Genomic DNA, 72,089 nt, shown 5'->3' on the forward strand with positions numbered 1-72,089 from the left:
AAGATGTCGATGTTCAATCTTGCCATCTCATGTTTGACCACCTCCAGCTTACCTTGATTCATTGATCTGACATTCCAGGTTCCTAAACAATATTGTTCTTTACAGCATCGGATTTTCTTTTCACCACCAGACACATCCACAGCTGAGTGTCCTTTCGGCTTTGGCCCAGCCGCTTCACTCTTTCTGGCGCTATTTGGAAATACCCTCTGCTCTTCCCCAGTAGCATATTGGACACCTTCCGACCTGAGGGGCTCATCTTCCGGCGTCATATCTTTTAGCCTTGTGATACGTTCCATGGGGTTTTCTTGGCAAGAATACTGGAGTGGGTTGCCATTTCCTTCTCCAGTGGACCACATTTTGTCAGAACTCTCTGCCATGACCTGTCCGTCTTGGGTGGCCCTGCACGGCATAGCTTATGGCTTCACTGAGTTACGCAAGCCCCTTCGCCACAACAAGGCAGTGATCCATGAAGGGGGACAAGAGAAGTACAGCAACCTATTGCTCCTTAGCAAAGAATGTAAAAGCAAGCCAATTGCTGAAGTCACATCTTGGTAATTTCACTTACAGAAGCCTTACAAAAGAGCAGGAGTGGGCTGACTTCAATTTAGTATGGTCTTTTTTTCTCTTTGCTTACCAGAATCTGCAAGATCCACTCATGTGGTTTTAAATGTACAAAGCCAAAGTGCATACTCAGGATGCCTTAACAGTAACTAATCTGTGTTTATTTCCAGAAGCGTAGCCATGTTAATCTGTTGCAGCAAAAACAACAAAGAGTCTTGTGGGACCATCAAGAGTAACACATTTATTATGGCATAAGTCCATGAAATCTTTTGGCATAATAATTGTGTTAGGGCACAATCCTATCAGGATGGCCATTACCCTCTGAACTCGGAGGCTTATGGCCATCCAACGCAGAGCGGGAGGAGCAGCAGAGGCGATCTTCGCTTCCATGCTCCTCCCATTCTGCATTTTGGCTACACAGGCTTTTTGGCACGTGTAGGTGGGGCTCTGTGGAGCAGGAGGGAAGGAGGCTGGGATATGGCATAAGCCAGGCTCCCCAGTCCCCTCACCTCCCTGCCCACCAGCATGCCCCCTTTCCCTCCTCTCCAAGGTCGGCTTTGCAACCTTGACAAAGCAGCCAGCATGGTTCTCTCTGCACTGGCTGTCAGGGGGAGGGGGCGATGGGCTCAGATTCCTGGATCCAAGGTCAGAGCGGTGTCTCTGACCTCAGATCCAGGAATCCAAACTATCCTATGCGCCCCGCAGGCTCTGTCTAGGGTCCATAAGATCACTCACTTAGTGTTCCGGCATCTTATTTATTTAATTAATAGGGCAGTAGATTACATTGCTGCTCTGCATAGCAATTGACGTAGCACTAGCCTAAGTGACCTCTAGTGCAACACCAGTACCTTTGGTTGTCACGATGGGTTTTCGGTGAAACTCGGAAATACAACATTAAGTACAAAGTGACTGCCTTGTCATTGGCGTAAGTGGAGCGTAGCATTGGACTACAATCATAAGAAAGAAAAAACAGAACTTAGGGCACAATCCTATGCATGTTTAGACAGAAAAAAGTTCTACAAAAAGTCCCAGCATGCTGGCTGTGGAATGCTGGGAGTTGTAAGGCATGTTTCTGTCTAAACATCTAGAGGATTGCACCCTTACAAACTACTTATTATTTTCTAATCTGTGTTTTGTGATACTGAGTACGTGCTCTTGCTCAAGAACATAGGAACTACCTGGCTGGATCAGACCAAGATCCACAAAGCCCAGTATTCTTTGCAAGAATCCAAGGAACCAAACAGTACTTGATGAACTATTTCTAGTGGACCACTGGAAGGTCATTAGGGATGTTAGAGAATTCTGCCACGGATCACAGGGAGCTGAATTCCAGTGAATTCGGCCCCCTGGAATCCATGGCGGAACAGAGCAACCCGCCCCCGCAAAAGCCCCGTGAAATGGAGCCTACCTGGCTGTGGCTCTGGCGGCAGCTCATGAAGCGGCGGTGGAAGTGATGGTGGCGGCTCCGGCCGCTGCCAGGCTGCTGCGGCCGCAAAGGGCGGCCATCGTAGCGGCTGCCATTTGCGTCCCTACGCCGGCCCATGATAGGCTACGTAAATATTTACGTAGCCTATCACGGCTAAAGTGGGAATGCAAATGGCGTAGGGGACGCCATTTGCATCCCTGCTTTAGCCGTGATAGGCTACGTAAATATATATGTAGCGTATCACTGGCCAGCGTAGGGACACGAATGGCGTCCTTTATGCAGGATGCCATTTGCGTCTGCAGCAGCCCAGCAGTGGCTGGAGGACGCACTGCAGGTTGGCCTGGCTGGCGGCTCCGCAGACTGGCCACGGAGCAGAGCCAGCAGGGCAGGATTCCAGGGAGGAGGAACGGATCGCCTCCCCCCCGTCGAGGATTCCGTGGGGAGGAATGGATCACCTCCCCCCACCTGCGGACCCCAGCAGAGCCAGATAAGCGGGGTTTCGTACACCCCTAAAGGTCATGGTCTGTCATCTGCCCATCTCATTTACAGAATATAGGCCTAGTGGGAGGAGGGTAAATCACCACATGGCCATGGGCAACACTGAATGCCTACTTAAAATTGTCTGTTAGTTACTTAAAACAGACAAGGAAAAGGACAACTCCTGAACCATCCATACATGAAACAAGAACAGAGGTTCAAAAGCACTGGTGATAGCTTGATCCTAATAAGTTTACTTGGAAGTAAGTTCCACTGAGGTGAGACTTACTCCCAAGGAAGTGCACCAAGGATTGAAATCTCCATGTCACCTATGACAAGATCTTAAGGTTCAGATGAAGTGTACCTAATGTTTGGACAAGAGGGCAGGTTAAACATGGGCAGAGGGACTGCCTTAGTCTACATCAGACATGTGGCGAGAAAGCACCTCGGTCCATTATCTGACCCTGATTTGAGAAATGGAAGACTATTGAGACTCAGAGATTTCCTGTTCTGGTCCTTTCCCAAAGCCAATGGGGGATTAACATCCCAGTCTGCAGATCTTGGTGTAAAATGAAGGAGGAAGGCAACCTCCGGCTTGCACTGTGGTCTAATACAGCCTGTGGAGGGTTGAGCACCCTCTGCAGATGCTGTCCCCTGCCTTCCCAAATCCCCACCCTCTGGGGAAGAGGAATTTCCACACTATCTCGGATCAGAGGCTGGAGATAAGCTCGGCTGTGGCTTGCAGAAGTTGGTTCATGTGAGTGCCGGCCAAGTCTCTTCCCGCCCTGATCAGGATGAGGGCAGGGTGAGAAGGAGCTGCTTGCTTGACTCAACCGCTGCTTGCGGGGCACAGAACTGCCAAAGTGCATCTTGGAGGGGGGTGATACCTTGATATACTTTGTTGGATTGACCAGATTTTAGTCTGCTTAGGCGTGCTTGCATGAGCAGTTTTGAGTTTTATTGTACAAAAAGACACAATTCTAAGCTACCTTTCATGAACTTCTAAGTTTTCATGAAGTTATATATTTATAAGGCTAAAAAAGGTGAGTTCTAGCCACCAGTCTAGATGGGTTTAAAAGCGGATTGGATAAGTCTATCAGTGGCTACTAGTCATGGTAGCTATATGCTAAAGGTGTCCCCAACCAGTCGTGTCCGACTCTAGGGTGCGGTGCTCATCCCCGTTTCTAAGCCGAAGAGCCAGCGCTGTCCGAAGACACTTCCATAGTCATGTGGCCGGCATGACTGAACACCGAGGTGCACGGAACGCTGTTACCTTTCCTGCCGAGGCGGTACCTGTTTATCTACTTGCAATTTCTTGCTTTCAAACTGCTAGGTTGGCAGGAGCTGGGACTGAAGATGGGAGCTCACTCCGTCACGCTCGAACTGCTGTCCTGCCGACCTTCCAGTCTGCAGTTCAGCATCTTAACCACTAAGCCACCGCGGCCCTGGCTATATGCTACCTACATCCAGTATCGAAGGCTGCATGCCTCTGAATACCAGTTGCTGGGAAACGTGGGCAGGAGAGTGCTATTGCACTCATGTCCTACTTGTGGGTTTCCCATGGGCAGCTGGTTGGCCACCGTGTGAACAGAATGCTGGACTAGATGGACCCTTGGTCTGATCCGGCATGGCTCCTCTTATGTACTTGTGTTTTTTTCTAAGTAATCTTTTTCCTATGACTGTGGTATTGTGAGTACTGAGACTGTTAAGGTTCTGTATTTTGGGATATAGTTCGTTATAATGATTAAATATTATTTAAATGTTGAATGTCCAAGCTAGATGTACTGTGAATATTATGGCTAGATATTATAGTATTTGCTTGGTACAGTTTATTATTAGGTGTTGTCTTTATAGAGTGTATTATTTTGTATTTGTTTTTACAGAATATCCCCCTTGAATTTCCTTCAAATGTGTTTGAGACTATATCCATCTGGGCAGATGCTTCTTTTGTTGTCCCCCTCCCCTCCCCTTACCTTTGGCTGTATTGATTTGTGCATTTGTGCATCCTCAGGATCCATAGCAGCGCACCAGAAAAAATACCTGATGGTCACCCAGAAGGGGCTCAGTGTTTTTGAGGGGCAAGCTTATGAACGGTGCTTTTCTTTCAAGTAGCCACTGGGGTCCAGATTTCGGGGTGGGGGGAGAGAGAAGGGAAATCCTCTGTGATGCTCCCTGTGTCAGAATCACTTATGTATTTGTTAACACAGAGTAGATATGCCCTAGCAGTTAAGTTCCCAGGCATTTTAGCTTTCCCAGGCATTTTAGCTTTCTAAATTTTTATCTTTGCTGTTTTAAATCTGTATTTTAAACTCCTGCACTGCTGCTAGGTTTTATTGTGGTTGTATTGTTATATTGTGGTTTTAATGTTCTATATATTTTAAATTGTTTTATTGTGTGTTGTTTGGTTTTAGTTTTTGTGAACCGCCCAGAGAGCTTCGGCTATTGGGTGGTATAGAAATGAAATAAATAAATAAATAAATAAATAAGACATTCTGGGAATCTATAAGTTTCTGCTTTAGGAACATGGGGACTCCGTGTGTGTGTGTGTGCACGCACGCACGCACGCACACGGGGACTCCATGTGCATACGCACGTGAGGACCGTACGTGTGCGCACGCGTGCCCACTCCTACTTTACAGCAAGGGCATGCGTGGGCTCACCCGGCATGCAATAGGTTGGCGATGAGTCGGTAACGGGACCGTCTGCCAAGTCCATAAAGTTTAAGAAACGCTGACAATCACTTCGGCGACCCGCTCCCTCGCCCCTCAACTTGCCCGAGCGCGCGCTCCTTCTTTGAGGGCGGTTCCCCGTTCGCGAGGGGGCGGCTACCTCGGCGGCCCCGCCCGCTCGGGGTAGGGGGAACAAGCGGTCGAGCAGTTTAGACTCGCGGAGCGTCCCGCCCGCCCGCCTCAGACGCGTCCCGAGAGCCGCGGGGCAGCCTCTTCTCTGCCCCCGCGCGCGGAGCCATGGCGACGGGGCGCTCGCCTCTTCTGCCGCCGCCGGGAGCGGCCGCTTCGTCGCCCAGAGCGCCCCCTTCGCCGGCGCCGTCGGGGGTCCCCATGCCGCCCTCCTTCCTCCGCCCGCCCAGCCTCTTCATGCGCGCCGCGGCTGCTGCTGCCGCGGCGGCGGCCGCCTCCGCCCCCGCAGGCAGCAGCGCAGGCCGCTACTCGCAAGCGGCGGCGGGGCTGGAGCGCGGCGTGGGTTGCCCGCGCACGCCGAAGTGCGCCCGCTGCCGCAACCACGGCGTGGTGTCGGCGCTGAAGGGTCACAAGCGCTTCTGCCGCTGGCGGGACTGTGCGTGCGCCAAGTGCGCGCTCATCGCCGAGCGGCAGCGCGTCATGGCCGCCCAGGTGGCGCTGCGCAGGCAGCAGGCGCAGGAGGAGAGCGAGGCCAGGGGGAGCCCCCGGCAGCCGCCGCAGCCGAGCCCGAGCGGAGAGACGGCGCTGAACCTGGCGGCGGGCGGCACCGGCGCAGGAGGCCAAGCCGCCTACGAGAGCTGCCGCCCGGAGTTCCAGCACAGGCGGAGAGGTGGGACTGCCGAGAGGGAAAGAACTTTGGCGCGGGGAGCGGGGGATGGCTGAGGAGAGACAAGGGGCAGCCCCTTCCCGGCCCCAGAAAGACCACGAAGGCGCACGTAATTTGAGCCAGAGCTCTGTGTGGGGTTAAGCTTTTAAGGGGGCAATACTACACGTGTGTCGACAGAAAAACGTATCTACAACTCGCACCCTTCGCCAGCCAGCCATGCTGGGAGTTGCAGGACTTCTTTTCTGGCTAAGCATGCATAGGATTGCGGCCTAAATCTGTTTTCAGCGCGGCAGGCTGGAGTGAAGTTCTTGATAATGGTGATGGTGCCTCTGACCATGTACAGTATTGCTCGCTGGCTGAGCATGTGGAGAATGACGATAGCTAACTGTGAGCCTGTCTAATTGAACCACATTTTTCCCCATTTAAAAGTTAAGATATGTCAAAAAATCACACCGAGTGTGCGTGCGTTTTCTGCGAGTGTATTTATAGATGGTACTGAAACACAAATCACAGTCAAGGCATTATTATTGGGTATTTTGAATGTTAACAGAAGAAACGTCTGCAGAATCGTGACTTGGGATATTACGTGAGAAAGAACATTAGGAACTAGGAATAGCTGTATTAGAATATCCTTGATGTGATAGCATTGTGGAGTTTTGCCTGTCCTGTGACAATTACAGTTTCAGAGATTATGAGTGACTGCTCCTGGGATTGAGAACAAATTGTGGATGGAATGCACACAGACCAGTTGTTTTATGTAGTGATTGCATTGGAATAATGCTTGATATTATGAAAAGACCACAAGCTGTCTTGCAGGCCTGGAGTATGCTGAACAGCTCATACTATTATTTAAATCAGCATACTAATTTAAATAATAGTATCAGCATTTCTAAGCTCTTCTTCCATCTCAGACCCATCTATACAGAAGCAAGTTTCAGTGGCACATATGTGCATGTTTAAGATTACAGCCTTTTACCTCTATCCTTGTTAAGTCGTTAAGTTGTGTCCGACTCTTTGTGACCCCACGGACCATAGCACACCAGGCCTTCCTGTCCTCCGCTCTCTCCCAGAGCGTGCTCAAGTTCATACCTCTATCGTTAGCATGCTATATTGAAGATGTTGTGAGTTGGTTAAGTCATTAGCCTATCATCTAATGAAAGTAATGACGCCTAGTGTAGTATGTAGTGTTACTGAAAATTATGTCCAGAGGGGTAGTTGTGCTATTCTCTGGCAGCAAAACAACAGAGACTTGTGGCACCTTAAAGGCTAACAAATTTATTATGGCATAAGCTTTCATGGACATAGTCCACTTCATCAGATGGATTAAGTGTATCCTCAATTGGCGGATATACACAGACATGTTTAAAGGTGGGACTTGTAAACATTGAGGTGAGAGGGAATTGAAATGCAGAAAGCACAGGCAATGATACCTTAAGAATGGCTGTTCACAAAACAGTTGTTGGGTGATCCCAGACATCCCTGCTTTGGTGAGCTGATTCACCCATGTAGTGTGATAAAAAGCCAAAGAAGATGGAGTTTAATCTTTTGATAAATTGTACTTTAGCAGTTTCACATTAAAATTTGCAGTTGGAGTTCCTTTGTTCAAGAATGGCCATCTGAACGTCACTGACAGAGTGTTCAGGGAGATTGAAGTATCCCCCCACTGGTTTTTGAATATTGTCATATCTGATGTCAGAGTGGTGTCCATTTATTCTTTTGCGTAGAAACTGGCCCGCTTGGCCTATGTAGAATGCAGTTGGAAATGGATGGCATGTATCAGTTTGGAAGATTGGCAGGTGTATGAATCCCTGATGTTGGGGATGACATTATTAGGTTCTGTAGTGTTGCCAGATGAGATATGGGGACACAGTTGGAACACATCCATAATGAAGTTTCTGTATCCTATCAGTGTTGTAAAGACTGACACTGAATATATATGCCTTTGAGATTGAACATACTAGTTCTGTTTGTTCTAGGCCAAGTAAATTGGATTTACCGACTGTCTTTCATAGAGGCAGTTGTATTGACTAACAGTGCAACCCTATGTATGTCTACTCTGAAGTAAGTCCTATTAAGTTCAGTGGGACTTGTTACTAGGGTAGCATGTATAGGAGTTCACCTTACAAACCTCCAGGAAGTTGTCTTCAGAAGTCCCATTATAATGAAATGGGAGCACTGTTGGCCTCTTTTGCAGCTCTCATTCATTGCAGTGGCATTTATGCAGGTGAGGTTCCCAGGAACTTGTGCTAAATGAGATCTGTGGAGGCAGGGGAACAGGGTGGGTGCACAAGGTGGGCTAGTAGTTGGTTTTATTATGTATATGTGTGTGTGTGTATATATATATATATATATATATATATATATATGGGTGATGAAAAATTGTATGTGCATATTTGCAAGGTTGGTTATAACCTTTTTATCCCTGATATAGTTTTGGAAATTTGATAAAACGTATGAGTCGCCTCACATATGATGAATTTCCTATGTGGATATCACTTTCATGTAGGATATTGTATGTTTCCAATTTTATATGGTCACACGTGGTAACTGCACAGGTCTGTTTCACCACCTGTATGAGTAGGGAACCCTGCTTGGGTGTTTCATCAGATGTGCAAAATAGATGTGTTTACTTACTGAATATGATTGCATATGTGCTGGACACATAGATGGTAACTATGTGTGTATGGGAAAACCATTGTTTGCGAAGTGGACATAAATCTGGCTGTACTTTTAGAAAATTTAAGAAGTGAACCAATAGTATTGACTCATGAATAAGAGTGTTTCAAACTGCATGCAGACTATGAATGCAAAAGAGATAGTTGTGGAATTAGAGCAGACAGAACGCGGGACTAGATGGGCCCTTGGTCTGATCCAGCGTGGCTCTTCTTACGTTCTTATGTTCAGAAAAGAAAATGCACAATATTATTCACGTCTATGAATGCAGAAGCCCTGTGTGTGAGACAAGAGCGTGTGTGTGTGTGAGAGAGGTAAATACTGGATGCGCCTTATGAGCTCATGAGTATTTGACTACATGTTTAATTCCTTTTCCAGAAGAGAAGATTCAGAAGTATGACTTCTGCTGCAATGAACCAGGCAGTTCTACAGCCCATTTACATACACTCTCTGTGAGGTCTGCTCTTGAAGCTAATGGAGGCCATATAGAGAAGCCATCTGGCATACAGAGTTTAGGTAAAGAAATGACCGTTCAGCCTTCAGGTCCTGATGAGTCTTTAGAAGGAACTGACAGTTCAGCATCTCTGTCTTCATCAGACATGGAATCAGGAAATGAAAGTGAATGTCCGAAGGACTTGACCTCCGGTACTAGCGTTCCTCCTTCGCCTGCTGCTGGTGCTTCCAGGCGCAGAGATCCACTTGATATTCTTACCAAGGTCTTTCCAAATCACAAACAGAGTAGATTAGAAAGAGTTCTGCAGTTCTGCAGAGGAGATATAGTCCAAGCTATAGAGCAGATGTTGAATGTGAATGAACACAAGCAAGATTTCGGCGAGCTTCCAATCTCACCCTTTCCAGAGTGCAGTGCCTTCCAGCGATCCTCTAATTTTAGCCTCTTAGGAGTAGATGTCGGAGCACTTGGCAATAAATCAGCATTTTCCCCTCTTCAAACCAGTCCAGCTTCTTTGGGAAGTGAGGTGAATTTTTATGGTCTAAGCCCTAGACTGGGAATCAGACCCCTGAGAGTGGCATACTCCCCTCCAAGAAGAGCCTTACCTGGACTGATGTCACCCTACTTAAGGACTGGGCTGTTTCCTGCTTTGCCTTTCCACCCAGCTATGGACTATTCTTTTTCAGAAGTAATCAACGATGCGTCTTATTTCCCCAATAAAGACACGGTTGTATGTGGCAAGATTTACAGCAGGTTAAATGATGAAAACAAATAGTATCTTGATCAAATCTTCATTTTTGTAGAACTTCTTGTGGTATATTCAAGTGGTACCATCAAGTCTCAAAGGGACCATTTGCTAATAAAGCAAATAAGTAGTTTCTAATCCTGTATATTTTGGGGAAAAAAGGTTTTAATGCGATTCTTTGTTTTGACATGAAACAATTTCAAAGCTGAGAACATTCCAGAATATCAGCAGAGAAGAGCTCATTAGAACTAGCACTGGTTGTAAATATGACCTTTTTATACATATATTCCATTTTCATACTTTTTCTGGAAAGTGACATTTACGAGGTTGTGAGTCGAAATCCAAGTTGGAATGCAGAAGAACCTCAATAAATCATGATTATTGAACTCCCTTTTGTCTCTTTCAAGAAGTTTGATTTTTTTTTTTTTACTTAGCATCCTGATGTTTGAAATGGGGGAATAGAGACTTTATTTCAAAATGGATCTTAAATATATGATATTTGGGGCAGCTGGATGCTGTCAATTTCAACTGTTCTAACAAAATTGATAAGGAATTTGGTGCATAAGTACTCTTTTTAGGCTTAGGGCCTTGTGTCCCATTCATGGAAAAATGAAACAATGGCCTGTTTCAGATGTAACTCACGATGCTTTAGTGACATGTGAATGTCACCTTAGGCTCATGCTCCTCCCTCTCCTGTGATGCAGCTTTAACTTCTGTTTTCAGTTAACTGTAGTTTAGTGTTACATCTGAACTCTAAACCAATGCTTATTGAAACAGGCCAACTTCATAAACCATGGTTTGAAGTTGGCTTGTTTCAGTAAACTGTATTTATGAGTAGCTACAGTTTGTCTGGGTTGGGCATAACACTAAACTGGTCACTTTTAAAAACAAGTGAAAGCTTCTGATGTCTTCCTTACGGCTGTGCCAGAGAAGAGGGATGGGGAAAGCTGATGATCCCAAGAATCGTTCATGTGATACTAAACCATAGTTTAACGTTATGTCTTGAATACAGTCAATGTACTGAATGCCATTTATATGTTACTATAGAATAGCCCAAAGGCACATGATGGGGTTTTAATTCTGAAATTCAGCATGTCTGGCCCTGTGAAGCAGCCTGGATGGAAACCCTATGTAATCTATTCAGAATTCCTTGGAGAACAAACGAGGCATATTTGTAATAAATAAATGGATTGATAGGATAATGGCCAGAATCTAAACCAATGTGCGTGGCTCTTAGTTCATACATAGAGGTTTATAAGCTCTCCCTTCAAGCAGCATCCCCTGCCTCCAAAAAGCCTCCACCCAAAGTCAGAGGGGGCCCTCCAGACCAGCCTTCTGAAAGATGTTAGGGGCTACCATTAGAGGGTGAATTTTTGCCCTCCCCCATACGCTAGCAGAACTGTTAACGGATCACTTTTTGGTGATGTAAATTTCAGGCACAGGGGTCCTGATCCAGATTAGGACTGCAGCAGGGGCAGAGGTTAAAGCCCCCCCCATTCTCCACAATACGCTCCTAGTCCATATCAGATTCCCCGTGCTTACTTTAGAGTAAAAGAAAAAAAAAAACATAGCAGCTAGGTACATCTTTAAAGTAACGTGTAGTTTGAACCCAATTCTCTGAGCCCCTGGTAGTTCATGTAACATGATCCACGTCTTTGACAAAAGTCAGAAAAACATTTTCCTTGACACCCTCTTGATAATCTTTTGTGCCTCTTGTGAGCTCGCCAAAGACAGTTGGTGGAATACTTTATTCAGGTAGCTTGCTTACATTCCCATCTTTTCTGGCTATTGGAAAACTTAAAAGTAATTACACTGGAGACTTGAGACAGCCTTGAGTTTTCTTATATTTCAGCAGAAAGTTGTACTCCCACATGTGTGAAAACATTTGTGGGATTTGAATTGGCAGTGTTGATGTAAAAGCAAAAACAAAGTTCATTTTTTCCCAGTGAAATCATTTGCAGACAGATTCTGGGGCAAGGTTTCATACATAGCAGTTACCACATGCAGAACAGCTACTATGCTGTCATCTACTAAAAGTCAGGCCTCAGTTTGCAGCGGAGAGTTGTCTGTCTTGAAAGTGGAGCATGTCCAGAAGGTGGCCTGCCTCTGGACATTCCCCATAAACTTTCTGTTTATGTGGAACCTGTGGCTAAATCAATCAGTACCTTTCATTTTACATTTTTGGCCCAGTTTAAAAAGTTTATTAATTTGGGGATTTTGTCCTGAAGCATAGCCTTGGTACTTAATTAAGACTCCAGTCCTATGCCCATTTACTTGTGAGTAAGCCTCATTGAATTCAGTTGGACTTACTTCTGAGTAGACATATATATTATTGCATCGCACATTTATTTAATAAACATGTGCTTGGATCCCACCCACTCCTGCCCTTCCAACAAGGCCAACTCAGTGTTGATTTTACTTTCTTTAACTGAATTAGGATCTAAAGCCAGTGATCACCATCTTGTGGCCACTTGAACTCATTACAGTTTAACAACAAAACAGAAAGGATTCTTTTTAAGACATTAAAAATGAAACTTATCAAGAGCTGGGATGAACATTTTTGCTCCCATTGAAACTGCTGGCAATGACAACAGTCATCCTTCGTTCAGCATTTTATCCATACAGGAGGTGCATGCATTTGTTTCAGCCTAGTTCACCTACATGGGTGTGCAACTTGTGCAAAGCCGCTTGAACAAGCGTAATAAACTTGATCTCTCAAAACTAGTTCAGCCTAGTGTTTTGTTAATCTTAGGACATTAACTAGTGTCAGTCAACTTCAGCAAGGGCAATCTTGGTATGCAAATTATGTGCATATTTAGACATTACATGATCCTGAATAAATAGCCTCAAGAGAGTGACAGGGATTTTGCCTTCCAATTAGAATGAGTTCGTTGCAAATAAAAGAGCACTTACATAATTTTAATTTAAGAGCTCTTCTCTGCCTCCCCCATTTGCCACTCTAGGTTAAATTGACAGTGTACTTAAAAGTACCATGGTCAGCGCCTCTCATCCGGGTGAATCCGCCTCCAGAGTTCCACAGCAAGCCCTGGCCCCTGACATAAGTGATAGGAGCAAAGAGCTGCAGTCACAACAGCGAAATCTGTTGCATCTATGAAGCAACTGCAGTGCAAGAGTCTTTGCTTTCCTAGATTGCTTAAACAAGATCCAGCATTTTCAGGCTTTGCCTGTTCTACTGTAAAGCCCTTTTACAGATGAAGCAGATAATTTCACAAAGGACTAGTTGAACAGTGTCCTGAAACCCAGTCTAATGTCCTGCCTGCCAGATTTTGCTTCTGCTTTCCAAATAAAATAAGAGAAGACTTTGTCATCTACTGTGATACATTGGGTCCTTTTTCTCCATGGCAAGCAGGCACTCTGCCTTCAAATTGGTAAAGTGGCTGGTGGCACCGCTTTCAGAACTGGGTACAAGGGCTTGCATTAAAATGATGCAGGAAAATGCTACTGTCCACCTCATTTATTCTTCAGCCCAGGCTGGCTGCCTGTACAGTTAAATTTTTCCAGAAGGTGTGAAGGCTGAGTTGAAGCCAAGAGAAGCTGCCAGATAGCTCATGCTGCCAACTTCTTCTTCCCTGGGGAGAAAGAAGATGATACATGCCACAGTTGCTCTTTTGAAGAGCTGGAGTTTTGTCTTGCTGTAGAAACCATACCTTTGATTTGAGAAGTGCTGTGGATTGTCTGTGCCTTACTGTCGTTTCCACACTGCTCACTTTGATACTGGCATGTGTGTTGATTTCATTAATGTTTTCTCTTCCATAAATTGCATAATTCCATAAATTTAGCACAACTTAATTCAGCAACATGGACACCTTCTGCTAAGCTGTATTTTGAGGTAAGGGGCCGCGGTGGCTTAGTGGTTAAGACGCTGAACTGCAGACTGGAAGGTTGGCAGGTCAGCAGTTCGAGACCCGAGTGCCGCGTGACGGAGTGAGCTCCTGTCCTCAGTCCCAGCTCCTGCCAACCTAGCAGTTCGAAAGCAAGAAATTGCAAGTAGATAAATAGGTACCGCCTCGGCGGGGAAGGTAACAGCGTTCCGTGCACCTCAGTGTTCAGTCATGCCGGCCACATGACCACGGAAGCGTCTTCGGACAGCGCTGGCTCTTCGGCTTAGAAACAGGGATGAGCACCGCACCCTAGAGTCCGACACGACTGGTTGGGGACACCTTTACCTTTTTTACCTAGTGATGTACAATACGGTGTCGAAAAAGGTGATGAATCTTGCAGCGCCTTAAAGACTGGCTCATTTACTGTGGCATCAAGTTTCACAGGCACGAGCTTACTTCACCCAGTGCGTGACAAGGTGACTGCTCTATATGTACTCAAAAGAGTGAGGTACGCAGAGAGAAGAAACACCATCAAGATGAGATCTAAAGTTAATAGAATTGCAAAGATCACATCCTGATAGCTGAGGTCTTGAGACATGAAAACAATTAATAATCTCTGTTTTTTGGAGCATCACAGTATGAATAAGATCAAGTAATTGTTTTAGCACTTGAGGGGGGACATTTTGTAATCTGGGACACATTTATACGATGAGACACACTGCTCTACAACACCTTGTACCAATGATCACTTGGGGAAAGGGCAGGAGGGAGTTATAGATGGACTTTCCAGAAGATTGAAATACCCCCACCACAACCCTCACACTGGTTTAAATAGGTTCTGCGTTTGGTAATAATTAAAAAGTCCAAATGTCATTGTGTAGTCAGCAGATTGCAACAAAGTGGAATGCTGTAGTTATAGGTACTTAGCATTTCTATATCACTTTAGAGCTGGGTTGGGCAACTTGTTGCCCTCCAGATGTTTTGGCCTACAACTCCCATCATCCATCACCATTGGCTATGCTAGCTATGGCTGATGGGAGTTGTAAGCCAAAACATCAGGAGGTCCACAAGTTGCCCACCTCTGCTTTAGAGCATTCAAACAGCTTCACATTATCTTGTAATCCTTGCACCAACCTTTGTATCATTAATCCCGTGTTGCAGATGGGGGCGTTGAGGCTGCCTGTAAGTGGATGTTTTGCCTAAGGCCAATTAATAAGTTCATGTCAAATGCATGATTTGCATTAGGGACATTGTAAATCATACCTGAAGTCTTTTAAGCGCTACACCAGCTCCTTCTAGGACTATGGTTCTTGATAAACCATAATTCTGTTTCAAAGGGAAAAGTTTAAATAAACTGGATTTTAAAAATATAATATTATTATTATATTTATATCCTGCCTTTTCCCCAATACTAGGACTCAAGGTGGGTTTACAACATTAAAACTTATACAATTAAAAGTAAAGCATAACATTTACGTAACTTGCTAAAACTAAGACAGCCTGTATGGAGGCTTCATAAAGAATATAAATTAGTCTTAAACCATATGATGTACAAGTCATAGTAAATAATCTCCAGTACAAACAACAACATGCTTGTGTAGAAATTCCTGTGGACCAAGTCAGCAAAACAAGCAAACAAAGTTATTCAACATCTCATGCATATATAGACTAATGAACTGTAAGTGATTTATGTACAGTGGGACAACTAGGTAATTTAGACCCTGGATGTAATGGTCTTATGGGGGGTGAGCTTCAGGCAGCCATGTGTATTACTTCGGTTGTGAAGTACACAAATAACATTTCTCTGCTCCCACCACTCCAAGCTCTGTAGCTGCTTCGTATTCCTGATATGTTAGAGACAGAAAACTTGCTTGCCAACCCTGATACAAAAAAGAAATTATTTGAGCATGTGCCCTTTTGCATTTTAAACTCAGATTGCAATGCCATCATGGCTACAGGAATTAAATGGAGTTTGCTTCTGCTGCCCTGATAGTAAACACATTTGCTTGGGAATAAGCACCATTTTGTTGTAGGAAAGGATAATATATTTTAAAGTAAAAATAATAAAATGAGCATCTGTAACCACGTACTTGTCCAGCCAGCCACTACCAAGACTATAAAATGTTAAACAAAAAAAAACGAGAAGAAAGGATGCTGTAGCAATTGAATTGGCATCAGTCCTGGATGGACCTGCCATGCCCATGTCAGTGTAGGTGCTGAGACTGGACCTGCTTGCTGCTTCCCCCATTATCTGCTGCTCTCTGAGTGGTCATTTGGTGGCCCCTGGGCTGCACAGCGCTTGACGCCAATCCTGAGATCCAGACCTTGTGGCATCCCTGGCTGGAACATACCCACTGTATGCTTGAACTGTCCTCTGGTTGGGACCAATGCCAGCCTTCCTTTTTAAGGAAGTTGAGAATGTAATTATAAATGTACAGGTGATAAGGTTGCTGAAGGGCTTAGTGTTTTCACAATTAAACCATTAGCACTTATCATCCATATTTTTCCCTGTGGTCATGAACTGAAGGGAATGCGGGAAGCTTTTTCTGCTAGAACTGCAGACACTGAAAAATGATTTCCAATGGGGCACTCAGTGCTAAATTATTGCTTGCGTGTTGATTATTTTAATTGCTCATTAGGAAGCTTATCTACTAAACAAACTAAATGATTGTCTTTGGGGTTGGTATCCTGGGTCTCCCAATTAAAAGTAATCAGAGTGGAGGACTCCCACTGAGGCAGAACAAAAAGAGAGTTGAAATGTAGCCTTGACAAACGTATTGCATGACAAAACCTCACTGGCTGTTTTCATTGCTCTTGGACACCAATGTTTCGAAAGGGTATAGTGAACGGAAGATGTCTGGTTAATGTCAAGAGAAAGCTTGAATACTGAAATATTATAGATTTGTTTTATTTACTTACTTAAAATATTTCTATCCCACCTTTTAGGGCAAAGTCATCACAAATAGAAATGTAAAACAATAAAATATATGCCAATAGGAAACTGCTTCTGAAGAAAATATTCTAAGCTCTAAATGTTTAGTTCTATGGGAATCAGTCGTAAACACAAATACAAGGCAAGACACCATCAAGAAAGATTTACAGTGCAATCCTGTACTTGTCTACTCCAAAGTAATTCCCAGTGCATCCAATGAGACTTGCCCTCAAGTAAGTGTGTATAGGATTTAATTTTATTTCTTTTTAAACACAAATTTATATACTGCTTTACAGTGAACTATCAAAGTAGTTAATGCAAATGATAAAACTAGAAAATATAACAGTAAAAGTACAATAAAATAATTGCTACTCAACTGTAACTATACTGGTTTGATCATCCCTCAGGAAAAGCCTCCATGAGAAGATTGAGCAGTTGTTCGAAGATCAGAACAGAAGACACCTGCCTAATGTCAATAAGCAGTGTATTTCAGAGGGTCAGTGCTGCGACACGAAATGCTGTATTATAGGTACAGGTATTATTGCAGCATGTGGCACCATCAGAAATGCTCCTGAGGACCACAAGGAGCAGCCATGGGCATAAGGGGTGAGGTGATCCTTAAGGTAACGGACGGTTCCAAGTTACCTTAGAGCTTTGTATGTTAACAGCAGAACCGAAAATTTATTTTGGCCACCTAATGCAAAGAGAAAACTCCCTGGAAAAGACCCTGATGCTGGGAAAGACTGAAGGCAAAAGGAGAAGGGGACGGCAGAGGATGAGATGGCTAGATAGCATCACCGATGCAATGAATATGGACTTGAGCATGCTCCAGGAGAGAGCGGAGGACAGGAAGGCCTGGCGTGCGATGGTCCATGGGGTCACGAAGAGTCGGACACGACTGAACGACTGAACAACAACAAGCTTATTGGCAGCCAGTGAAGTTTCTAGAATTGTGAAACATACCACCCCTGTTATTAGCCTTGCACCTGCATTCTGCATCAGCTGCAGCTTCCGGACAAGGTTTAAGGGAATCCCCACATAGAACGCATTGTAATAATCCAATGCTGAGGTTACCAATGCCTGAACCACCATAGCCAAGATACCATGGTCCAGGAACAGCCAAAGCTGGTGAACTAGCAAAAGCTGGTAAAAATTTCTCCTAGCTACTGAGGCTATCTGAGCCTCTAGCGACAAAGATGGATCTAGGAGCACTCTCAAAGCTACACACCTGTTCCTTCAGGGGGAATTCAGCCCCATCCAGCAATGGCAAATGACATATTTCCCAGACCCGTGACCCACCTACCCACAGTGCTTCCATCTAGCCAGGATTCAAACTGGATGAGGTTTATTGTACCCCATCCAGCCCACCACTATGTCCAAGCACTGATCTTGATTCTGCATATCCACACCTGATTCTGATGATGATATGGAGAACAGAGCTGGGTGTCATCAGCATGCTGATGGCATCTTGCTCTTAGTGCCCAAATGATTGTTTCATATAGCATAAACATGGCTTCATATTGATGTTAAATAGCACTGGGGAAAGAATAGTGCCTTGTGGCATCCCATAGCACAAGCACCAGGCTGCCAAAGTGCGCTCCCCAAACACCACTCTCTGAGACTGATCCCCTAGGTAGCAGAGCCTCTGAAATACAGTGCCCCTGGTACTCATCCCATCGAGCCAGTCCAGGAGGATACCATGGCCGATGGGATCAAAAGCTGCAGAAATTGAATAGGAGCAGCAGGGTTTCACTCCTGCCTGTTCTGTTCTCCATAAGGTCATTGAACAGGGAAACCAGGGCCGATTCAGTAGGGATGTACGAAAGTCACTTACCTTTTCATGGAGTTGATTCGTGGTAGGGGTGGAGGTGCTCTGTCCCTCCCTCCGGAATCCTCGACAGGGGGGAGGCGATCCGGTCCTCCCCCTCGGAATCCTGCCTGGCCGGCTCCACTCTGCGGCGGCTCTGTGGAGCTGCCGGCCAGGCCCGTCTGAAGCCAGAGTTCCGGCCGCGGACAGGCTGTTGCGGACACACATGGCGGCCACCGTAGCAGCCACCATTTGTGTCCAGCCAGGTTGCTGTGATAGGCTACATATGTATTTACGTAGCCTGTCATGGCTGGGCAAAAAACATAGTACGCAAATGGCAGCGACTATGGCAGCTGCCATTTGCGTTCCCTATTTTTCGCCGTTTTAGCTTACGTAAATATTTACGTAGGCTATTACAGCAAAAAAAAAGGGGGGGGAACACAAATAGCATAGTGGGCACTATTTGCATTCCTTCCCCCCCCCACCGTAATAGCTTACGTAAATATTTACGTAGGTTAAAACAGTGAAAAATAGTGAACCCAAATGGCAGCCGCCATAGCCGCCGCCATTTGCGTACGCCTTTTTTTTTGCTTGGCTTGCCATGATAGGCTACGTAAATACTTACGTAGCCTATCATGGATGGCAAAGACCAGGATGCAAATGGCAGCCGCGGCAGCCGGTCAACCAGCTGCCGCCGTACCCACCGCCGTACGGAACAACTGCCCCTGGTAAGCCTCATCCCAGGGGGAATCTGCGGGGGGGCGGGGGGGGGGCAGGCCGTTCCGCCACGGATTTCAGGGGGCTGAATGCCAGTGCATTCGGCCTCACTGAAATCCATGGTGGCATTCTCCGCCATCCCTATGATTCAGTCTCAAAATCAGGTCTGAACCCAGCCTGGAATGGGTCTAGATAATCAGTTTCATCCAAGAATTATTGCAGTTGCTCTGCCAGTTGCAGCCTAAAGCACATTCAAATCCTACTGACTCTATAGGAAATATTTAAGTAGGAGCTTAAGGCTGCATTTCTGTGCACACTTACCAAGTCCCATTGAACTCAACAGAGCTTACTTCTGAATAGTCATTTGTAGGAGTGCACTGTAGCAATCCCACTGAAATAGAAAGGATTAAATGTGCTTCACATTAGCAGCAATGTCCCCTTAGTTCTGAAAATCATGTGCAATATGGTTTAACTTGTACATGTTTGAAATGGGAAATCAAAAATTGTGGTTGGCCGTTGTTGTCCTATTGTATCGAAGTATTTATTTAGTGACGTACGTATGTCATCGGAGACATCTCACAAGTAGGTGTGGCTTTCTGGAAGAGGCAGTCTTTGAGCAGTGACCTGTGGAGAAGGGCCCCCATCCCATGCCTTTGCCAGCAGCCATTATGAGGTGACAGTGGAGACAGAGTGTCTGAGTCTGGGCTATGCAAGTGCGTGATTGCCGACTAGCCACTGTGAAGTCACTGAGATGCCCATGTCAGCATTTTGGCTTGTACAAGGGCCTCCCTGACACAGGAGGCTCCCCTCTTCAGACAGTCCACGAGTTCAGGGTGACAAACACAATGAAGGTGAGGGGAGTGACTGGAGCGCTCCTCCTCAGATGTTTGCCCTATTCAGGTTCAGAACACCTGAACAGGGCTTCTAGGAATGGATATTCTGGAAAAGGACAAGGCTGACTGGCTTGAACCCTGAACAGGAGAACTCCACATTGCAGCATTTTGTCACCGGTCCCACTTATGGTGCCCTAAAAGGCACTTCAGCAGTGGATCAGAAGTCTAGTAATAAAACCGCAGTAGTTTTTATAATGAGCCCCTGTTAGAAATGCCATGGAGCTGCTGAGCCTTGCTGCCTTTGCAGACGATGTTTGACTGGATGACCTCCAATTCAGTGATTTGTCATGGAGATCTAGCTAAGGTAACTAACCCGACTCCTTTTCTTAACTCAGACAATCCTTGAATCAATAAATCCAATTGTCACAGCTGGTGAATTATTGGCTTCTGCTCCAAGAGTTGCAACTGCGATATGGACACCTGTGCGCCAAGAAGTGGCCCGAGAGCATCAAGTCATTTCACAGGTATTAGGTAGCTTTTGATTCTGAGGGTTTTTTTTTATCGCTACCAAACAGGATTAAATTAGAAACAGGGAGCCAGATGTAAAACCCACAGTCCATTACGAATCCTTTACGTCAGCGATCCATTTACTTTCCAAGGCACTTGAACGCAATTTAATTTGCAACATCTTTGGCCTCACCTTTCTGACAAAACGAATGTAGCACTTGCACGCCTGGACTTTCCTGGCAAATCTTTCATGGAGAAAATAGCCACTTGCCTATTCAGTTATTCTGGATAACCTATTGATTTTTAACACCCTCCCAACAAACAAACAAACAAAAAACAGTCTTTGTTAAAGCAACAGCAAACAGAAAGTGTCTTTTCAGAAGAAATACCAGCATGAGAAACTGTGGCCATCCGGATGTGCATTATTTCTGTTATTTTCTGTACTGGTGTTAATGGTAAGGAAGAGCAAAGCCTTAGAGCAGCTCGCTCCAACCTGGTGCCCTCCCAATGTTTTGGACTACAACTCCCATAACTCCTGGTCATGCTTGCTTTGCTCATGGGAGTTATAGTTCAAAACAATGAGAGGGTGCCAGGTTGGGCAAGGCTGCCTTAAGGCCATTGAAAGTTGTAGGTTTTAATGCAACCAACATACAGTTGTTACACATTCATAGAATCATATAATAGTAGGGTTGGAAGGGGCCTATAAGACCATCGAGTCCAACCCCACTATATTTGTAGTGTGCCATCTGGACTCAGAAGTAGGTTGTGTTGCGTTTCTGGTGCAGGGATATTATTTTTCAGTATCGGATGCAGTATATTCCGTATCAGTGAAAATGCAGTGTCCCTCTGAAATAGCATATCTGTTAGGTATAATGAGAGTTAAACAGTTAATGTGTATAACAACTGGCCATTGTGCACATTCACCATGCCTCATAGATAATGTGCACATTATCTGTTTATGAAGAGGGAATTATGCATATTTCCTGGTCAGTATCAATGCTCTCCAACAGGCCTTGAGGAATGTACATATCTCAACAATGTTTTGTACATTCTCTGGGCATTGTGCTGCATAATCTCTAACAGGTCTAGGGGAATGTGTTATCTTGACTGCATTTTGTACATTCTCTGGGCAATATGCATTGATGCCAACAGGCCTTGGGAAAGGTTCATATCTCAACAAGTTTTTGTACATTTTCTGGCCAATATGCATAATCTCCAACAGGCTTTGCAGAATGTGCATATCTTGAGTGCATTTTGTGAATTCTCCAGGAAATATGCACATTCTCCAGTCAATATGCATAGACTCCAAGAAAAATGTCCTTTGTTTTATCTCTAGTTCAGAGCTGGGCATATCACTCCCTTGTGCCGCATATAGTCCACTGACTAATTTTATGTGATCACTGGTATTCCCTCCCACTATGGGAGATGGGGGCATGGCTTCAGCCCCCGTTCATGCTACTCAGCTGAAATAGTGTGGGGAATCACAGGGAAGGTGAGGTTAAACCTTTCCTTCCCTCCACAATCCTGATTAAAGTTTCCCTCCTTTACATACTGCTATAAAATCATCTGTCTCTCCCTCCCCTCCCCACCCCACACACTGCTCAGCTGACCAGTGGGGGACACCTGAGCAGCAGAGTAAAGGGGCCTGTGCTGCAGATAAAGAAAATATCGGCAGCCCCACCCCCGTCCCCCACTGAGCCTTGAGACTCGGCAGCCACTCCTCTCTTTCCCACTGCTCAGCTGTGTGAACGGATGGGTGGGGGTGGGGAGGGCGTGTGTGAATCCACTCCCTCCCTCACACACACATCACACCCTGGTGCTCAGCTGTTGGCAGGAAGGGATGCTACAGGCTGCATAAAATTACATGCCAGATGTTACGCTGGAAGCATGAGCAGAAGCAGAACTAATCTGTGCTTTCTGTCCCCAGCTCCTTTGTAATGTCGGAAGCCACCCTCTCTCTGCAGCCATGATTATTTCAGTACCCTGCCGCTGCACTGATGGCTCTTGACCTGCTTTTTAAAGTCGTACTTCCAGTGGCACAGTGGTAAATTTTTAAGTGCAGGTGCTCATTATGACAATCCCTGCAGCTGTGCTCCCAAGGAGAGTCCAAAAATGCAGGCAGCTCTGTTGATCCCCATTCAAGGCCAGGCCACTTCAAATTACTTTGCGTTACAACAACGAACAATGTATTGTTGCTGGGAACATTCATTTCCCCTCAGGTACTGTGATGATTGCAGCTCCGAGGGATCAGGGACTTCTGAGGGGGCGGCCGGCAGATGATATCAGCATCCCTGCCAATTCAAAAAGTGCGGGCACTGCGTCCCTGTGAGCCCTGGCTCTACTGCACATGGGTAGTCTCTCTCCCACAGAAGTACCCACCATCTAAAACAGGGGGGGGGCAACTTCAAGAAGTGCAGGGGCTATTTTGCCCCCCCCCGAAATTCCCCATGCCCCCCCGGAGCCAAAAATGGGGGGGGGACAAAAACAAGATGTGACTTGGCATCTGGAGTTGCTGCAGAGCACTCAGAGGGTCAAAATTAGCTTGCAAAAAACCTAATTTGACCCTTTTCATGCTCCATAGTAGTTCTAGCAGATTTGTGTTTTTTTTTTTTTTGCAAAACAATGTTTTTACAGTATTTTTTCTTGGGTCCCCCTGAATTTCAGATGGGGGGGGGCAAACTGGGGGTCTGCGAAGACCGCGTGAGGCCTGCAGGCTGCATGCTGCCCACCCCGATCTAACACAAGCATACAGCATGTCAGGGACCAGGATACAGTGGCTTGCCTAAGGTCACCTAGTAAATTCATGACTTGGGTAGACAGCAAATTAAATTTCATAATATTTCAAAATCCAGCACACTTTTCAACTTCGCAATTCATAGTTGCTGTTGATGTTTTCCTGCTAACTTTGTCATTCAAAATTTAGACTAAAAATGGGACAATATTCAGGATTTTATTGTTTTGATTTTGGTTGAAGGAATGAATGGATATAAAATTTTCTTTTTTCTGTTGCATGTCAGCAATCAGACACTGTCAAATATTGATACTATTGCATGCCAGGTGTCAGATACTATAACATGTCGACTGCTACTGCATAATTTTCAGATATCCATTCCTGATGCTGAATATTAAATATTTGCCAAATATTATTCTTGCATCCAAAGAATATTTGGCAAATATTCACCACTGAAATAAGCAAGGGAGAATTTTGAGTAGAATGTGATAGAATAAATGATTTTCAGCTCTGGCTTTAGGTGAATATAGGGATGCGAAAATCAGCAAAACTTGAGCTTGTTGTGTTTCTCTGATTTCCACCTTGAAGCTCATTCCGACTCATGTCTGTATCAGATTGCAAGCTGTGCATGTGTTGGGCAGCAGTGGTGGTGGTGGTGGGGATATGCATGAAAACGTCTTTGTATTTTACATGTGCATTACCCCAAAGGTATGCATGAACTGTATGCATTTTTGAAAAGTACACATTTTCTTCCATTGACTAAAGCATGTTTGTGCACATTTTTCAAATGTGAGCATTTTTCAAATGCATTTTTTGTTGCACGAATTTCATCACAAGTTTGGAAATACAAACTTCAGACCACAGATGTGCTCAGCTCCAGGTTCATTTCTGGGAGGTGCAGACTGGATAAATTCTGGCCAAAACACAACTGAAATGAACACATCACCCATCCCTAGGTAAAAGTTGATCCCAGAGCTACCCAGCTCTTAATCACTGCACTGCACCAGTCCCAAACGTTGTCTGTAATTTAAGGTTTCTGCAAGTGTGTGCAGACAATGTTTTTCTGGGAGGGCATTTGGGGTATGTGCACACTACCTGTTTGTTTGTTACATTTCTATACCACCCAATAGCCGAAGCTCTCTGGGTGGTTCACAAAAATGAAAACCATAAAATACAACATAATAAAATATAGTATAAAACTTTTTAAAAGTTAAGGTTACAGTATAAATCCAAACTAAAAACTATGTGCAGGGTAAAGATTTAAAAAGACATTAACTGTTTTCAAAACAACAAAATTAAAGAACTAAAATGCCTGGGAGAATAAGAACGTCTTAACCTGGCACAGGAAAGACCAAAATGTAGATGCTAGGTGAGCCTCTTTGGAGAGGGCCTTCCACTACTGGCATGCCACCACTGAAAAGGCCTTCCCCTTAGTAGCCACCAGCCTCACCTCATTTGGTGGGGGCATCTGGAGGAGGGCCTTTGAAAATGATCTTAGGGTCTGGGCAGGTATATATGGGAGGAGATGATTCTTCAGGTAACATGGCCCCAAGCTGTTTAGGGCTTTGAATATTAATATCAGCACTTTGAATTAGGCCCAGACATGGACTGGCAGCCAGCACAGATGGAGAAGTACTGGCATAATATGATCACATATGATATATGCTATGATATCGTATATATGATACATGATAACAATCTTGCTGCCCTATTTTGGGCCAAGTGAAGTTTCCAGACCGTTTTCAAAGGCGGCCCCATGTATAACACATTGCAGTAATCTAGGTGACAGGATATCAAAACACTGAAACTGTAGGTAGGCTGTCTCTGTCCAGATAAGGGCGTAGCCTAAGTTGATAAAAGGTGCTCCATGCCGCTGAGTCCACCTGTGCCTCTAGTGACAATGCTGGATCCAAGAACACCCCCAAACTATGAAAGTGATCCTTTACTGGTATTGTAACCCATTCCAGAACAGGTTGAACATCACTTAGCTGGGCTGAGGTCTGAGGAACCACCCACTAACAGTACATCCGTCTTGTCAGAGGTACTTAACCTAGTTTAACAGTAATTCCTTCTTCCCAGGAAACGCGGGGACTTATAGTTCTGTGAGGAAGGGATTTCTAAGGCTGCTGTCCTATGTACACTGACCTGAGAGGAAGCTTCATTGAACTCAGTGGGACTTACTTCTGAGTAAACATGCATAAGATTTCTCTGGAATAGATTTTTTTCCCTGCATCTTGACAAACTACAATTCCTGAGGTTCTTAGGGCCAAACTACATGTTACACTAATCACATTGCATGTAGGTAAGTCTGATGGTTTTTTTCTCTTTCTCTAGTTTAACTGATGTGATCCAGATTTGGATTGGGGCCAGAGTAAATAGAACTATCAAATTCAGTTACACACAAATGTGTGGTTTGGCCCTTAGGTGGAGGGAGCGATGGCAGTTGGTATAAAACCAAGATGATTATAGTGCAGGTATTCCCTCAGTCCTACTTCCCAGTTTGCACTCTGCTGAGATTTCTTGGCAGCTCACCCTAGAAAATGTGGAATGATAGCCAAGGGCTAATTAAATAGATACTGTGTTTACCAAGTGCTTTCAGACATCTCAACAAAGGCCAAGGAGAGCCTCCCTCTTAAACAAGGGACTTGGGATGTGTGAAAGTGCCTACGGCTGCAGTGTAAGTGATTGATACCAACCACATGTCCTCCATAAGAACTTATTGTTTGAGTCATGCTGCCCGTGTGATATTGTTTTGCTGATTTATGCTGAAATAAGGGGATTCTAAACCTATACACTGATATTTTCAGGATTATGAATGATCCAAAACAGTTATTGGCTAGAGTTCAATCAAGCATGGCTCTTATTTAATTTAGGTAGCATAAAGATGAACGATTTATTATACTAATCTTTTAAAACGCCAATAATCATGTGCCTGTCTTAGTGGGATAAACCGAGCAATTTAGTTCAGCCAACTGTGTTGTCTTAATTAATAGATTTAAATATAAAGTAATCTGGGTAGACAAAATCTATGATTGATCCAAATCTTTACTTTGGGAGCACAAGGTCTTCATCAGCTAATTGCAAGGCTTGTCAGCTGCATCTAAACCCCTTCTTATTGCCAAAAATCCTTGGCCAGGACATATATCTAATTGAATAATAGTAGACCTGCTCTGAAAATGTTTACGACATTGAATTGCCAAGGACTGCCTGTGCCTGGCAGGTGTCCAGCCCAATGGGCCATCCTGAAAACCAGGCAAGAAGCATAAAGCCAGAGATTACAAAAGATCTTGCTCAATATTGGGGCCATTTGGCTGGCCAATGTTGGGAGAGGATGCCAGACTCCGTGGCCATTGGTCTGATCCAGCAGAGCCCTCCTTCTATGATGGATGTATATCCTAAGTTCCTTCAAGTGCCCGAGGCAACTGTGGAAAAGCCTTGGGATGAGAATAATTTGTCAGGGGCCTAGGGAGCTCCCAGTCATTTCAATGAACGTGGTCTGAGAGTCGCTCAACACTAGGGAAGGGTGAGAATTTCATTTCAGTTCATGTTCGATAAGAATTCACCAAAATTCGTGAAGTTCTCCATATTCAGGACGAAACAAACCTGAGATTTTAAAAAATAAAATAAAAATCAAATCTGGAAGAAACCCAAACTGACAGATTCGTCCATCCAGGCCTAGGGCTTTGAGTGGTTCGCTCATTAAAGTCTGGGTTTGAACCCCTGCGTATTCAACCATGTTAGTGCCAAATTCAACTTGCCACCTAACAGGCTTCTCATCTTTAATACCTGTATGGGCGGCAGGTACAACAACATGGTCCTCTCCATGCTGGGAATAGCTGTGCCTATTTCATTTGGCTGGTGCAGAGAGGTGGGAATTTAGTTTCAATTTGTTTTTGCTAAGAATTTATTAAAATTTGCCAAGATTTTCATATCCAGGAGAGAAAAAACACAAGAATTAAAAAACTCAAATGTGGGAAAAAGTGAAACCAACGGATTCCCCCATGCTTACTCAACATGTCCTGTATATCAACTGAGTTCAGGGATGCAATAGTAAGCATGCTACTTTTGGAAGTTAAGTCCCATACAGTGGAGGCTGGTGTTTCCGATTTCCATGGGGCTGTGAATCCATTCTGGGTTTCAGTCAGAACTGGCCAGAACTCTAACTGAGCTATCCAAACCCTTGAGCCCCATCCCCCAAATGGGTTCAGCACCTTGGATAGATCCTTTAGAGTTCTGGCTGGTTCTGACCGAACCCAGAATGGATTCACAGCCCCACCAAAATCAGAGCCACCAGCTTCCACTGGTCCAGTCCCTATCAACAAGTCTTTCTTCTGCATAAATGAATTTAGGGGTGCAGTGAAATTATTGAATGCTGTAGCTAAGGATGACCTAATGCCTTTGGTATTTTAGCCATTCATCACCTATCCCATGCACACACCTTTTTCAGATGTTGCTACATGAAACTGCTGGCCTCAAAGGAAGGGAAAGGTTGAAAGGGCAAAGGTGAACATTTTTGCCTTGTTTCAATCTGGTAGAGTTGGCTCAGATTATTATTATTATTATTATTATTACTGTAAAAGAAACAACTATTCTAAAGCTATTCTAAGATGTGCATTGCAATCTTATGCATATTTACTCAGTAATCAGTCCCACTACTCCCAAGTAAACGCGCATAGGATTGCAGACTTAAATCTGCATACTGGGTAGCAGATAACAATAAAATGGCCACCAACAAGATTTTCCTGGCCTGGTACAATGTTTGGCTCTGCAGGGTTGGGGGAGAAGCAGGATTCCTTCAAGCCCCCATGTGGAGCCCCTTTGAACTCTGCCCCCCAGCTTGTATCATCTTGTCTGAAGCCCTGACCCACAGAGTAAATATACAGGGCAGGATGTTGTATATTTATAAGGGGGCACAATTCAGTTAAGTTAAGCAATTTCAAGAACCATTCATTTCAATAAGAGAGTTAAGCACAGGCTTAAATCTTTCCCTTTGGAATCAAGGGAATTTGAAAGGGCTTAAATTTGACAGGATTGGAGTTCTAATTTGTATACCGCCTTTCTGTTATGGATCCTGCCCAAGGTGGCTTATAAGTACAAAGATAAATAATTATGGCGTAAACATTGCCGCTCTGATTCAAGGCCAGTTCAATGTCATTCATCATACTGATGTTGCAAGGATGTTATTCCAGGGATTGATTTAGATATGCAGCTGTAAATGTTGAGGATTTGGGTGCCCAAATATAATCCTGTTACTCTCTTTGCAGGTTAATATCTTGAAAGTTGCTTTAAAATGGTTTTCCTTTGAACCTGCACTCTGCGTTCATTGCACCCAACTTTATAGTGGTGTTTTGAGCCTAGTCTCCTTTCTCCTCATGATATTCCTCTTAAATAAACAAACAAAATACCGCATTTTCACACATGAGAATGGATTGTTAAGAAAGACTTCACTAGAACCAGGTTCCTCAAGCTGCTGTTTGTGCTATAGCATGCTTTTTCCACAGAGAGGCATTCCGGGATCTTTCTTTCATTGTGTGTCAGTCAGCCACCTGTGTTCAAAAAGAAGAGAGTTTTTTTTTAAAAAAAGATCCGTTAGAAATTAATTTCTTGTTTGAAAAGATGGCATTCCATGCCCTCTGATGAATTATATATGAATGCAGAGCTACAAAAAATAATACTTTAAAAAACAGAATATCTTTTATAGTCACTATCTTATTATTAGAGCCAGTTATATGTTGAGAATAGCTAATCGTGGATCTTTAGCATTCTTCATGTGTTGACTGGATGCAGAGTGAATATGAGGAGGCTTTTTGCAGGGTCTCCAACTATGTGTACACTTCATACACATCTGGGAACCACACAGATGATCCAATAGGTTAGGGGAAGTGGCCTGCTGCCATGATCCTGTGTCTGCCTCATGCATAGTTAATCACATGTAACCATGTGATGTGTTGCACAACTCCTTATGCCCAGAGGAGGCTGGTGGCTCTGATTTCAGTGGGGCTGTGATTCTGTTCTGAGTTTTAGTCAGAACCAGCCAGAACTCTAAAGGAGCTATCCAAGGTGCTGAACCCTATCCCCACAATGGAGTTCTGGCTGGTTCTGACGGAAACCCAGAACAGAATCATAGCCCCACTGAAATCGGAGCCACCTGCCTCCACTGCTTATGCTCCGAGGGCAGCGATTCTCCCCACAGGGCCAATTGCTCCCAGGCTGAAATGTATTAGGGATGGGTGAGCATGTGATGCTTGAGCTTTTCGAGGTTCTCTGAATGCCTCCTGAAAGTTCAGTTTGCCTCATCCGCATTCTCAAACACAAGCATCTCTCCCCCCCCACTCCCTGATCGAGAAAAATGTGCATTTTTGATCAAGAAAAAAGTGTATTTTAAAAAGTGCATACCCAAAATGCACACTTCCCCCACCCTTCACTACAGCATGAAAAATGAGCATTTTTCAAATGGGCTTGCAAGTCCGGAAACATGTGAATGTTTTCTCCAAAAATCCATGCACGTTCATGTGTGGGGTTGCCAACAGGACTTGTTTGAATGTTTTGCAAGCAGAAATTAAATTCTACTAGATACCTAAAATGTATGATAGTAATTACCACCACTCCCATTTTCCTCTAGCTCCAAGCTGGGGGAAGCCCAGAAATATGAGTGAATTACTTGCCGAGGGGTTGAAGTGGCACCCGGTGGCACAGGTCTACGCATCCCAGCAATCTGCTCCCTTCCTCCTTCCCCATAAGCCCAGATCCAAATATTCAGGTAGCGTGGCTAAGTAGTTAGGTCATATAAGAAGAGAACCTCTCTCTTGGGACCTGGTCGGAAATTCACACTCCACACCTCCAGTTCAAATGACAAAGACAATATTTATTAATGAGAACATCAACCGAAACAAAAGGGAGGCTAAGGATATTTAAAAGAACAAAATGAAACCCTAACATGAATCTACCTAACCTGCTGTATGTACTGTATATAAACCTGAAACTCCCCATAACGCTCCATGCATTTGACGAAGTGGACTCTAATCCATGAAAGCTTATGGCAGAATAAATTGGTTAAGTCTTTAAAATGCTCTCTATTGTTTGTACTCAAAAGAGTGACTTACTTCCACACTGAGAACACTGATGAACTCAGTACACCTCACCCTTGACAGGAAGAAGTGCTGGAATTCAGGGCTATGGCACATCCAAATGACAAAAGACCCCAACCACGTAAAAGCACTGTCCTTCAAAGCAGATTTAAGTTTTCTTTCTTTCTTAAAACAATATCCCAAGAAACCTATTGATTTTTGCCACTGGGGTGCTTGTTGTCCCAGCCAGTGGAAAGTATTGGGGTAAAAATAAAAAGAAATATTGCATGGGTTTTTTTTTCCATCAGAAACCAGTCCAAGGAAGCTGACTTAAGTTCCCTTGTTTTGAAACCTCACACATGGATTTCTTTGGGGACATTATGTTATACCGAGATTCATTGAAATTTGGCTTGAGATAGCAACATCCCAAAAGCATTTGTATAAGTGTTTATGTTCCTGTTGATCAGTGTTAGTTGCAAAACAATCAGATCGGATCTTGGTTGGATTAGGAGAAACTCCAACATTGTAAATGTACAATTTGGGGTGGGAAAGAAGTGGAATGATATGGTGAGGAAAGAATGCCCACTTACTGGAGGATACATTTTTTGCTATGGGCATGTGCAGTTGGCAGAAAACATGCATAAATGTGATGGTACAAATGCAAATACAGATTTTTTTTATATAGAAAAGGGAAACATAGCACAGAGTACTGACCTCCATAACCAGTGGCCAAAGTGAGATGAGACGTTACAGTCGGACGGAGTTGGAAGGAAAGACAGAAGGAAGGAGAAGGCTCATGAGAACAGAGAAGAAGAAGACTTACTTTTGGATCACCCACAGCACTGCAAGTATTAGAACACAATAATAGCTTATGTGGGATCAAACCAAAAGCCCATCTGATCCAGTAGTCTGCCCCAAACAGTGGCCAATGGCATCACCAGTGTTTTGAAACTCTCCATACAAATGCTGATGGCATCTACTGGTCCTCTTTCTTACCAGCAATCTTGTCTGGGCAACAGCAAAATGAAGGTGAATGAGCAGGTTGCAGTGGTGAAGAGGAGAAACATCTCCAGGGGCTTCTTGTCAATGGGGTCCTTCTGGAGTGTGGGCCCTTGGCAGGTGCCCAACCATGCATATATTTGATGCTGGCCCTGCCCATGCAGGGTGCAGATCTGCACCCCAGTGATGCGTCAACTTCAGTGAAGTCATAGCTCTGTCTCTTCTCTCTTTGTCATTCTCTCAAAATTCAGACGGCTTCAAACTGTTTCTTTGTGCCCTCCTACTAACCCACAGGTGTCAGCTTTCCAAACTCTGCTGGGTATTGCATTAGAAAAGCTGTCAAGAGGACATCTGTCTTAGCTCCCACTGATGAAATCTCATTCCTGGATTATTAGCAACCAACAAACCTGGCAAATGATATTCTCTTAGCATCCCTAAAAGCACACACACTGGTGTTCTCTAGACTTATTACTTGGCTTTGTGGTGTCAGTACTGGCTCCTTGGAAACCATTTTGTTGTTGCTGTTGCTACTGCTGTCTTTTTTGCATTGGTACCATCATTAGCTGTTGCCCATGGTTACTCATATCTTCAAGCAGAGATTTGCTTGTTTCTGAAAAGACCATTCTGGAGTTCCTGAAACGATTTGTCATCAGGGCCCAGGAGGTACCACAAGGATAAATTCTGTTTTTGACCAAACACTGCATAGATCTTTTAATGAGACAAAAAGCCCCCCAAAGGGATTTTGGTATCATCTTCCACTTCCTCACGTTGGTTGACATTTTGCCTTGGTGCAGTGTGCTTCTGTGCACATTTACTAAGTCCCAGTGAGTTCAATATGTGAGCATAGTATTCTGGCCTTACAGCACAATCCTATACATGGCTTCTCAGAGGTAAGTGCCATTAAGTTTGATGGGGCTTACTCCTAGGTGAGTGGGTATGGGATTCCAGCCTTAATTACGCATGAATGCAAGAACTACCACAGTGTGTATTTCTTCCTACGATGAAAAAGCAACTATTTAATTCCTACGTTCTATGTATTTGTTTTGTTAACTCAGTTTACTTGATCTCTGCTTTTATTGTTTCATTATCATTTCTGAAGTTGTAAATCACCTTGGGACTCTTTTGAGGCCAGGGAGGCAGTTTAGAAATGATTTTATAAATAAAATAAACAAACCATCACAGGGTAACTAAAGTCAAATGGCATGTTCTAGCAACAATTCATTCATTGCAATGAAGATCCACTTCACACATTCACTCAGCTGTGTTGGAGCCCTGTGGTACTGGCCCAGGTGGCTGCATATGATGTGTGAAGTTGTGTGAAGCTGACAACCACATAGCTGGGATCAATAACTGAGATTAGGGGTGGGAAACCTGCTGCCCTGCAGATCTGGTCAGACCTTTTTATTTTTTAAAAGATTCATATGCTGCTTTTGAGAGTAAACCCTCCCAAAGCAGTGTCCAACAAAACCTGAAACCACAGCACTTAATAAAACAATAAGAATAGCAATAAAACCAACAATAACTCCAAAGTAACAGTTAAAACCAAATATTGCACCATATACACAATAACTCTAGTAAAATCCCAAGTCAATTATAGGCCAAGGTAAACAGGTGAGATGGCTAGATAGCATCACGGATGCAATGAACTTGAGCACGCTCCGGGAGAGAGTGCAGGACAGGAAGGCCTGGCGTGCTATGGTCCATGGGGTCACGAAGAGTCGGACACGACTGAACGACTGAACAACAACAACAAACAGGTGAGCCTTTAGGCCCCTCCTGAAGGCCTGTCATGATGGAGCATGGTAGACATTGACTGGAAGGGACAAGTGCAGAGCCACAACTGAGAAGGTCCTATCCCTTGCGTTGGTCAGCCTAATTTCTCTTACAGGCAGGCACAAAAGTAGGGCCTCTGATGTTGATCTCAGAATGTAGGCAGGTTAGTATGGGTGAAGCCAGTCCTTCATGTTCCCTGGACCCAAACTGTTTAGGGCTTTAAAGGCCAATGCTAGATTGGACCCAGAAATGCACTGGCAACAATATAGGTGTCACGTGATCTGACTGCACAGCACATACCAGTATTTGAGTGGGCACATTTTGTTGCACAATTCCCACCATCCCTGACTATTGGCTATGCTGGCTGAGGCTGATAGGAGTGGGAGTCCAACAATACCTGGCAGGTTCCCCAGTCCTGGACTAGACCTTCCATACCTGATTGGCACCATCTCTTTTTTACTGGAAGGTGAATCAGATGAGAAAAATTCACACGACCCACAGAGATTAGAGTCATGTGCAAATGGCTTCTCAAAATTCTCCACCCTGTTTGTGGGCAGAGAAACTGGGGGAACCATTTCACTGCATTTCTCCCCAGGGAAGGAGAAACACTTCAGCAGTGTCTCACAGGCAGGGCTCACCACTGGCAGGGGTTGTAGCACAGCTTCTTTCTTTCGTTAGGGTCTTTAGATTTTTGTGTGCTGTCACTGCAAGTGGCAACAGCATCACCTGTGTTGGCAGGCTGACCCCCATTTTGCATCCACCGCAGTGCAGGTGTGAGAGGACAGTATTGTTTCTAGCTCCAAGGAAGAGTGTTTTATAATGTATTTTTGTGGTGTTTTTGAGCTGTGAGGTGGCTGAGGGTGCAATGTTGCACACATCTCCATTGCTCTGCAGCCCCCCAGGCTGCCAGCAATTTCTGATCTGAAAAAGCCATATGAGAAGAATTACCTGTCTTCCCCTGGGCTTTAATTGAAGTGGGGGAAGCTGAGGAGGCTACAGGCTGCTGGAGAGATTATTGTACAATGAAAGGCAGGACACTTGTGCACACTCTTTGGACACCTCCTAAGTAAGAAGGTAAGCATGAGAAACTCAAACCCAGCCCATGAAAATGTCTACAAAATTTTCTTCACTACTGAATTTCTTTTTGAAAGCAATTTCTTTTCTTTCAAATTGAATAAGAATGGTTGAAAAAGAATGTGGGAGAATGTTTCAGCAGAGCACTAACACAGATACCAGGGCAATGTCGGATTGGGCCATGAGGAAACAACTTCCGCGTGTGTATGCGTGTGTGCGCATGCACATGATTATCTGTGGGGGCCTGTAGTCCAGATGCAATCAAGGACTAACTACTTTCAGTGAGACTCAACTGTGACTAGGTTTTTTGGGACTGTATGCAGGATATCCCAACAACTAGATCAACGGCTAAATTGCCGTTGACTATAACATGAATCTTTCTCTGTCACTATCTGTTGTCTTTTCTCATTATATGGTTATATCCACCCCAAATCTCTGAGCAGTGAAGTTTCAGGAGTTCCAGTGCTTACTCTGGGGCTTGCTTTCCTTTGGATGAGGTCACAGTGGAAACTTAAGGCATTTTGTAATATTTGCATAGGTAGGATAGGTGGACGTTTCAACCGACTTCAGCAGGACCTCTCCCAGTTAGATTTAGGGATGTAGAATAATTTTGTTTCTGTTCACAAATCATGTGAATATGTCCTGTTTGCAACCTCAAAAATGAATGTGACCAGGAGCGCTTTTTTGGGAGAAATATTTGCAAATTCCAGAATTTGCAACTGTGTTCAAAAAATATTTTTTTTTAAAAATGGGCACTTTGAAAAGGATGCATTATATATATGCATTTTCACGCTTTAGTCTATGGGGAAAAAGTGTGCATGTTTGAAAAATATACACAGAAATGCATAGTTTCCGTGTTTGAAATGTGCACTTTTCCTGTTTGAAGGAGCTGAAAAACAGGTCAAAAACAAAAATGGGAGCAAGCTGAATCAAGCTTCTCAATTATTTTTTGGATAATGTAGACAACCTCAAAAATTGCTGGTTCTCCTATCCCTAATCAGATTTTTTTGGGGGGGGACCCAGCATCTTCAGAGGTCCCAAGAAATTCCCAGCTCTGATTTTTTCCTCAAAACACAATCTCTGCTGCAATCCCAGCTCCTTACATTTACACGGACTGAATCAGCACATTCCTTAAGAGAGAGGACAATCCAGAGTCATTCCTTGTTCATCCCAAGTCAATAGGCACTTGGTTAACACCGAGACCGGCCTGGGCAAGAACTGATCCAAACCTCATTTCTTAGGGAGGGAATCCCATTCAGACATTTGATTAAACCCTATTCAGAAATTTCCCAGACCGGTCCAGGAGATTTGGCCAACTTTCATCTGTCAGTTTTCCCCTTATTATAATCACAGAGTCACAGGATTGGAAGGGACCTCCAGCAAGGCTGTCCAGACCAATCACAAATCTTGTAACAATATGCCCATGACGTCTATGGTCCTTTCCTCCTAACCAATCCAGGCCTTTCTTGCTCCCTTCTCTTGTTGCCTGCTCACTGACTTCTTCTTGTCGATGCAACAGCCCCACATTTTTCAAAGGCTGTGTCATATTTCATGTGCAAAGTCTCTCTTGCATTGTGAGTTACTTACCGCTGGTTTGAACATCATCAATGTCTGTTGAACATCATATATGTGTGCAATTGGTACTGGCACTGCAGGTAAGGACTTCTGTAGAACTTATCTCTGAGTGAAGAACAAGGAAGGAGGATGAAATACATTGATTTTGTAAAGGAGTCCCCATGATCAGTCACTTGGACGTTCCAAACATTTTAGCAGAGTTTAATTAAATGAGACATCCATAATTAAGTTACATCTCTGTCTGCATAAATTACGCCTGATAAAAGCTTGAGTGGCAGCATGTTCTGATTGAAAATGAGCAAAAGCAGAGGTGGTTTGACTCACAAGGATCAATAGGGAGCTATTTTTATCTTAATTGATTAAAAAAAAAGCCCTGAGTAAGTTAAAAGGAAGGCAATAGAGGCAGATGTTGGATTAAATTATTTTAAGAGATCGAAGGAAAGACAGAAACTTCATAAAAGAAGCACTCCAGTGCCAGGAACTGTGATGGTGCTCTTTTCAACGTGCTTGGATTGTAGCTTCAGCAATCCCTTTAGATGTGGCCTAGATTGTCTGAGATAGATCAAATCCTGCTCTACTTTTGTGTTTCAAAGTCAACTGGGTAACACTGAATTTGTGGTGGTGTACAGAAAAGCAATGTGTAGCTGATGCCATTAAACATGGTTTTGGTATTTGTTTTGCTAATTTATGCTAGAATTCTGCTCAGTGTCTTCTGACCCACATAATAACACAAAAGCCCTACTTTGAACCCACGTTCATCTGCTCCACAGCAGGAACTCATTGTACAGGAAGGGCAAACGGAAGTGAACTAAACATCATGGGTGCAAAGCAAAGAGGTTGTGTGTGTGTGTGTGTCTAGGGTGATCCTAACCCACACAACAACATAAAAACACTCCTTTGAACCCACATACATCTGCTTCAAAGCAGGAACCCATTGCACAAGAAGGGCAAACTGACATATGCAAGTTAAGCAAAGTTAAGACTTGAGGGGGAAAGACATATTTTAAAAGTAACACACAAAAGCAGTCCTTTGATCCCAGATTTTTGCACTCCCCCAGTAGAAAGGCAAATTGAGGAAAAACAGAAAAAGTGATGGGGTGGGGGGAAATGGAAGGGAAAAAAGGGAGAAAGGGAAGATTTCTTTTTAAATGAAAAAAAAAAAGGCAAGGGCATGTTCCCCATGATTGCTCCCACTTACCCTGGCCACTAATTTAAGAAAGGAAAAAAAATGCTTTTTTAAAAATTAGAAAAACTGCAAGGGACTCCAAGGGACCCCCACCCGCCAAGCAAAGCAAGGTGTCTGTGCTGTCCTCTGCTTTCCTCCATCCTTCGGATTCCAGACTCACAGCTCTGAGACAAACACAGTCAATAACAAACTCTCTCTGCTGTGCAGTGTGTCCAAACTAAGTAAAAGTAAGTATAAGGCTGAAGCTCAGTGCTGCCTCCACTTTCTGAGAAAGTGAAACCAAAGGCAAAAAGGCAGGTCCTTTAGGTTGCTGTGCACAGGCATGGCAACAGTGGCAACAATTGGCCATGGTCCTCCTGATTAGCTGGGGGGACCAATTCTGGCTGTATTTGGCAATCAGGCAGAGCAGGCCTCACTGCCTGTCCCACCCAACTGGGTTAGGACCCATGCGGGGGGGGGGGGACTGACCTGGGCATGCATGGCCACCATACATGCACAATAGCCCAGCCAGTAAATTGAAGAAGAGAATGGAAGAGAACACTAGGAAGCAAGCTGCAACATGTGCACTCAACATTCAGGCAAGTAACTTGCTCAGGAGAAGGGGGGATATGTCCTTTAAGACTGTGGGTGGGCCCTGCCTGCAAGTAGTATAATGCCACGGTTGGCTCTAAGTTTAAAATATATTGGCAAACAATAATTAAACTTTCCAAAGGTATTTCAGGCTTTGAACTAGGGATGTGCACTGCTTTGGCCTGAAACCCGAGTCCCGAGCCAAAGTGGGGCACTTTGGGCCGCTACTGAGGTGCGGCAGAGGGTGCATGAAGCGGGACAAAGTGAGTTGGGTCGCTCCGAGGCACTTTGGCTGTACTTTGGAGCCCAGCCAAAGTACACCGCCACCGCTGCCACCCAGCCCCAGCTCCTTTCCTGGACCCTTGGGATGTGTGCCAGCAGCCCTCTTCTTGTTCCAGGGAGTTACTGTTGTTAAAACAGGGACTCCCTGTATATCCAGAAATAGATCTTGCACTCCCTGGAGCAGGAAGATGGCTGCTGGTGCACAACCTGAGGGCCCAGGGAAGGAGCTGGGGGTCAGCGGGGGCAGGGTGTCAAGGTGGGATTAAGCCATCCAAAACCCATTTTGGCTCCAGAGGCCAAACTGGATCAGGGGTCCCCAGAAACAGCCTGAAGTGAAGCGGGGGGCCCTCAGAAGCCCCAAAGTGGTCTCTGAGGCAGTTCAGGGGTCTGTGCACAGCCCTACTTTGAACTATCTATGAATCCTTGACTGTTGTGTTTTCTGATGGGAAAGATGGAAATATAATCTAGAGTTTATTATCCTTCTTCAGTGTAGTCCCTGAGTGTACTTGGCAGCCAAGTGGGGGGAAAAGCTAATTCTCCCAAAATTAAAGGTTGCTTTGAAAGAATTGGGTAGATTGGTGAGAAGACACGGTTGACAAATTGTATGGGAGTCAGAGATGGGCACCGACATTATGACATATTCTTGGAGAGTTGGGCCTTATTGCTTCATCTCTGGAATGAGAAAGATCAGGAAGATTTTCAGCCATATATATAGTTCCCCTTGTTGTAAAAATAACTTTGTTTTTGTTCTTTTGTTGGTGAAGAGATCCTTCCATTTCATTCTTGAAATACTTAATCCAAAACTGATACAATTTGCTTGCAAAATAAAAGGTCACATTCTTGGCTTGCATAAAAGGATGCAGTCAGCACTTTGTAGTGGAGCTGAATTTCTTCTGATTTTTCTAGTAAAGGATGAGCCCCACTTTTCCCTTCCTCCTTTATTCATCTTCCCCAACATTGGTTGTTCTAGAGAAAGTAAGCTTTGATTCAAGGATCATACACCTTCAGGTAAGAAATGATCACAGGTTTAAATTTAAACACTACCGTATACACTAAACTCCTGGGCATGAGTGAAGGTTTGAAGCCTACAGAAGCAAAAGGAAAGAAAGGTCAGGCTTAGAGGCCTGGAGTTTTTATTGGGAGTGGGTATCCCTGAGAGGAGTAGTTTCATTTCCCCAGTTAAGTTTCATTTCTTCAGGTTTGAAACAGTCCTTTCAGTTATGAGGGAGGAGAGTATAAAAAGAGAGCCAGCAAGAGCCAGTAAGAGCAGAGCCTGAAGAGGGAAGAGGAAGAAGCAGCCTAGAGGAGTCCAAATACAGCTAGGTACCTGCATTTTGCAACTTTTTTTTTCAAGGCCTTTTGTATCACTCAGTTCTATTGTATAAATACCTATAGTTGTGATTGCTTGCTTTAAATTTACCACTAAACTGTTGTGGTTAAACCCGAAGTTTCTGGTGTGTCAGTCGCCCCATGTCTACAGCCTAAACCCCGTGTTATTGGGAAGTGTGTGTGTGTGTGTGGGGGGACAGATAGGAGAGTTCAGTTGGCATCCCTATGCCTGCAATCTAGAGTGATACACTCCAGGAAAGGCTATATCACTTGGTTCCATTGAATGGATAAACTCAGTGGAGGCTGGTGGCTCTGATTTTGGTGGGGTTGTGAATCCATTCTGCATTTCAATCAGAACCAGCCAGAATTCTAAAGGATCTATCCAAGCTGAACCCAGTTTGGGGATAGGGTTCAGCACTTTGGATAGTTCCTTTATAGTTCTGACTGAAACCAAGAAGCAAATTGGAGCCACCAGCTTCCACTGGATAAACTTGCCCCTTTTAGGGCCACATGAGGCGACTCTACACATGGACATCACCATATGGTCAATATTGAAATCAGATTGATTATGTACTTTGCAGCCAAAGATGGAGAAGCTCTATACAGTCAGTAAAAACAAGACCTGGAGCTGGCTCAGATCATGAGCTGCTTGTTGAAAAATTTCGGCTTAAACTGAAGAACGTAGGGAAAACCACTAAACCATTCAGGTATGACCTAAATCATATCCCTGATGAATATCCAGTGGAGGTGAGGAATAGATTTAATGGATTAGACCTGATAGACAGAGTGCCTGAGGAACTATGGACGGAGGTCCGTAACATAGTTCAGGAGGCAGCAACTCAATCCATCCCAAAGAAAAAGAAATGCAAGAAAGCAAAGTGGCTGTCTGATGAGGATTTACAAGTAGCTGAGGAAAGAAGGGAAGCAAAAAACAACAGAATGGGAAAGACTAGAGATCTCTTCAAGAAAATCGGAGATCTCAAGGGAACATTTTGTGCAAAGACGGGCATGATAAAGGACAAAGAAGGCAGGGACCTAACAGAAGCAGATGAGATTAAGAAGAGGTGGAAAGAATACAGAGAAGAACTATACAGGAAAGATCTTAATGTCCTTGATAGCCATGATAGTGCAGTCACTAAACTTGAGCCGGACATCCTCGAGAGTGAAGTCAAGTGGGCCTTGGGAAGCATTAGTAACAACAAAGCTAGCGGAGATGACAGTATTCCAGCTGAGCTATTTAAAATCCTAAAAGATGATGCTGTTAAAGTGCTGCACTCAATATGCCAACACATTTGGAACACTCAACAGTGGCCACAAGACTGGAAAAGGTCAGTTTACATTCCAATTCCAAAAAAGGGCAATGTCAAAGAGTGTACAAACTACCGTACAATTGTGCTCATTTCACGTGCCAGCAAGGTTATGCTCAAAATCCTACAAGCTAAGCTTCAGCAGCATGTGAACCAAGAACTACTGGAAGTACAAGCTGGGTTTTGAAGAGGCAGAGGAACTAGAGATCAAATCACCAACGTTTGTTGAATCATGGAGAAAGCAAGAGAATTTCAGAAAAACGTCTATTTCTGCTACATTGACTACGCTAAAGCCTTTGATTGTGTGGATCACAACAAACTGTGGCAAATTCTTAAAGAAATGGGAGTACCACACTACCTTACCTGTCTCCTGAGAAACCTGTACGAGGGCGAAGAAGCAACAGTAAGAACCGGACATGGAACAACCGATTGGTTCCAAATTGGGGAAGGAGTACGACAAGGCTGCATATTGTCACCCTGCTTATTTAACTTATATGCAGAGTACATCATGAAAAACACCGGGTTGGATGACTCACAGGTCGGAATTAAGATTGCCGGGAGAATTATCAACAACCTCCGATATGCAGACGATACCACCCTAATGGCAGAAAGCGAAGAGGATCTAAAGAGCCTCTTGTTGAGGGTGAAAGTGGAGAATGCAAAAGCTGGTTTGAAACTCAACATTAAAAAAACGAAGATCATGGCATCTGGCCCCATCACTTCCTGGCATATAGAAGGGGAAGAAATGGAAGCAGTGACAGACTTTATTTTCTTGGGCTCCAAGATCACCGCAGACGGTGACTGTAGCCATGAAATTGAAAGACGCTTGCTCCTTGGGAGGAAAGCTATGGCAAAGCTAGACAGCATAGTAAGAAGCAGAGACATCACCTTGCTGACAAAGGTCTGTCTAATCAAAGCTATGGTTTTCCCAGTAGTAATGTATGGCTGTGAGAGCTGGACTATAAGGAAGGCTGAGCACCGAAGAATTGATGCTTTCGAACTGTGGTGCTGGAGAAGAGTCTTACGAGTCCCCTGGACTGCAAGGAGGTCAAATCAGTCCATCCTAAAGGAAATCAACCCTGACTGCTCATTGGAAGGACAGATACTGAAGCTGAAGCTCAAATACTTTGGCCACCTAATGTGAAGAGAAAAGTCACTGGAAAAGACGCTGATGCTGGGAAAGACTGAAGGCAAAAGGAGAAGGGGACGGCAGAGGGTGAAATGGCTAGATAGCATCAACGATGCAATGAATATGAACTTGAGCACACTCTGGGAGAGAGTGGAGGACAGGAAGGCCTGGCGTGCTATGGTCCATGGGGTCACGAAGAGTCGGAAACGACTTAACGAGTGAACAACAACAACTAGAACCTACCCTCTGTTTTTAAATCTGTTTCTAATTAGCTGCATGACCAAACAGTTGAGTTGGCAACTCCTCTTTGTCAGTTACATTTGGAGCCAAGTCTAAAACAAGTCTATGACTATTTCAATGAACTTTTGAGTTCAGTCCCAGGAGGCTGCTTTCCTAGTACAGGGATGTATTCCCAGTATTATCTAGCAAGGGCACAAGCAAACTCACCACTGAGACAACTACAGGGGTCTTGGTGTGGGAGAGAGGTGGAGGAGGAAGTTTATATCCTGCCTGGTATTTGTGATCAGAATCTGATGATGAGGATCATCAGTAACTTTAGGTATTTTTAGACCCTGGACGTACCCCCCCCCCCCAGTTTAGATGGCCATGTGTATTACTGAATTTATGAAGCACACAACTAACATTTTTCTCTCCCCACCTCCAACAGACATTCCATGCTGTAAAACTGCTTCTAGATTCCTAATATGTTCCAACAGCAGCATGAAAACTGTTTGTCCGCCCTGATGAAAAGAAAAAGATTCTGAGCATGTGCAGGTTTGCACTTTAAACTGGCTTAAATCATGGCACCTTCATGACTACTGAGATAAATGGAGTTTGCTTCTGTTGCCCAGATACCTCATCACTTGTCAATATCTGGTGGTCCTTTGGTGGTGGTGGGGGCTTGGCTGTGGGATCCTGGACTTTGACCCCCAGGTACAGCCCTACCTGCACCACTGATGATGATGATTAGTAGTAGTTAGGGATGAATGAATCAAGTCTACATATCCTGCCTTCATTGTTTTGCATGTATTCTGTTGTAAGTATGTTCCATCCAATTTCTGGACCAGTCTGCAAATGTAAAAACAACAACAACAACAACAAAAACAAATTTGCACTTATTTTAGTATGCAGTTTCCTCTAACATACCATTTTGTACACACTTTCTCCAAATACACACATTTTTGCGCTGAACATTCCCTAATGTATCTATTTTTGTACACAACCTTCCCTAACATATCTATTTTTTAATGCAATTTTTTTTTAGCAGAGAATGGTATGGCAAAATTCAGAAAAGTACACAGTCCAAAGGGTAAATGTGTTCTGACTATGGATGCAAGCCGAGCTGTCGGCTGTTCCCCAAACCCTGGCAACTTTTTTGTGCAGGAGGAAGGTTCTGCAATTTGTGCAAATTTCCAAGTAATTTGGGCAAATCACAGTTGAATTCATGTAAATTAGGGATGAATTTGCACAAATTACATAAATTCAGCCATAATTTGTGTAATTTATGCAAATCCAGCCACAATTCCTACAAATTCAGATGTAATTTGCACAAATTGCTCAGAAATTCACACAAATTGTAGAACCTTCTCCAAAAATGCGCAAAAATCCCAGAAAATCTAAAAACTGGTCTGATTCAGTGTAGGTAGAATCAGGCACCACAGTAGAAAGCAAAACAAAGTCGGGGGGGGGGAATCCTAGGAAAACTCATCGAACTCCACCCCCAAATAGATTTCTCTGACACGCCTAGTTCTGAATTGCATTTCAGTTTGGGAAGTGTAGATTAGGTCAGTTCACTTAAAAATGCAGACCAAATGAATCCTGCCTGTCCCAAATCCCTAGTAATAGTGAATTAACCCATAATCCTGATTTTTAATGCAGTTCAAAATGCATTCACTCACCAACCCCTTTGGGGAAAGGCAATGTTGACTAATAGGGATAACCTAAGCACCAGTAGCCCAGACTTGCATGAAGACTTGCATGAAGTGAGGATTCCAATACACTCAAATGATGAAAAATTGAAAGCAAGTTGCAAATGGAAGTTATGTTAAGAACCCTTAAAGCTAATTATTTAATGTGTTGTTATGTAACTTACATCACTTTTAAAGGTGCTAATTAATTATATCTGTATCCAGTCCTTCCTACAAGAAGTTTAATTTAGCGTTCATGGAGATTATCCCATGCAAGTTAGGTTAGGCAGAGAGAAAATGACTGGCTCAAATCATGCAGCAAGGTTCATGGCTGAGGCTGAGGGAGGGGGATTCAAATCAAACTCTCCTCGGTCCAAGTGTAACAGTCTCAGTCAGAGATGGGCAACTTGTGGCCCTCCAGAACTTTGGTCTACAACTCCCATCAGCCCTAACCAGGATAGCCAATGGTGAGGGATCATGGGAGTTGTAGGCAAAAACATCTGGTCTAAATGGTATTCTTTCTGGCCTACATTTGTTACCATGGCACTCCACTACTACAAAAGTTGCATTTGCAATGAAATACCAAAAACCGATCCATGCAGAGGTTGGCCCATGTTGTCACAAGTCACATCACTACCTTGGTCTAGGGCAGAGAAGCTCTCACTTCCTCTTCCTATTTAAAAGTGTCTATTTGAATGGCAGGACCATGAAGCAGATAAGGGGAGTTGCTCTGCCTTGTACTGGTCATCAGCCAAGTGACTGACTATTCAGTTGAAAACAAGAAGCGTTGGTCTAATTGCATTGGAGTAGGTGGAAGTGAGAAAATCCTACGGGCCAGGGTGAGCCGGTGCATCTTGAGCTTATGCATTTACTAGGATAAGTCTGTTGTGGATAGAACAATCACAATGATGTATGTAGCAATCACACAGCAAGCAAACAAGCGCAGGGGTGGGACAGGAGTGCTTGGATGAGACCTAGCTTAAAAACAGTGTGCAGAGGCATCATGGGGGAAAGGCAGTGGCATTGTGAAGCACACAACTGGATCTGTTGAGCAGATCATAAGTAAAGCCCTGCTGGATCAGACCAAAGGCCTATCTAGTCCGGCATCCTGTTTCCTGCAGTACATAGGAACATAAGAAGAGCCATGCTGGATCAGACGAAGGGTCCATCTAATCCAGCATTCCGTTCACACAGTGGCCAACCAGCTGCCCACGGGAAACCCACAAGCAGGGCCTGAGTGCAACAGCACCCTCCCACCCATGTTCCCCAGCAACTGATGCTGGAGGTAGCACATGGCCATCAGGACTAGTAGCTGTCGATACCCTTATCCTCCATGAATTTGTCTATTCCCCTTTTAAAGCCGTCTGAGTTGTTGGCCATCACCACATCTTGTGGTAGCAAATTCCATAGTTTTACTATGTGCTCTAACTATGCTCACTTGTGCTAGCAATGGCCAAGTACTTCATAGGAGATTTCTGACAGAAATTATAGCAGTAAAATTTAAGCACCCAGTAATTCAATTTTTGGAATGGTGGATTGCTACGTTGACTCCCAGCTGAGCACTCTGTAGATGCTGCAAATGAGAAGTACATTAAATTCATATAAAGGAGGCATAAAAGCACTGAATATCACAAGTAGTGTGAAAAGCGTCACGTGCTGATCTCTGTAAAACAAGCTGCTGCTAAAGGCACAAGAGCAGGCCAGGCCACTTTTTGGGGTCAGTTGGCAACCCCAATGCCAGCCTAAAATGAGTCACTTCAGTGGTGCCTAATTTCTGTTTCTTTATTTTTGTTAGGAGAAAGCAAAAGAACACACGTGTGCATGAGAGTCCAGATATACCCCACTCCAAAGTGGGTTCCATATTGCAGGTTGGGGTGAATGGTGGGTCTCAAATCTGAAAACCCATCCGTCTCTCCATGAGGAGTCTCACTGATGGAAATAACTATAAAAATTATAAAGGATTTTTAAAAAATAGTTAAGAATTTTTGCATATGTACCAATGTGCAAAAGGCACGGTCTAAACTTATAAATCAGTAATATCTAACTCCAGTTGGACTGCACAGACCTTGGAAACCATATAGTTCGACTTGTTGGAAACAGTGCAGACAGGTTGGAACATGTTCCCATGTATGGTGGGAATTCCCTAAGGCACAGAATGTTTGGAACAACCTACCAGTCACCTGCTGCAATGTCTTCGATGTCAGTTGAAATGGATCCAAACTTGGTTTAGTTGCTTGTGATAGTATCAGATTGTTCCCAAGCCCTGCATAAGGAGTTGCTATTTTGTCTGTTTCTAGCAGCTAAGGTAACTTGAGCAAGCAAGTGGAAGCACATACATGAGGCTCTGATGTATAAAGACTAGATGTTTAAAGTGTGGGCTATTATGATCATGCACAAGCTGACCGGCTGGATTATTTGTGAGGCGAGAAGGCAGGGGAAGCACTCCTGTTTTCTAGAAATATGAGGTGGTTATTGTTGGAAAGTCTGATGTGACGTACAGCAGAGTTGCTTTATACAGAGAAAGTGTGGCAACACAGCATTTAGCATTGGAGGCAATAAACACAGGCTAGAGCCAGTTTAAAAGAAGTTTAAATCAGCTTACTTTATTAGTGCTTTTATACGCCTCGTCAGAGAAGGCTATCTAACACTGTTTAACTGCAAGCATCCCCAGCTGAGCGTGTGAGTGTAAGTAAGCGAAGGCATGAGATCTGGCTACTTGCTTCCTTCAGGGAGAGAGCTGCATGGTTCTTGTTGTAGAGGCAAGAGGAGAAGGAGGAAGAGGAGGGGGAGGGAGCAGGAAATAAGAACTGAACAGGACGGTTTTGCCAATTGTTTTGTCAATAGGCAATGGTTCTTTTCGGAGAGGCAATGAACACCAATGGGTGAAGGAAAGAAGTTTATTAATAAAGCAAGACAATAGTTCCAAAGCATAAAGCATACGTTCCTTCAGTTACTGGGAACCCCAACATCTTATCATAAGATCAGCAGCAAACGTAACCCCATAATGGCCTGACTTGCAGCACTGGTTCAGGATCAGCTTGCAGAGAGGTTCTGAATTGGGAGGGTCCCAGGGAATCATTGATCCCTCAATTTCTGGACATGGTCCCATGACTTCTTACATTCTACATCCTTGTAGACTGGAAAACAACCAGCCGCAACAATCAGCAGGCAAGCGGTTGAACACAGTTAGCTCCTATCTCCACTCTCAGCTGGCCTTGACATTCTGCCAAAGTCTTTATCTACAAGACCTAAATATAGCATCAACAAGTGACTCTGGGAACTAGGCATGTCAGTTTTGAGGTGGAGCTTGGTGACTTTTCACCAGCTCGTCCCCGCCTCCCAGACACCAGCTTGCGGATCCTTGAGCTTGCCTGACTCAGCACGCGCTGAGTTGGGCAAGCTCATGGCTTCCCACCTTTTTGTGAGCTGCCATTTTGTGTAAAAGCGCGGGTATAGCCATTTATGGAAATTGCAATTTGTGCAAAATCGCAGCAGTAAATAGCACAATTTGTGCAAAATTGCAGGCACAAATGATCAGGCCATTTATCCCTGCTTTTTTGAGCAAATTGCACTATTTATGACTGCGATTTTGCACAAACTGCAATTTCTGTAAATAGCTATACCCATGATTTTGTGCAAAATGGCAGCTCGTGAAAAAGCGGGAAATAGCAAGCTCTCCTGGGCACCTGTGCACTGACTGGCTGCTTGTCCCATGTGCCTGCCAGGGTCGGGCAAATGGCAGGAATCTGGAGAGCGGCACCTGAAGAGCACGCAGGGGAGTTTCCCATCCCTACTGAGAACTAGCATAGCTATCTCCCCATCAGCTGAACAAACAGGCACAATGGCACTCTAGATATGGCAGGAGAACAGATACACCACTAACTCCTCGAAATACAATGGTCTTCCACATTTCCAATACAAGGACATTCTCTATTGCCCCCTAGTGTCTGGAAGCATATGGAGTTGTTCCTCTTATCCAACATTTGTATTCAGTGGTTTGCAAGCAAAAGGCAGCTCACCCCAACCCATCTTTCCCTTCCCTTCCTACCCTCTGTGCCCCCCAAACCCTCTCCAGATGGTCAGGGGGCTCTTGAACAGCAAGATATGGAACTGCAGCATGAGGGAGGAATCGGCTGAAAAGGTGTGAAGGAATCTTGTGCCAGTAAGTGCTCCTCTGCCACAAGATCCCTCTGCACTGCAGATCCCTCACACTGCAGTTCCACGCAACAGAGCCCTCACTATTTAGGAGGGCTCCCTGACCCCCTGGAGAGGATTTTTAGAGATACAGGGAACTGCAGTGGGGAGGGGAAGAGAGAGTTTGCTTGCGTGAGCTGCCTTCCACTCGTACAACCATTGCATTCAACCCATGGTTTTTATTCTGTGCAGATCCCATTTCCCCATCTGGGAGAAAGGAAGTTCCCCAGCACTATAAATACATTTCTTGGTGGTTGGGAGAGAACAGAATGTCTTCTTGGACCATTCCATTGAGAATACAATACTTTCCCATTTCTTTCTCTGTGTTTCTGTCAACTGTTCACTGTCTGTGATCAAGCTGAATATTTTGTGAATCAATTCTACCTGATGACACAGACTGATTGCTGAGCTGTTGTACTATTTATTATTTAGAATATTTTTGGAGTGCCTCTCCCCTCAATGAGTGCTACACTTGTGTATTTCTTGTTCTTTTTCCTATTTATTGTAATTATCTTTCCACCGAAAACGTCCATAAATATGATGATGATACTTATACTAATGCTGTACAAAGTGGGTTGTATCCAATTGTGTCATTTTGCTAGCGCAAAGCTTCTACTGCTTGCGGAAGTCCTGTTTTCACCTTGTACAAGTGGAAAATCCAATACTTTGATTCTGCTTGCATAAGCCATTGCACAGGCTATTGCACAAGCTGTTCCACAAGCCAATGCACAAGGCATTCTGCAAGCTATTCCACAAATTCTTCCACAAGGTGGAAACAAGTTGTTTCCCAAGGCATTTCACAAGATGTTGCACAAGACATTACACAAGGCACTCTGCAAGCTGTACCACAGGGTTAGTCACAACTCATTAAGACTTCATTAGTCTATGTGTGGCTTGTGCTAGTTGTTTTGCTAGTAACTGTGCAACCACAATGCTAACTCCTGTAATTGTTCTACCAGCACAACACTGGATATAGCTCAGAGTGCTTTTACAGATGGGGGGCTTAAGAGAATAGTGGCTGTACAGGCAATCTCCTGTGACCCCCATCCCCCAATGCCTAGTTTTAAGGAAGGACCCCCTCCGAGTCAGGCATTTGGGCCTGGCCAGCACTCTGAAGTACTGTGGATCCTCAGCACAAGCCAGAGGGCAGATGGTTGAGAGCAGCTGCTCATCCTCTATTTTGATCTAAGGAACTCCTCAGAGTGAAACGGAGGTTGTGCAGGTGGGTGTTCCAGAGTTCTTAAGCTGTACCACCAGCTTACTGGATAACAGTCTAATCCTGCAAGACATAAAGTGTTGTGTTCTTTGAAGCTGCTTCTGCCCCCCACATCCTGCCACCACCACATTTCTTTTTAGCAGAGCCAGTGTAAGACATTTTGCTTCCTGAGATGGAGCAGCAAATGGTGCTCCCGCACATTTCCAAGACAAGATGCAAATCACCCAAGGCCAGCTGAGGCAGAAAATCCCACAACACCAGTCCCTTTCCTGGCAGTAAAAATACAACAACAATAAATTAAATAGCTAACAATGAGGTGCCCTTTCATGACACCCATAATCAGCTGCCTGAAGTGGCTGCCTCACTCCATCTAATGGTAGGCCGGCCCTGCTTTTTAGCTAACCAAACAACTGGTTAACTTTTCAACAGCATATCCTGGTGGGTGATGAGCTTCTGTCCCTTGTTGACAAACTTGAACCCAAATCGTGAATGAGAACTTGACAGATCAGCCTTTAATTTTTCTGTACTTTCAATTCCCAGTCTGTTTAAACGGAGGAGGTAATTTTTCTCATGATGAAGCAAATACTCAGAGTAAAGTTCAAGTTGTTTGTGCTCAACTGTACTGACCCAAAGCAAAAGCTGCCTGGATTTGAAATGTTTGTTTATTAAAGTTCACAGAAACAGATGTTCAATGTGTTTTGGTTCATTATTCAGGCATTCAGTATTAATTTCTGTCATTTCTTTCACTCCACTTGATTGCACACTTCATTATTTGGTGAATCTTTTGGAATTCCATTAAAAATGTTTAGGGTGCATCATATGATGAAGATGGCAATATTTAATTAGATGATAAAGGAAATGACAAAGTTACTTGGATACGGTAGATATTCATGGCAGTACCTTAATTCAGTTCACTGGGAGCCAAAAGAGATGTGATGTGTCCATTATCAGATCTCCTGGCATATTCTAACCCAAGGGGGTTAATCCTCTTTCAGACCAAGGATAGAATTCCACTTTGAAGAAGCTCCTTGGGGGCCACATTCCAGGGATGGGTGGGACCGAGATAAAATGGACAGGGTCAAAGGCAAAAGGAGGAGTGTGATGTCACATGTATATATGTTAGGGATCTCTCTCTCTTTCTCTCTCTCTCTCTCTCTCTCTCTCTCTCTGTGTGTGTGTGTGTATGCACATTAATGTTATGTCTCTGTATTTTTCTGGTAAGTAGATCTAGAGAATGAGTGGTATGTGTGAAAGGAGGTATATTGTATTTGCATATGTGAGATGATTGACTGAGTGAGTGGGGGCATGAAATGGTGTGTTATATAAACAGGGAGCGGTGTCTATGGCGTTTTAGATAGGAAAGAGATAGGTAGGGTTTGTGAGGCGATAGTGCCTAGGATCTGTGTTTATAGGATTAGAGTGGGGAATGAGTGTGTGTGTGTGTGAGAGAGAGAGAGAGAGAGGATATATACAAGGTATTAAAATGACATATTACTGTAATTCAATCATTTACCTGCAGGAGGAGAATAAAGTGGTTATTTACTGTTTAACACCTTAATTCTGTAAATAATAAATATTTCTCTGTTTTTCAAAATCCCATGCCTAAGGCTTGTGGCTACCAAAGAGTAAAGGTGATAAAGAGAATAATATATGTCAGAATAAAAAGTCATTGTGTCCTCACATCTTGAGAAGTGAAGGTGATGGACCTGAGGTAAAGGTTCTGGTGGCAGCGCTACAGTGTGTGTGGTGGAAGGTGTTGCCTGCTGTGAGAAAAGGCCTTATAGAAAAGGTGCTCACATGGGTGTATAGGCAGGAATGCCAGAGGAAGGACAAAAATACCTGCATATTTTAGCTTAATGCTCTTATTCTTGTAACTAAGCTTTAGGAGAGGCATTTCAACCATTTAGAATGGGGGGAAAACTGCATAAAACCTGGGAAACCACCAATAGTTTGAGGGAAAGGGGTGTGTCTACCTGGGGATTCCCAGAAAGCTGGATTGGGACCCCAGCCCAGAGGTCCTACACCCCTCTTATAGCCCTTTACAGACATTTTACGTATACACTGAAATTGTTATTTACGTATACCCCCATGTGATGACTGACACAGCTTTGACCCTGGAGACCTCCGACAGTGCCTTGAACATTCCAGAACTGTGAGTGTGATTCTGCTCCAAAATTCTGCTCCCCTCACACCATGTTTGAAAGAAAAATGGTTGCTTTCCCCCCCCAGCCTCTTGGTAGTGCCAGTCTTGCCAGATACAGTTCCTGTGATACAAGGACCGGCCTCCGGCAAAGTACAAGATGGTGCCCGCTCCCATTCCATAGACAAGAATCCTGGACAGGCAGTTTAATATTTCTTCAACGCACTGGGACAGCACCTTCCACCACACCTGAAGGCCACAGGGTAGCTTAGGGGTTGTAGGGCAGGCCATAATGCTGCTGTCTCTCAGCATCTGCTGCCTGAAGCAACTGCTTCACTCTACCTAAGGGTAGGGCCCTTAGGCAGCCGTGACATGATGCTGAATTGTGCACTGTTTTATTAGACACTCTAAAAAACATATGCTTTAATAACAGACAGTTGTATGATAAGAATGTACTAAATTTAATTTAATTTTTGTAAACCACCCAGAGAGCTTTGGCTATTGGGCAGTATAGAAATGTAAATGACGATGATGATGATAATAATAATAATAATTTATTCCATAATTTAAATTGAAACTAATGATTTGGTTCAGTTCAAATGCAAATAGTCGCCTCCCCTAAATTGCTGCATCCATCTGGGTTTGGAAGAGAAGTTTTCTTTTTCACCTTTAAAAAAAGCTTTCAGCTTTAACGCCACATAATTCATGAACAACACAAGGGAAGCAACTGGATGAGTTACCTAATTATGGCCTGCTCAGAGATTTGATGCTGGAGGCGTGAATGGGGAAAACCACAGATGTGAAACTTTGGTTCAGCTCCTAGCACAGAGACAAAAACAGATGGAAGGTCAAGGATCTTAATGCAGAATATCTCCAAGCCTGAGACTCTGGCAGAATGACAGGCAGGACAATAGTGAAATGGCTAGATTGATAGGCTGAGAGCTTACAACAGCATATGAGTTGACATGACTATATATATATCCTGACCACGACAGATACCATGATGGATGACTTAACTTCCCTCTTTAAATTATGTTATGTCGCTTCAATTTTTTTTTCCTGGACACTTGTATATGTCACTGAATGGTCTGCAGATTGTTTTCCATCTGTTGTGCTTCAAATGTATATGGATGGACGTAAATCCATTTGTGAAGAATTCAAACTGGAGCTCTGAGAAAAGATTGGGAGGCAGAAAAGCAACTGACATGTTGGCCGGGGGGGGGGGGGTGTCCCCACTGGTAGAACTCTAACAACCATTAGCATTTCTAAGGCACTTTAATTTTTAGTGTTCAAAACACTTTGTAATAGACATACATTTAATTTACTAACAACAACCCTGCAAGGTAAGGTCAGTATTATTACCCTGCAGCCAGTGCAGATGAAGGAGGATGAGACTGAGAAATAGCAGCTTGCCTAAGGCATATCTTCTGTCATTTCACAGGCTAGGTCTCCATCACCTGAAACATTACAGAGATGCAGCCAATAAGCCCAGCTTGCAATGGGCCATATGGACCAATGATCTCAAGGCAGGGACACTCCCTAAAAGCACATGCCCTATGTAGCACTCAGGGAGACCAGGAACTCCAATTCCCAGTGTCCCTTGATACTGATTCCCCTGCATGCTTGCTGCAGCATGGAGAGAAACACGGGAACTATGTTTTTTTGGCATCTCTGGACTCAGCTGTAAAACTGTGTGATGGCATCCAGTGCTTAACAAAGGCTGTAATGGTGGCCCACCAAAAACCAGGGCCATTTCTTGGGGAGGGGGTGGTGGTGGTGGGCAAATAGGGCAGCTGTCTTGAGCATCAAATTTCTTTGAAAGCAGTACCAAAGGTTTAAATGGCATCCCATGCTGTATTTTATTCCAGAGGATCTGCAGGGAGCGGGGGTATTGAATTCAGTGGAACTTACTCTCAACAAAATGAGTTGATGAATTGGTAAAATGTTTTAGTGGAACAAAGTCGGACCAAGTAGTGGCGGTGGTGCATATCATGAAACCATTTCTCCTCGAATTGCAGGGTCAATTTCACCCAATATTTTGGGTTGAATCACCGTTTCTCTACAGCAGGGGTACCGAACCTCTTTCAGCTTGATGGCCAAATTCCATTTTAGGGAAGTTGTCAGGAGCCACATTCCAGTAGTGGACAGGGTCAAAGACAGAAGGTGCAGGGCCAAAAAACCCAATAAAATAAAATACCAGCACATTTTAGCTTATAGCTGTTACTGCCAGTAACTAGGGCTAGAGCTATACTACTGCTTTATAGCGGTATTGAAGCGCACTGATAACTGTTGGAGAACATTATACATTCAATATACTGCTTTTGTGTTATTTCCTGCTTTTTATTCCACATTATCCAATGTACCGCAACAAACACCATTGTGTGTCCTACAAGGTATACATGTGCAAGAGGGATATAGCATTATGATGATGGGCTCATAATGTCTTGACAGAAGGTGTAGATCTGGCCTAAGCCTTAGGAGAGGCATTCCAACCTTTTAGACTGGGAAAATAACTGCACCAAAGCTGGGAAACCACCAAATAATTGGTGTTTAGGGGAAAGGGATTGGGTCAGGGGAAGGGAGCATGGCTATCTGGAAAACCCTGGAGGGCCAAATTTGGCCCTCGGTTGTTTTGCTTGCTCTGCAGCTCTGAACAAAGTCCGTTCAAAAGGAAGTGAGCAAGCTTTAAAGGGCTATAAGCCAAGACTTGCCACAGTCCAGTGCTTGGAGGGTCACATGAAACAACTTATTTATATATTTTCTAACCCACCTGTTGACTTCCATCTTTGGATCAAAGGTGGCTTACATAATTAAACATAATTATTTTAAACTGTTAAAACATCCAGTTAAGAACAACATTAAAATGCATCCTACTTCTTAACCAAAAATATTAGATGGGAATCTGTCACATGGGTGGAAAATGGAAATAGAAACCTTCCATCGATTTCAAGGGGAAGGGGGGGGTGCATTAAGAACATTGATTTTGATGCAAAACAGCAATAATCTATCCTGGGATCAATAAGATGAAGATATCTGGAACTCTCTCAGAATTAATCTTAAAATAGCTCCTGGGCATCTAACAAATCCCTACCAAACCCAATAATTACTAAGGAGCCAAGTCATGCAGGTTGCAGGTTAATTGCCAATTAATACTCAATTAAGGTAATTATGGAAGCCCAGTCCTTTGACCTGTGGAGCCCTGAGGTGGAATCCTCCTGTGAATGACATCTGCCATTCAGTAACTTCTATTCTTGTTTTGACTGTGCTCTTTATTCACACCTGTTGCAGTTCTGTGCAAAACATTCTGTGTTGTTGTTTTTCTATTTGTGTGCAAACATGGAGACAGTGCAAGATATATGTTCAAGAATGATATTAGCCTTCCATCCTGAAATTAATAGGTCCTTGATTAGGAGCAGGGCTTTATGAAAGCTTTGGGACTGGGAAAACCCTGGCTTCTCAGCGTGGGAGGAAGGACTTGGTTTGGCAAAATGAGGCCTGCCCAGCAGTAGGAAAGGACCTCTTTTGTGGGGTGTGTGACATGCTAGAACTAGCAAAGCAAGGCTGAGAGGTGGCATTGCCAGGCCTCTGTGGTACAACTGGCCAGGTCTGGCTGTAAATTAGAATGATGGTTCATACCTGGTTCACACATGGCTGAGTGGGCATTCTGCACTTGAAAAGATGCCTAAATGGCAAAAGGCAATCCGGGGTTAATCCATTGTGCTTTACAAGCAAGCGTTTATATCTCAACCTTGTTGCCCCTCTTCCCCTCTGGAGGAGCTGGGGCTGTTGAAGGCCCACACCTTTCTCCTTTTCTGCAGCTCTCCTCCTGCATTTCCTGTTGGGTACACCTGATGTTTCCACTTATCTCCTGTGAGCATGGCTTGTGGTGTGTGTTGCAATCTGATCGGTGTGTTCTGGGTGTGAGACTTCTTTCTAGAGAAAGCCCTCCTCATGGGGTGAGACCTTTGGCAGAGCAGGTTGTAATTGTTATGGCAGTTTGTCTTCTGTCAGAGTCAAGTGCCAGGGAAAAGGAGCAGCCAGTCCCATCCACCATGGATAGAGGGTACTGGTAACACCATTAGACTCTACTTCTTATGACAGGTCAGTGATCCATGTAGATACAACAAGGTCATGTGTTGATAGCAATACTGCAGGGGTGTGGAACTTCAGGCCTGTGGGGCAAATCCAACCTGCCTAGGGTTCTAATCTGGCCCTCCCGGGTTCCTCAGAGGACCATGCCCCCTTCTCCTGACCATTGATTGTTTGGTGGTTTTCCACTATTGCACATTTCCCCCATTCTAAAAGCTTGAAATGCTTTTAAGCTAAAATATGCTGGTATTTTGACCCTGCCCACTTTGGCCTTCAGTCCTGCCCACCCCTGGAATGTAGCCCCTGAGAGCTTCTCTGGAATGGAATTTGGCCCTTAGGTTGGAAGAGCTTCAACATCCTGCTTCCTGTGTTTTCACGATACCATTTCCTTTGCTTTCCCCCGCCATATCTTTATTTCCCATACTCTTCATTAGATACTTTCCATCGTTAGATATCTAACTCTGAATGGAGACTGAGACTTTTGGTCTGGACTCTGTTGGTGCTTCTTCTATTTCAGGTTCTTTCCTGGCTCCTGTAGCAGCCTTCCCCAAACCCAGATGTTTGGGACTTCAAGAATGATCACCCCCCAGCCAGCATGGCCGGTGGTCAGGAAACCTGGGAGTTGTAGTCCAGAACATCCAAGGACACCAGGTTGGGAAAAGTTTTCCTATAGAATTGTCCTGTCATGACATACTTTTTACAGAGTTTGCCTCAAAGCAGTTTTCATGCAATCATTAAGTCAAGGTGATTCCATTGTACTCGTTGCCATATCTTTTCTACCCTTAACCCAGGATTCCAGGTCTAGAGAATGTGCTCATTCAGACTTCTACCTTGCCCACCCAGTCCCATTGGTTTCCTAGATGTATTAGGTACTTTACTTCCCCACTGTTATCCATTTGACAGGACTTATTTGAAGTGCCATCTGACCTATTAGTTAACCAACACCAACATGCACCCATTGAGTGTGTCATTTTCTTCTTTCAAGACTTTTATTGTTTTTCAAAGGTTAATGTTCTTAACATGGCCTGGTCCTTAATTTAACACATGCTGTTTTGCCACAATTTATATCCCCTACCAAATATTAATGATTAATTTTAATGGAAATGTTTTGTAGGCAGCAGGATTTGAACACAGAGCAACATGTGTGTTAAATCTCAGATTGAATTAAGATTTTTTAAATTGTTTAAAACAAATTAAAAACAAATGTTGCAGTGTACACACCATTTAATGGGAGTGTTTCTGTCCAGCCATGCCCTTCTCCAGCAGGCGTTCCATCCCCCTTCCCCCTTTTCCATTTTTTTTTTCTTTTCCAGCTGACACTCAAGATTCTGTTGCTAGTGAACATACTCGGCCCTCATTGGAATGGTTTATTAAAAACCATTTTTTTCTTGTCCCCTTAAGTTTAATTTTTTAAAAGTGAGAGATTTGTTATACTTCTGCAAATCTCTGGGTTTTCCTGCAGATACTGATTTGTTGTTGTTTATTCGGTCAGTCGCTTCTGACTCTTCGTGACTTCATGGACCAGCCCACGCCAGAGTTTCCTGTCAGCCGTCGCCACCCCCAGCTCCCCCAAGGTCGAGTCCGTCACCTCAAGAATATCATCCATGCGGATACCGATACCACCCTCTTATTTCCTAAATGATCCAATTTTTGGCTCCATTTTTTTGTCAGCACTCACCACCTGAGTTCAGTATTTAGAGGGAATGATGTTAAGAATGGCATTAACTACTGTGGAGAGGACATGACTTAGAAAAGAAAGAACCTGATGAATGCTGCTAAGCTGGGGAGGGCTTTATGGGGAAGTAAAGCTGGACTGTCTATAAATGGGGGTAGTAGGTACAATTAAACAATCTCGCCCCCATAACACTCTTAATTTTTTTTTAAAGAAGGGTGGGTGCATATATACACTTCTGTTAATAAATAAATAAAGCCCTCCATAGCTTCAAAAGGATGGGGAATAATGTGTAGCCATATCTGCACTGCATGCAAACTAACTAGTTGGGAGGACCTTTGTATTAATGAAAGGAACGAGGAACAATACACACTAACTTACAAACTAAGGGAGCATTTCTATGAAGTAAAAGGAATATTGACATGATGTTGCACACTGTCCCATGTTGAAAAACAACTGCTGAGTGTTTAAGTGTGCATACTCATTCATGTATAAAGTTTAGCTAAACAGGGAAAAAAATGCATACAAAAGGAATGGAGAGCTGCAGCAATAGCAAAATATGCACGCACAACCATTTTTATAATTCTGAAAATTGAAGCTGCAGTCATGGCAGAATGCATTGGCTCTGCTCCACAACATGAACAAACGAATTTGGAACTGCTGAATCCAGAGGGGAAATGAGGAAGCATCCCTATTGGTTAGCATTGTTATTGTTTTCCCATCCTGTGCCCATTTTCTTGTTGGGACATCAGCTTTTACAGCCACAGTTCATGGCTAGCTCACATGTGTTGCATGCAAAACATCCAAGATCCAATCCATAACATCTTTAGATAGGGCTGGAGCCACTATCAGTTAGTGTAGATCAGCCTTCTCCAACGTGGTACCCTCCAGATGTGTTGGACTAGGACATCTGGAGGGCACCATATTGGGAACAGGGATGTCAGAGAAATCTGTTTGCAGGATGGAGGTCAGTGCACTTTTGCTGGCTTGGCCCCCCAGACTCTGGCTTGCTCATCCACAACCTGGCCTGACTCTGCGCATGATGTGTCACAGGTTTTTTAGTGTTTTTTTTATTTGCGCAAATCACGATTTGCACAAAATCACAGCCATAAATAGCTCAATTTGTGCAAAACTGCCGGTGTAAATGGTCTATGTGAAGGTTTGTTGGTTTCACCCCCAACAACCCTGCAAGGTAGGACAGGCCTAACTCGGCCACAAATTTCCCCAAAGTAACCCAGTAGCTCCCACCCAGGCCAATAGGCACTGTATTTAGCGCTGAAGTTATTCAGACAGACCACACCAACTGAAGGTTGGATAAAAGTTTATTAAAAAGGGAATGGGCAAAGGGAAAGGAATAGGGGAGAGGTGGTAGGTTGTACAGGAAATCACAAGCGAAGTCAAACAAGTACAAAACCAAACAAAACTAAAAACGCCAAACCTCAAGGTGCAAACTCCCAAGAGTAAAACAATAAAGCTAGCTAGTCTATCCTATACATACCAAAGTATGGGCCTCTCAGCATAGCCATCGGCCAGCAGCACACCCTAGTACCATCAGGGCCAGAAGAGACACCCGCCCCTTCCTTCGCTCTCCTTTTATTGTCTAGCCCTAGCAACTCCAGGCAGATTTGGAGCACGCAATCCAAACTCCCAATCTCAAAGGAGATCGTTACCTTGTCGTGGTGCTGGAGCTTGAGCACCTCAGTGACGTCATGAGCTAAACCGTGAAGGGACACCCAAGATGGGAAGGTCATGGCAGAGAGGTCAGACTAAATATGATCCCTGGGGAAGGAAACGGCAACCCACCCCAGTATTCTTGCCATAAAAACTAAATGGATCAGTACAACCAGAGATATGTCAGTATACCATCGGAAGATGGGACTCCCAGGTCGGAAGATGGTCAAAACGCTACTGGGGAGGAACAGAGGATAAGTTCAACTAGCCCCAGATGTGATGACGCAGCTAGCTCAAAGCCAAAAGGACAGCTAGCAGCCTATGGTGCTGGTGGTGAACGATGAATCCGATGTTCTAAAGATCAACACACCATCGGAACCTGGAATGTAAGATCTATGAGCCAGGGCAAATTGGATGTGGTTATTGGGGAGATGTCAAGATTAAATATAGACATTTTGGGTGTCAGTGAACTGAAATGGACTGGAATGGGCCACTTCACATCAAATGGCCACCAGATCTACTACTCTGGTGGACAAGAGGACCACAGAAGAAATGGAGTAGCCTTCATAATAAATAATAAAGTGGCTAATGCAGTGCTTGGATACAATCCAAAAAATGACAGAATGATCTCAATTCGAATTCAGGGTAAGCCATTTAACATCACAGTGATCCAAATATACGCCCCAACCACAGATGCTGAAGAAGCAGAAGTATATCACTTCTATGAGGATCTGCAGCACCTACTGGATAGTATGCCAAAAAAAGATGTTATTTTCATTACAGGAGACTGGAATGCTAAGGTGGGTAGTCAAACGACACCTGGAATTATAGGCAAGCATGGTCTGGGAGAACAAAATGAAGCAGGACATAGGCTGATAGAATTTTGCCAAGACAACTCACTGTGCATAACAAACCCACTCTTCCAACCACCTAAGAGACGACTTTATATATGGACTTCACCAGATGGTCGACACCGAAATCAGATTGATTACATCCTTTGTAGCCAAAGGTGGCGGACATCTATGCAGTTGGTAAAAACAAGACCTGGAGCTGATTGTAGTTCAGATCACAAACTAATTATTGCACAATTTAGAATCAGACTAAAGAGAATAGGGAAGACCCACAGATCAGTTAGATATGAGCTCACTAATATTCCTCATGAATATGCAGTGGAGGTGAAGAATAGATTTAACGGACTAGATTTAGTAGATAAGGTGCCGGAAGAACTATGGACACAAGTTCGCAACATTGTTCAGGAGGCGGCAACAAAAAACCTCCCAAAGAAAAAGAAAACCAAGAAGGCAAGATGGCTGTCTGCTGAGACACTGGAAGCAGCCCAAGAAAGAAGGAAAGCAAAAGGCAACAGTGATAGAGGGAGATATGCCCAATTAAATGCAAAATTCCAGAGGTTAGCCAGAAGAGATCAGGAATTATTTTTAAACAAGCAATGTGCGGAAGCGGAAGAAGATAATAGAATAGGAAGGACAAGAGACTTCTTCCAGAAAATTAGAAACATCAGAGGTAAATTCCAGGCAAAAATGGGTATGATCAAAAACAAAGATGGCAAGGACCTAACAGAAGCAGAAGAGATCAAGAAAAGGTGGCAAGAATATACGGAAGATCTGTATAGGAAGGATAATAATATTGGGGACAGATATGATGGTGTGGTCAGTGAGCTAGAGCCAGACATCCTGAAGAGTGAGGTTGAATGGGCCTTAAGAAGCATTGCTAATAACAAGGCAGCAGGAGACGACAGTATCCCAGCTGAACTGTTTAAAATCTTGCAAGATGATGCTGTCAAGTACGGATGTACGAAAGTTCCGCCACGGATCTCAGGGAGGCCGAATGCCAGTGTATTCGGCCCCCCGAAATCGGTGGCGGAACGGCCTGCCATTCCCCCGCCCCCCCACAGGACGGGACTTACCTTGGGCAGATCTTCCTGGTGGCGGCGGCCGGTCTGACCGGCTGCCGCCGCCGCCATTTCCAGGTTAAAAAACAAAACAAAACAAAACAACGTGATAGGCTACGTAAAGATTTACGTAGCCTATCACGGCTAGATTTTAAAAAAACACCATGATAGGCTACGTAAATCTTTTTGTAAAGATTTAACAAAAATCTTGTTATCTAACAAAAATCTACGTAAATCTTTAGACACTACGCTATTTGCGTTCCCCTTATTTTCGCCATCTTAGTCTACATAAATGTTTAGGTAGACTAAGATGTGTCAAAATAAGGAATGCAAATGGCGGCGGCCATGGCCGCCGCCATTTGCGTACGCGCATTTTTGTTTTTTGTTTTTAAATCAGCCGTGATAGGCTACGTAAAGATTTACGTAGCCTATCACAGCTGACTACAGGGACGCAAACGGCGGTGGCTACGGCCGCCGTCATCTGCGTCCCTGCTAGCCAGTGGCCGGATGTCCAGCTGCTGGCGGAGCCGGCTGGCGGCTCCGCAGAATTGCTACGGAGCACAGCCAGCCAGCCAGGATTCCAGGGGGGGAGGAACGGAGCACCTCCCCCCCGTCCAGGATTCCGGGGGGAGGGACAGAGCGCCTCCCCCCCCACCATCAGCATAATCCCCGAAAGGTAAGTGATTTTCATACATCCCTACTGTCAAGGTGATGCATGACATATGCCAGCAAATTTGGAAAACACAAGAATGGCCAACAGATTGGAAAAGATCAACTTATATCCCCATACCAAAAAAGGGAAGCACCAAAGAATGTTCAAACTATCGGACAGTGGCACTTATTTCACATGCCAGTAAGGTAATGCTCAAGATCTTGCAAGGTAGACTCCAGCAATTCAAGGAACGAGAATTGCCAAATGTACAAGCTGGGTTTAGAAAAGGCAGAGGACTAGAGACCAAACTGCCAATATCCGCTGGATAATGGAGAAAGCCAGGGAGTTTCAGAAAAACATCTATTTCTGTTTTATTGACTATTCTAAAGTAGGGTTGGTGGAGAATTTCTCCACGAATCTTCGGGAGGCCGAGTGCTGATGCATTCGGCCCCCCGAAAGTGTTGGGGAAATTCTCCGCCGGCCCTCCCCCCCCCCGGGATGGGACTTACCTTCGGCAAATGTCCCTCTCGGTGGCGGGTCCCGGCGGCGGTTCGGCGGCGGTTCGGCAGCGGCGGATCATAACAAATTGTGGCAAGTTCTTGGTGGTGTGGGGATACCAAGTCATCTTGTCTGCCTCCTGTGGAATCTGTATAACGACCAAGTAGCAACGATAAGAACAGACCACGGAACAACGGACTGGTTTAAAATTGGGAAAGGAGTACGGCAGGGTTGTATACTCTCACCCTACCTATTCAACGTGTATGCAGAACACATCATGCGACGTGCTGGGCTTGATGAAGCCAAGGCTGGAGTTAAAATCGCTGGAAGAAACATTAAGAATCTCAGATATGCAGATGATACCACTTTGATGGCTGAAAGTGAGGAGGAGCTGAGGAACCTTATGACGAAGGTGAAAGAAGAAAGTGCAAAAGCTGGGTTACAGTTAAACCTCAAACAAACCAAGATTATGGTAACCAGCTTGATTGATAACTGGCAAATAGAGGGAGAAAATGTGAAGGCAGTGACAGACTTTGTCTTTCTAGGCGCAAAGATTACTGTAGACGCTGACTGCAGCCAGGAAATCAGAAGACGTTTACTTCTTGGGAGGAGAGCAATGACAAATCTTGATAAAATACTGAAGAGCAGAGACATCACACTGACAACAAAGGTCCGCATAGTGAAAGCAATGGTATTCCCCATAGTAACCTATGGCTGCAAGAGCTGGACCATAAAGAAGGCTGAGCGAAGGAAGATTGATGCTTTTGAACTGTGGTGCTGGAGGAAAATTCTGCCTTGGACTGCAAGAAGATCAAACCAGTCCATACTCCAGGAAATAAAGCCAGACTGCTCGCTTGAAGGAAGGATATGAAAGGCAAAACTGAAGTACTTTGGCGTAGGGATGTCAGAGAATTTCTCCACGAATCTTGGGGAGGCCGAATGCCAGTGCATTTGGCCCCCCAAAATTGGTGGAGAAATGGTGAAGAAAAAAAAAAGTGAAAGAAAAAAAGCCCACGCGTACGCAAATGGCGGCGCCCATGGGTGCTGCCATTTGCGTTCCTTATTTTGGCACGTGTAGTCTACGTAAAGATTTACGTAGACTATGGCGAAAATAAGGGGAACGCAATTTGCTTAAATGTTTACGTAGACTACATGTGCCAAAATAAGGAACGCAAATGGCAGCGCCCATGGGCGCCGCCATTTGCGTATGTGCGTTGTTGTTTTTTTCACTCAGCCGTGATAGGCTACGTAAACATTTACGTAGCCTATCACGGCTGACTGCAGGGATGCAAATGGCGGCGGCTATGGCCACCGCTGTTTGCGTCCCGGCAGGACAGGAGGATTCGCGGCCGGAGGGACGGGGCGCCTCCCCCCCGGCCAGAATTTCGGGGGGGAGGGACGGGGCGCCTCCCCCCCAGCCAGAATTTCGGGGGGAGGGACAGAGCGCCTCCCCCCCACCGCGAATCAAGCTTCGGGTTCAGGTAAGGGACTTACGTACATCCCTACTTTGGCGGCGTTTGGCCACATACTGAGAAGACAGGATACCCTGGAGAAGATGCTGATGCTAGGGAAAGTGGAAGGCAAAAGGAAGAGGGGCTGACCAAGGGCAAGGTGGATGGATGATTTACTGGAGGTGACAGACTCGACCTTGGGGGAGCTGGGGGTGGCGACGGCCGACAGGAAGTTCTGGCGTGGGCTGGTCCTTGAAGTCACGAAGAGTCGGAAGCGACTGACTGAATAAACAACAATCCAAACTCAGTCTCAGGTCACCCCATCCCACCCTCCCAAGGAGGTTGCATCTTCCCACCAGGCACGGCTGTTATCACTTTCCCAGTTAGACAGAACAGCTCATGGCCTTGAGCTGCCAGGCTGAAAAAGGCCCCAAACCCATCAATCTCCAGGTGCTGTGGTATATGTGACTATCCCAAAGGCCCTCAAAAAAGCTTTACTCTATTAACCCATTCTTGACAGTCTAATTTGCACAAGCTAGGCCATTTACACACACAAATCATGCTATTTATGGCTGCAATTTTGCGCAAATCATGATTTGCACAAATAAAATAACACCCGGTAAAAGTTCCCACGTTTCAGGAACTAACCCATGACGCAGCTCACAAATGCAAGCTGTTGGGGTGCTGCGGGGATTCACTGGGCCCCAAAGTGCTAGATTTCCCCATGATGGACAACTCTAGCTGAGAAAAGCTGGTGTAGACAATACTGACCTAGAAGAACTGCTAGTCTTACTTGGTATTTTTTGTTTTTCAGATGTTAAGTCATGTCTGACTCTTCATGACCCCATGGACCATAGCACGCCAGGTCTTCCTGTCCTCCGCTCTCTCCTGGAGAGTGCTCAAGTTCAGATCTCTGGGCTCAATCAGCCCCCCTTGATCCATAGCCCACCCACCCGTCCCTCCAGACCAACTCAGTTTGGCTTGCAGGCACACCTCAACCCCCTCCCTTCCCAGCGAAGGAGATGGTAGCCACTGAATTTAGTACTGACCCAGAAAAAAATAGCAGCAAGGATTTTGAGGTAGATGTTTATTCACTAATAAGGGGTAAGGGAATGAGAAGAGAAGCAAGACAAAGTACAATTTAGAATCTCCCCGAATATCAACTCCCCATTTGGAAGCCCAACACAGACTAAAACAAGAAAAGACTACATAACCCTAGTCTACCCACACTTCCGAGTAGGATCCTTAGATAATGCCAGCGCTCCAACACCTTCCACTTGGACCAGATGGAAACCTACAGACAAAGAAGAGTGGCTACAGGGCTCTTTTTATCCCATTCCAAACCCAGTCCTTTGTTCTTTCATCCCCCTTCCCTCTCTCCCTCAGGGAGGATGAGCTGGACTTTTTCACACTTCTCCAGCTGTGCTGGCCTCTTGGCAGGCCAAATAGTTTTACAACCTTGGGCTCCTGACAAGGTCTCTGTCCTGGTGCCTTCAATCCTGGTATGCCCACATCTCTTCCTCCCACCAGGTGTCTGGCTTATAAATCTTCTTGCCGAATCCCACTCTCTTTCCTACCCTAAAACACTAAAACACCATCTAAAACTATGCAAGGTAAAATTAACTCTTTCCCACCGCCACTTCAGCCCCATAGGCCTTCTCCTTGACTTACATAGCAGTCCTATATAAGTATGTGTTTGGGAAGTGGGGGATGACTTTCCCTACTGGTTGACCCTGGGCCGTCTCAAGATATTTTGGTGCTCTAGATGAAGTACCATTGTGGCACCTGCACGCTACCACTATTAGTTCCTGAAAAACATGGAATGGGTTCATGGGGCCGCTAACTGCTCCAATGCTCTCATTGGCTGCATCCCCAAAGTTAGCAAGCTGATTGGTTCAGCTTGCTGCTTCACACAGTAGGGGAAATATTGTGATTTGAAATGGCACACAGTTCCAGCTTGGACTGCCAATGCAGCACTTTCCTTTTACTGTGCGCCAAGACTGGGCCACCATTTCTGCTGCCTGTTTGGGGGTTGTTCGGCACACTGGATCTCTTGGCACCCTAGGCAACTGCCCACTTTGCCTCTCCCTAGAAATGGCCCTGGGTTGACCCCTTCTACACTTGACTTATAAAAAAGCTGACCAGTTCTACTTGGACCAACGATTGTGTAAAAGAGCTTAAGTTTTGGTTGTGTATTGGAGAACAAAAAGTGATGATTAGCCTATTCAGCTGTCCTGGCATGATGGGGGTAATTTACACAGTGCTCCAGAGGATATATTGACTTGAGTTAATCAGAAAGTAGGCATTTGTATCTAGCATAATGAGTATGATCTGCTTGCTCCCTCTGATGGCTGCTGCAAATAGCAAGCAATATTCATGGCCAAACTGAAATGGCAAGTGTCCCTTTAACATCTTAATTTAAGGTTTCATATATTTAGATATAAACTAAACTCCAGTGTATTGATTTGGGTAAAGAGACATTTCTCATTATTTCTGTCAGGAGGTCACCCCTGCTGCCTTCTGAGATCCTCAGGTAGCCAGAATCAATAGGGCTCTTTTCCAAGGCTTTATTCCCATTCAACCTAATGACGCTTACAGATGCTAATTGCTTGATCCTACAAGTGAGACTTAAGAGAGCTGCCTACTTGGGGGTTCTAACCTTAGGAATCAGTTGATCTCTGTTTGGAGAGGAAGGCAGGAAACCTCTGTACTTATGGGCTAGGAGGAGAGAGTCCACCCCTTTCCCATGGGTCATCAGGGCGCCGCTGTTGCCGTCGCACCAAGCAGGCTGAGCGCCTCCTCTCAGCGCCCGCCATCTCCTGCTTGACGGTGCGCCAGCGCCTAGCGTCCAGAAACTGCTGTTGCACCTCCCTCTCCCTGCCAGGGTCACTACCACTCTCAGGAATGTGTACCGGGAGGGGCTCTCCCCCTGGCTGCTCCTCTGAACAGCGCATAGGTTCCTCTCCCGTGGTTTCTATCTAGGGATGTACAAAATTGCCCTTACCTGGCTCCGCCGGGTTCCGCTGGGGGGGGGGGAGGCGCTCCGTCCCTCCCCCCGGAATCCTGGCCGGCCAGCTCCACTCCGCAGGGATTCTGCGGAGCCGCTGGCCGGCTCCACCAGCAGCCGGACATCCGGCCACTGGCTAGCAGGGACGCAAATGCCGGCAGCCGTAGCCGCCACCGTTTGCGTCCCTGTGGTCAGCCGTGATAGGCTACGTAAATCTTTACGTAGCCTATCACGTCTGACTTTAAAAAACAAAAACAAAACGCGCGTATGCAAATGGCGGCGGCTACAGCCGCCGCCATTTGCGTTCCTTATTTTGAGCCGTCTTAGTCTACGTAAATCTTTACGTAGAATAAGACGGCGAAAATAAGGGGAACGCAAATAGCAGTAAATCATGTCGTTTTTTTTTTTTTAAACCTAGCCATGATAGGCTACGTAAATCTTTATGTAGCCTATCACGTCTTTTTTTTTTACAAGCCTGGAAATGGCGGTGGTGGCAGCCGGTCGGAAGACCAGCCGCTGCCGCCGGAGCCGCCGCCGCCCGGAAGATCCGCCACAGGTAAGTCTCGTCCTGGGGGGGATGGGCGGGGGGGGTGGCATGCCGTTCCGCCACGGAGTTCGGGGGGGCAAATGCACTGGCATTCGGCCTCACCGAGATCCATGGCGGAATTCTCTGACATCCCTATTTCTATCTCTTCCTCAGAATCAGAACTGCTTTGGGGCTCTGTGGGCTCCGATCCAACCCTGACAATATCAGAGAATGTCTTTGTGGTGCATAGGCGTGAACTTGGTTTTATATTCTGCAAGCGCAAAACTATTTTACCGTAGAAGGCAGCATGTGCTTAGGGATGGCGGAGAATTTCTCCCCAAATATTCGGGAGGCCGAATGCCAACGCATTCGGCCCCCTGAAATTGGTGGGGAAATTCTCCGCCGGCCCCCCGCCCCCCCCCAGGATGGGACTTACCTCCTGCGAATGTCCCTCCCGGCGGCGGGTCCCGGCGGCGTTTCGGCGGCGTTTCGGCGGGGGTGGGGGCGGCGGCCGGTCTCCCGACCGGCTGCCACCGCCGCCATTACAAAAAAAAAAGTAAAGTAAAAAAACCCAAAACACACCCGTGATAGGCTATGTAACGATTTACGTAGCCTATTACGGCTAGATTTCCAAAGTCAGCCATGATAGGCTATGTAAATCGTCACGTAGCCTATCACGGGTGACTTTGGGGAAAAAAAAAAGCGTACGCAAATGGTGGCGGCCCATGGGCGCCGCCATTTGCGTTCCTTATTTTGGCACGTCTAGTCTACGTAAAGATTTACGTAGACTACGGCGAAAATAAGGGCAACGCAAATAGCGTTCCCTTATTTTCGCCGTAGTCTACGTAAATGTTTACGTAGACTAGACATGCCAAAATAAGGAACGCAAATGGCGGCGCCCATGGGCCGCCGCCATTTGTGTACGCGCTTTTTTTTTTTTTCCCAAAGTCACCCGTGATAGGCTACGTGACGATTTACGTAGCCTATCACGGCTGACTTTGGAAATGTAGCCATGATAGGCTACGTAAATCGTTACGTAGCCTATCACAGGTGTGTGTGTGTGCGTTTTTTTACTTTTATTTCACGGCCGGGTAGACGGGGCGCTTCTACCCGGCCTGAATTTCACCGGCGAGGGATGGGGCGCCTCCCCCCCAGCCTGAATTTCGGCCGGGTGAGGTGGGGCGCCTCCCCCCCCAGCCTGAACTTCGGGGGGAGAACCGAAGCACCTCCCCCCCACCGCGAAGCAAGCTTCAAGAACAGGTAAGGGACTTTTGTCCATCCCTACTGTGCTTCATAAACAGAGAACATAAAATCACCATCCACCTAGGGATGGACGGAACACTTACCTTCCATTCCGTTCTGTTTCCACTGGGGGGGAGGTGCTCCGTCCCTCCCCCCGGAATCCTCGATGGGGGGGGAGATGATCCAGTCCTCCCCCCCCCGGAATCCTGCCCAGCTGGCTCCGCTCTGTGGCCAAGCCGTGGAGCCGCCGGCCAACTCCGGCTGCCTGCAGCCGGACATCCGGCTGCTGGGCAACCCTGCAGGGACACAAATGTTGTAGCCACCGCCATTTGCGTCCCTGTATTTAGCTGTGATAGGCTATGTAAATATTTACGTAGCCTATCACGGCAGCGGGAAAAAAACCCAGCGTATGCAAATGGCGGTAGCCGCCATTTGCGTATGCTGGGTTTTTCCCCCCCCTGCCGTGATAGGCTACGTAAATACTGATGTAGCCTATGCCTATCACGGCCTCCGCAGGGACGCAAATGGCGTCCCTGCGTTAGCCGTGATAGGCTACATAAGTATTTACGTAGCCTATCACGGCTATGAAGAGGAAGCGAATGGCGGCCGCAGGACAGCCGCCATTCGCAAAGCAGCACAGACAGGAGCAGGTAAGTGCTCCATTTCGCTCGCCTTTTGTAGGTTGGGGGCAGCGGGGACTTCATCCCGCGTGCCTTTCATGGGTTGGGGGGCGGGGGCTTCGTTCCACGACAGATTTCGGGGGGCTGAATGCACTGGCATTCGGCCTCACTGAGATCCATCGCGGAATTCTCTGACATCCCTACATCCACCATCTCTACTTTGCAACATCCAACAAGGCAGGTGTCATCTTGCAGTTCACCAGTACTTGTCAGGTTTTTCCATGACAAATGGCATCTTCTTTCCACATCTCCAAACACAGGCTGAACATCTGAAGGTACCGAATAACTCTTAATGTGTTTCACAGATTGACGGGAATTCCATGCTTAGGTTATTATTACAAACATCTGCAGCTCTGAAGAGTCTATAGCCCCAAATGATGTTTGGGAATGCCATTGGAATGCCAACCGTGCCATTGGAAGTTGGAACTGAATAGAGTAAGATGCATCCTTCCCTCCACCTACAATTTCTTTCTATTTACAATGAGGACAACTCAAATTAAAGAGAAAGGAACCTACAGGGAAAAATGGTGATCAATGGCTACTAGTCCTGATGGCTGTGTGCTACCTCCAGTACCAGAGGCAGTGGGCTGTGTACACCAGTTGCTGGGGAACATGCGCGGGAAGGTGCTGTTGCGCTTATCCCTGTGGGTTCCTGGTCAACAGCTGGTTGGCCACTGTGTGAACAGAATGCTGGACTAGATGGACCCTTGGTCTGATCCAGTATGGCTGTTCTAATGTGATATGGGACAACAGAAGGGAGGGGCATGTGGAAAAAAGAAAGCTATAGGGTAGGGGATTGAACAATGAACCTTTAATGGAGTAAAGCAGGGGTGAGTGTCAGAAAGACAGAGTGAGAAAAGGGGGCGGCAGAAAGAGAGGGGGGGGAGAACAGTGGATGGGGATGGCTCCACCCACTGCTGGCTTCAGCCCCATCCACCACCAGCATGTGGTCCCCAACGGAATGCAGTCCTTGACATAAAAGGGTTGCCCACTTCTGGTATAAAGAGTAGAAGGTGTGGGAAGCAGTGGCATCGTGGAGCCAGGGTTCACAGGGACACAGTACCTGCACTTTTTTTAATTAGCAGCAATGCTGACATCATCCAGTCCCACCCCCCTGTCAGACTTTCCTGTTCCCTGTGAGCTTAGCCACAATCCACACAGAAAATGAACTTTCCCAGCACCAATATGTTGTTCCCCACTGTACTGCAAATTATTTTGGGCTGGCTTGGTCTGGCATGGGCAATGAAGATCCATTAGCTTTACAAAAGATCTGCTCCTGGTGGAAATGACAAATGCTACAACTTGTTTTCAACTCTCCTTGGCGTGAGAGGTGTCTATGGGGGTTGTCAAGATGAGCAACAGCGCTTCAAAAGATACCGCTACATTTTGGAGGAGAAGGATCCACCAGCGCCCCGATTTATCCTTGAGTGCTGGGTCACAATTCAGCTCCTTCAGTTTATACATCTTTCAGGTGGCACTGAACCTCGGTTTGTCCAAAAGTGCAGATTCCCTCAAATGCACATACACTATACAGCACAGAGAATGTGCACTTCCCTTCTTCTGTGACACATGCTACAATGGTGGCTGAAGTTCTGACCTCCGCCGGTCCCCATCTCTCGGGACTAGTCCCCAACATTTAGAAGATGGCAGTTTGGCATGTTCTTTTCAGCAGGTCATTGCGTGTACACTTCTACGTCCAAAGACCTAAATCAATGCAGAACTTGACTTCTATATTAAAAAAAACCAGTGTAATATGTCATTTTGGGGCAAGGAGGGGGAAAGTGATTAGCATCATACTCCTCTACACAGTGAGTGCTGTGCTTCATTTTGTGGATCAAGTGGGCCTATGGACCTGCTTCAGTGGGGTGGGGGATGCTTTTTCTTCTGTGACATGAAAAAATGTGTTTCCCCCCCCACCCAGTATCAGTGATCTAGCTTGGCAGAGGAGAGAGAGGAATGGTTGAAATGTTTGGTGGAAAGCCTTATTTTGTCCCAACAGCAAAGTGGGGTGCCTTTCTTATGATGCTAGTCTACTCAGCATTTGTAGGCTTCCTGTTCCAGTTAAGCTTTGCCTGAGCAAGATGGTCTTCCTGAGCTTCCTGAGTGTGTTCCTGTATCCTGGGATGGGCAACTTGTGGTCCTTCAAATGTTTCAGCCTACAACCGCCATCATCCCTTGCCATTGGCTATGCTGCCTAGAGTTGACTGGAGTTGTAGGCCAAAACATCTGGAGGGCCACAAGTTGCCCACCCTTGCTTTATCCTTTGATTGGTCTTTGGTCCCACCTTCTAGTTTGTCCTTTGGTCTTTGTTGTTGTTGTTGTTGTAATCCTTCTGTCCTGCCTCCTGGCTTATCCTTTGGTCCTGATGCCTGGCTCTGTTCCTTGTCTCCAATTCCCTGGCGCAACTCCTGGCTCTGGGCTCCCAGCACTACTCAGGCCACTGTTTACAGCTCAGCCCTGGCATTTACTTTCTATCTTTGCCTTGTTGTTGTTGTTCAGTCGTTCAGTCGTGTCCGACTCTTCGTGACCCCATGGACCATAGCACGCCAGGCCTTCCTGTCCTGCGTTCTCTCCCGGAGCGTGCTCAAGTTCATATTCATTGCATCCGTGATGCTATCTAGCCATCTCATCCTCTGCCGTCCCCTTCTCCTTTTGCCTTCAGTCTTTCCACAGCTGAGTGTCCTTTCGGGTTTGGCCCAGCCGCTTCACTCTTTCTGGCGCTACTTGGAAATACCCTCTGCTCTTCCCCAGTAGCATATTGGACACCTTCCGACCTGAGGGGCTCATCTTCCGGCGTCATATCTTTTAGCCTTGTGATATGTTCCATGGGGTTTTCTTGGCAAGAATACTGGAGTGGGTTGCCATTTCCTTCTCCATCTTTGCCTTAGGAGTGTTGAAATGTTACTCTGAATGGATGAAGAAGCCTGAGGGCTGAATTCAATCTTGAAGAAACCCTTGGGGGGCACATTCCAGTGGTGGGTTGGACTGAGGACAAAAGGGGCAGGGTCAGAAATACCGAAAGTATCAAAAACACCAGCATGTCTTAGCTTAAAGTTCTTACTGCCAGTAATTAAGCCTTAGGAGAACTGCGCAAAAGCCAGGAAACTTGAGCTTTAATAACCCTGGCATAGAGAGAGGAGCAGGATTACAAGTAGCTACTCCACCTCTGACCCAACGCACCTTCCGCACAATGTCTGAAAGGGCCTACACAGGCTTCGTGCAGAGCCTGCTTATTCAAGGGTCCCCAGCCCACCCCAAATTGTGCAAACAGAGCATACGTTGTTTCAGGTATTATGCCAAATGCATGTAGCGTTGAGGGCCAGAAGATGCAAGCAGGCACACGTTTGAATAACATTTGAACAGACCTGTTCTCTTTTTAGGGATATGACGTAAGTGAAGAGAGAGAATTTGGCCTTTCTGGGAAGAGCTGCAAAAAAGAAAATAACATATATTTTTAGTAAAAGGAAAATGTCCTTGTATGTAGAAAAAGCAGTATCACTCAAAATGCCTCAGGCTATTTTCTAAAAACAAAGCCAGCGTTCTACATCATCTTTGGATACATTTTGCCTGGCTTCTAACAGGTTCTGGCAACTTTGGCAACTTCCTAGATCCTTCTGTTAGCAGCTTTGGGAAACTGAAATCTCTCCCATCCCAAATCTGTCATGATTGGGTGCGTGTCAGCCAGTGCCAGCTCCAGGTTTTTGGGAACCCATGGGG

The 72,089-nt window shown here is 45.0% G+C and overlaps 1 protein-coding gene and 1 long non-coding RNA gene across 2 annotated transcripts; both read left to right on the forward strand.

Annotated features, from left to right (window-relative positions):
• Positions 1–5,282: 5,282 nt before the first annotated feature.
• Positions 5,283–11,402, forward strand: DMRTA1 (DMRT like family A1). Its single transcript, XM_084832141.1, has 2 exons — positions 5,283–5,992; positions 9,041–11,402. Exons 1-2 carry the CDS (start codon positions 5,431–5,433, stop codon positions 9,886–9,888), a joined length of 1,410 nt encoding a protein of 469 aa, XP_084688267.1. The 5' UTR covers positions 5,283–5,430; the 3' UTR covers positions 9,889–11,402.
• A 27,614-nt stretch (positions 11,403–39,016) lies between these two features.
• On the forward strand, positions 39,017–57,008 carry LOC146352655 (uncharacterized). The gene is made up of 3 exons (XR_014787808.1): positions 39,017–39,076; positions 55,582–55,715; positions 56,557–57,008. It is a non-coding gene; the product is annotated as an uncharacterized LOC146352655 (long non-coding RNA).
• The last annotated feature ends 15,081 nt before the right edge of the window (positions 57,009–72,089 follow it).

Source organism: Heloderma suspectum, chromosome 2 (genome assembly GCF_057233095.1).
Source record: "Heloderma suspectum isolate Gila_16-S chromosome 2, 16-S_ref, whole genome shotgun sequence".
NCBI classification, from domain to species: domain Eukaryota; kingdom Metazoa; phylum Chordata; class Lepidosauria; order Squamata; family Helodermatidae; genus Heloderma; species Heloderma suspectum.

Coding starts and splice junctions, on each gene's coding strand:
- DMRTA1 (XM_084832141.1), top strand. CDS start 5,431: ATGGCGACGGGGCGCTCGCCTCTTCTGCCGCCGCCGGGAGCGGCCGCT. Junction 5,993..9,040: donor GTTCCAGCACAGGCGGAGAG/GTGGGACTGCCG, acceptor TTCCTTTTCCAG/AAGAGAAGATTCAGAAGTAT.